The sequence below is a fragment of the Hyperolius riggenbachi genome, chromosome 2 (assembly GCF_040937935.1).
Source record: "Hyperolius riggenbachi isolate aHypRig1 chromosome 2, aHypRig1.pri, whole genome shotgun sequence".
NCBI classification, from domain to species: Eukaryota; Metazoa; Chordata; class Amphibia; order Anura; family Hyperoliidae; genus Hyperolius; species Hyperolius riggenbachi.
In genome coordinates, this window is record NC_090647.1 from 110,183,697 (window position 1) to 110,255,785 (window position 72,089).

The 72,089-nt window shown below is 43.9% G+C and overlaps 1 protein-coding gene across 2 annotated transcripts; it reads left to right on the forward strand.

Annotated features, from left to right (window-relative positions):
- The first annotated feature begins 9,102 nt into the window (after window positions 1-9,102).
- Window positions 9,103-32,203, forward strand: SP7 (Sp7 transcription factor). Of its 2 annotated transcripts, none has more exons than XM_068265097.1 (2): window positions 9,103-9,187; window positions 30,725-32,203. In XM_068265097.1, the coding sequence occupies exon 2, from the start codon at window positions 30,758-30,760 to the stop codon at window positions 31,976-31,978; it is 1,221 nt and encodes a 406-aa protein (XP_068121198.1). In that variant the 5' UTR covers window positions 9,103-9,187; window positions 30,725-30,757; the 3' UTR covers window positions 31,979-32,203. The 2 variants fall into 2 exon arrangements, with proteins under 2 accessions (XP_068121198.1, XP_068121197.1); XM_068265096.1 differs by lacking the exon at window positions 9,103-9,187 and adding an exon at window positions 10,217-10,299.
- Window positions 32,204-72,089: the final 39,886 nt, after the last annotated feature.

A 72,089-nucleotide genomic window follows, 5' to 3' on the forward strand; every position in this document is an offset into this window, starting at 1 on the left:
ACGTTATAATGACTGTGAACTGCAATCGAGATTGCCCATAGACTTTAATACAAAGCCTGCATGCTGCAAGTTAAAACAATGTAATCAGTTATAATACAGTACTGTGAACAGCTCCCTAGAACTGTATGGGCAGTGAATTGACATACAGAATTATTCTGCAACGGAACTGACCACTGTAAACAGGGCCTAAGCATGGCGACATCTAAAGTGAATTTATATTGTAGATTGACCTGACCATTGAAATAATCAGACACCTGCCAGTTTATCTACTAAGGCTAGGTTCACAGGGGTCAGTTGCATAACACACACGTTATAATGAGTGTGAACTGCAATGCAGCCTGGCCATAGACTTTAACACAAAGCCTGCATGCAGCGAGTTAGAATACCGCGATCCATTACAAGGCTGTACTGTGAACAGCCCCATAGAATCGTATAGACATTGAGTTGACATGCAGAATTATTCTGCAACGCAACTGAGCACTGTGAACTAGCCCTGAACCAGTGGCGTTCCTACCTAAGGGCGCAGGGGGGCGGGGCGCACCGGGTACCAGTCAGCCAGGGGGGTGTCGCCACGACCCCCCTACACCTGACTAAGGAGGGGAAGAGCAGCGCTAGGAGGAGGGGTGACAGCAGGGATAGCGGCGGGGAGGGGGAAATATCCCCCCCTCCCTCACCTGGGTCCCCTCCTTCTGCCTCTCTTCTCCCCCCAAAAATGCGGGCAGCGGGCCGGTGGCAGTGGGCAGCGAGCAGGCGAGCGCGGAGTATACTCACGTTACTTCCGCGTATCAGCCTGGAACGCTGCGTCACCGTCACGTGCCTCTTCTGCGCCTCCAATCATTGGAGGCGCAGTAGAGGCACGTGACGGCGACGCAGCGTTCCAGGCTGATACGCGGAAGTAACGTGAGTATACTCCGCGCTCGCCTGCTCGCTGTCCACTGCCACCGGCCCGCTGCCCGCATTTTTGGGGGAGAAGAGAGGCAGAAGGAGGGGACCCAGGTGAGGGAGGGGGGGATATTTCCCCCTCCCCGCCGCTATCCCTGCTGTCACCCCTCCTTCTAGCTACACGGGGGGGGGGGGGAACTATACTACCTAAACTGGGGGCCACTATACTAGCTGGCAGCTGGGGGCCACTATACTGGAGGCAGCTAAACGGGGGGGGGGGGGGGCACAGGGCACTATACTAGCTACACTGGGGGCATCTATGGGGGCCACTATATTACCTATACTGGGGGGGGGGGGGGCACCATACCAGCTACAATGGAGGCAACTATACTATCTAAACTGTGGGCCACTATACTAGCTATACTGGGGCAACTATGGGGGCCACTATACTAGCTATACTGGAGGGAAGCTCTACGGGGGCCACTATACAAACTACACTGGGGGCAGCAACACTACCTACATTGGGGGCAGCAGCTATGCTGCCTATCCTGGGGGCAACTATACTAGCTATATTGGGGCAACTATACTACCTTCACTGGGGGCAACTAGCTACCTATACTGGGGGCAACTGCTAGCTACCTATACTGGGGGCAGTGGCGGCGGGGGGGGGGGGGGGGGGTGCTTAGGGTGCTGAAGCACCCCTTAAAATTCTCCAAGCACCCCCCAGCGTGAACTGACTTTCGGCATCTAATAGACGCCGTATCAGTTCACCGCAGCGGCAGAGCAGGGCTATAGTAAAATGTCCGAAGCCCTGCTCTGGAGACTTTGGGAGTTGCTGGCTGCAGAGGATCGTGGGAGCTGCGCACTGGACGGAGGCCGGAACAGGAGCTCTGCTGCAGGTGAGTAAATGTTTTTTTTTTTCTTTTTAATTTATATTAGCAGCCAGGGGTAGCATTTATGTTCTGGCCAGGTCTGCTACACGATTTAAGTGTTTTCTGGACAGGTCTGCCACACGATTGCATGTATTTTCTGGGCAAATCTGCCGACATGATTGAACGTATTCTCTGGGCAAATCTGCCGACATGATTGCATGTATTTTCTGGGCAAATCTGCCGACATGATTGCATGTATTTTCTGGGCAAATCTGCAGACATGATTGAACGTATTCTCTGGGAAAATCTGCCGACATGATTGAACGTATTCTCTGGGAAAATCTGCCGACATGATTGAACGTATTCTCTGGGCAAATCTGCCGGCATGATTGAACGTATTCTCTGGGCAAATCTGCCGACATGATTGAACGTATTCTCTGGGCAAATCTGCCGACATGATTGCATGTATTTTCTGGGCAAATCTGCCGACATGATTGCATGTATTTTCTGGGCAAATCTGCCGACATGATTGAACGTATTCTCTGGGCAAATCTGCCGACATGATTGAACGTATTCTCTGGGCAAATCTGCCGACATGATTGAACGTATTCTCTGGGCAAATCTGCCGACATGATTGAACGTATTCTCTGGGCAAATCTGCCGACATGATTGAACGTATTCTCTGGGCAAATCTGCCGACATGATTGCATGCATTTTCTGGGCAAATCTGCCGACATGATTGCATGTATTTTCTGGGCAAATCTGCCGACATGATTGCATGTATTTTCTGGGCAAATCTGCAGACATGATTGAACGTATTCTCTGGGAAAATCTGCCGACATGATTGAACGTATTCTCTGGGCAAATCTGCCGACATGATTGAACGTATTCTCTGGGCAAATCTGCCGACATGATTGAACGTATTCTCTGGGCAAATCTGCTGACATGATTGAACGTATTCTCTGGGCAAATCTGCCGACATGATTGAACGTATTCTCTGGGCAAATCTGCCGACATGATTGAACGTATTCTCTGGGCAAATCTGCCGACATGATTGCATGTATTTTCTGGGCAAATCTGCCGACATGATTGAACGTATTCTCTGGGCAAATCTGCAGACATGATTGAACGTATTCTCTGGGCAAATCTGCAGACATGATTGAACGTATTCTCTGGGCAAATCTGCACACATTACGTGTATTTTCACCCGGGTTCACGTCAAATTACAGTTAGCTCCGCCCTCATCCGATCATGGCCACGCCCATTTTTTTGCCGCCGCCGCATGTTATAGCGCCACCCATTTTTTGCCCCTTCACCTTTTTTTTTGGGGGGGGGGGGGGTGTCTTATAATACCCAGCACCGGGTGTCAAATGCCCTAGGTACGCCACTGCCCTGAACCATACCAGTTCTGTGCATTGATTCATGGTCAATTTGGACAGATTTCCCAGACCCAGTTTGTTGTTATGGGTTCCACTCTTTTGTTTTGCTGTATTTTTATTTAAAAAATAAGGTCATGTTTTAACTTGAAGAGCTGCATTATTGAAGATCTCAGCGCTTGTTTCCAGGGATCTGTACATCACAGCTATCCCCACCATTCTAATCTCAATGTTTGGATAAAGACCGCTTGTTCCTGTCGCTGTTCCATCTCATTCATGCCAAAATAGCATGTATGAAATAAATTATATCTAAGCATCTTGCATTCTCCTTATATTTGCCCTTTATTTCTCGCTCATGTGCAGCCCTGCACTACAATAAAAGAAGATCGATGAGTAAACCGAGCATACAGAGTATTTATAGAAATATGTTATTTCCCTGTCATCCACTTTCTAATCGCTCAGATCCACGTAATGAGTAAGCGGACCGATGCAAATACTATATATACTCCAATTCAGCTTCAAGTATATAGCTAAGTACAGGCTATAGATCTACTGTGGTTGTAACTATGGTTCCTGGTCATTTCAGCTAAAAATTTAAATAGCTCCCAACTGTCTCTCTTTTGGGACAGTCCCTCTGTAGGTACCCAATCCCTCTGTCCCTCTTTCCTCCTCATTTATCCCTCTTTCAGGACTGATGTACAGATCTATGTAAACATGTATTTTTCTACTGGAAAAAATGTTTTTATTCCCATCCTTTAAATTTATATATTTTTTTATTTTCAAATGTTAATATGAAGGACAATGAATCAGGATAGAAAGGACCAGTGTGGTTTGAATTATAAAACTGCATATTTTTCTTATGAAATCTTTATGGTATACGTGACTAGGGGTGTGGCAGGGGCATGGCTTAAGTGTCCCTCTTTCTTATCTCTAAAAGTTGGGAGGTATGCTTAAAGTTTGTACCGGTGTCTCCCAATACCACTGGCACCTCTTCTGCAGTCAACCAGGACAAATTGCCCTCCACATTGCATCTTGAGTCTGCCCCCTCCATTGAGAAGCACACAATGCTCACTCAAACACCACTGTCCAAATGATCTGCAAAGTTAATTTGTGGAGAAGTATATAGAATATGTGTAGTAGACTTCAATTGACCCGAACATTTGACCTTTTTAAAATAAATCCAAGATGAATGGGAATAAAGGATTTTTACTTACCTGACCTGGAGCTACCTCCAGCCCCCTGTAGTCTATCTGCTCCCTTTGATGTTCTTCCGGTCGCCTCCGTTGTGCCGCTGTGAAGTCTGCAATCCAGGTGGGGAGCAGGCCACTGCACATGTGCTGTTCCAGGGTGCCTGCCTCCTTCATTGCGCTCCCGTGACTGGGAACATTCTGCACAAGGCGCCATTACAGTCCTAGTGAACTGTGCATGCGCAGAACGCTCCTGGTCACAGGAGCAAGATCAGGTGATACACACAGCTGGCACCGCAAATGCACATTAGTCCACAACTCGGCTGAGAGCAACACAATTGAAGGGATCGGGAGGATGGTGAGAGTACAGATGGACTACAGGGGGCGGGAGCAGGTGGTTTCGGCGCATGGCGTCCCATAGCAGCAATGTTACACTGCGCGGGGCGCATAAGGGTAATACGGGGGTTTGGTGATCGCCGGACCCTGAATTACACCTCCCTCCGAGTTGCAACGACTCGAAGGGGGAACAGTATTTCACCCCGCCGGGGATTTGATTGGCAGCAGGATGAGCCGTTATTTGGCTCACCATACGCCCAGCTCACCGGCGGCATACATATACATAGTTACATAGTTATTTGGGTTGAAAAAAGACATACGTCCATCAAGTTCAACCTGAGTACAACACCAGCCTGCTCCCTCACATATCCCTGTTGATCCAGAGGAAGGAGAAAAACCCTTACAAGGCATGGTCCAATTAGCCCCAAAAGGGAAAAAATTCCTTCCCGACTCCAGATGGCAATCAGATAAAATCCCTGGATCAACATCATTGGGTAGTAATTGTAGCCATGGATGTCTTTCAACGCAAGGAAAGTATCTAAGCCCCCTTTAAATGCAGGTATAGAATTTGCCATAACTACTTCCTGTGGCAATGCATTCCACATCTTAATCACTCTTACTGTAAAGAACCCTTTCCTAAATAAATTGCTAAAACGTTTTTCCTCCATGTGCAGATGTCCTTTGAGAAGGCCTAGGGACACATTGAGAAGGCCTAGGGACATACGACAGGGGGCTGGAGGAAGCCCCAGTAAGTAAAAATCCTTTCCCCATTCATCTCAGGTACACTTTAAAATGTATATTCTGCAGTACAACTGTGTACAAGTTGGATGCAATATTCTATTGCATTAACGCCTTAACAAAAGCAACAATCAGGTATCCACCATAACACTGCAGCCATCATGCCCCATAACAACAATGAGTATAATGTCCCCTGATATAAGAAGTGTTGCCCCCCCCCCCCCCTTCCCACTCTTTACATTTTTTACTGAAGGTTTTGTGCACACCCTGGTCCACATATACCCCTCATGTGACCAAACTCTGACCTCTGCATTGGTTCGGACACCAGAGGATGACATCAGAGGGGGTGCCTGCAATTCCACTACTACAATGACAGGACCCAGCAGGTCTCACATAGGGAGCAGTTTAAGTGAGGCTGCGGCTAACTCAGCCTTGCTGTCTGTTTGAATTCTGCAAACTGGGTTTAGATCTGCTTTAATCTGAGTTCAGGAACAACAGAAATGTATATACATGGCCCTGTGCCCATCTGGCAGAGATGTCAATGGAATGAACAGGAAAAAGAATTTAGTGGAAGTCACGTAAAGAATTCACTATGCAATGTAGCCAAACAATATGCCATTACATAGGCTAGGACACTATGGCATTGAATTTTATCGATGTATTTTTCTTCAAAGCAACATAGACGTATTAGATCTCTCCTAAGATAAGTATGATATTGCGTAGCAATGGCTATGATAGTGTGGCTCACAGATCAGTGATGGACTGAATTCACGTGCATGCTACAGCAGTACAGGTAGTCCCCAACTTACAAATGACCCACAGATACGAACGGCCCAAAAATGTGAAATTTAATTCTGTGGGAACAAATTTTTCAAAAAGATCTTGTAGCTTTTGAGAAAATTGATTTAAAAAAATGTCAAAGAAAAAATGTTTTTCAAACTGGTAAGATAACATTTTGCTGGAGTACACTGAGGGCACAGGGAGACAGAGGTGACAGTGCAGGGACAGAGGGGGACACTGAAGGCACAGGAGAACAAAGGGGACACAGAGGGAGACACTGGAGGCACAGGGGAGGGGAGCTTAGAGGAGGTTCAAGGGACACAGATGGCACAGTGTTTCGACTTAAAGGGCTCAGCCACACTATAAGCGCTTTTCTGAGAGCTTGTGATTGATTAGTGCTTTCTGAGCACTTTTTAAAAATTGCTCCCATTCATTTGTTTCATTAAAATCGCCGTTATCCGCCTGGTTCATCCCCAACTGACCCCAGTCGGTGACAGTCAGCGCAGGCGCAGTCCAACTGCGCGCACTCCCCTGTCGCGCTCCCATCACTGGGAGCATTCTGCGCAGGTGCAGAACACTCCCACCCATGGGAAAGCATGCGCAGCCAAGCCATAAGCCTGGAGTGATAAGTCGCTTGGCCCACCTACATACCTGCACTGTACCTACTCCTACCTATTGCCTGATGAAGTACGGTCATACTTGTGAAACGTGTTGCATTTTCCCCTGAAGTATGTAAATAAATTTGTTCTGCTAAACTTTGATGGCATATCTTGTGTCTGTTTGGAGAAGGTAAGTACACTGCCTCCACAAATTTTAAACTTTTTAGACATTTTTATTCTTCTGGCACCTCTGTATCCCTGCTACATTGTTCTAGTCCACCCTTGGTGGAGGGGTTTCATCCCCTTTTTTCTTGATCTACGGAGAGAGCGACTTCTTAATCCTGAGTGGGGTCAGGTCTAATTTCCCCACCTGCAGTTGTTGCCTTTGTGAGTGTATTTGCATTTAATCTACCAACTTCATCCCATATTACCAGTACATACTACATTATATTTGGCTCTTGGTGTCCCTATCTTTGTACATTTGTGTTAAACCACATGCACATGCTCAGCAGCAGTCTTTTACGATAAACAACTCATCACACAATTACGATTATTAATGTTGTAAAAAAGTTGAAAAGATACGTCTTGGCATGCAAACGACTATTATATACACATAACGACTTGATGAACAACTACAAATTTACATATCGTTACTCAATTGGTGAACGACTAATGTGTTCTAATTAGTGATGGAAAACTTTGAAAAGTCGTAGCAGACTTCTGTACACATTGCTGTGTTGGACACAACTTCTCTCAGTCGTTCGTCAAGTCAATCTAACAGTTGGATCGCTTGAGCTGCGTCTTATCAGTCGTTGGACGCCTCTTATCAGTGATAACGCCTTGTCGTTTGCACGTCTTTTACGTGACAAAAATCGTTCGACTTCTGTTGAGTGTGTATATGAGCCTTTAAAGAGAGTCTGAAGCGAGAATAGATCTCGCTTCAGACCTCATAGCTAGCAGGGGCATGCGTGCCCCTGCTAAAACGCCGCTATAGCGCGGCTTAACGGGGGTCCCTGTCCCCCCAAACCCCCTCCGAGCAGCGGGGGAGCGCTTCCTGGTTGGGGCAGGGCTAACCGCCGCAGCCCTACCCCATGCGCGTCTGTCAGACACGTACCTCCGCCTCTCCCCCGCCCCTCTCAGTCTTCCTTCACTGAGAGGGGCGGGGGAGAGGCGGCGATGCGCGTCTGATAGACGCGACTGGAGGCAGGGCTGCAGCCGTTAGCCCTGCCTCCAGGAAGATCAGCTCCAGCGACCTTTTTCCGACCCAGGTTTGCGGGGGGTGGGTTGGGGGTGAAGGGACCCCCGTTAAGCCGCGGGATAGCGGCGTTTTAGCAGGGGCACACGTGCCCCTGCTATATATAAGACCTGAAGCGAGATTTAGTCTCGCTTCAGTGTCTCTTTAAGGAGCGCACACACGCCATACTTCAGCAAAGGACGGGTCCGTCTGACCCTCCCGCTGGGCGGACATTCTGCGGACAGTAGCACGTGTGTACGTGCAGAAAGTCCACCCAGCTGGAGGGTCTGACGGACCCGTCGTTTGTTACAGTAGTGCGTGTGTACGCACCTTAAGGATGAGATTCACTATATAGCTAAGTACACACAGACCAACCCGCAGTCTGATTATCATCTGACTTTAGTCTGTTGGATGACAATCAGGTATGTGTACGCGTACAAACAACTTGATGAGCAACTGATAACAGGAGGTTTGATCAATTCAACTATTGGATCTACAGTATGTTGGTCTGATATCATGCAGTTGGTGCGTGTGTACAAGTTGTTTGAAAGACTTATACTTGTTTTGAATGTGTAGTCCGTCAGTCCTCTTGTGTGTTCTGTATGTTAACTGAGTTGGTTGTTTAGCAGACTAGGCGTATGTACGTACAGGTCGTGTGGTTCGTCAGGTTGTAAGGTTTGTCATGTTGGTCATGTATATAAAACAGTTGTAGCAACAAGATACTGCGCTCATACAGATAATATAACCATATACTGGGCATTATCACATATAAGGCAAGCTTCATACAACGCTAGAAAAGTCTTTAAAGGTCAATTCAGACAAGTGGTTTGAGTTCATGCGGAAAGGCTTTTTCTGTTTGCCAGAATGTGGCTGCACACGAGATATCGGGCAGGCTAGGTTAACACGGCTTATTGGTTGCCACTAGCCGAGAGCAGATCACTTAACGCATCCCCTATTCCTCTTATTGAGCGTGAGTATTGTTTCATTAGAGGGTTTAGCGGGTTTGGCTTTTTTAGTTTTGTATTGTACTTTTTCATCCAATAAAATCCTACGCTTTTACGCAATGTAGAGCTTCTACTTTCTTATGCACAGCTGTGGAGACGCCCTAGGAGGATCGCCAGTGAGGCTGAGGGGTGGCCAATATCATAGAGGTGATTACGGGCCCTGAAGGCTGCAGCATCCGGTGAGTCTGTACCTAAAGGGGGGATGTAGCTGGATTGAAGCTATAAGAGACTTTCTATGTGTGTGCAAGCTTCTATGAGGGCCTACCTGTTTTTCTATAAAGCTACATAATGTTGGTCATGTGGTTGTGTGCATGTTGGACGTGTGTATGAGCCTTAATTACCTTTATCCTATCTTGCTGTCACTTACAGTAGGCAGTTAAAATCTGACAGATCGGACAGGGTTTGAACTAGTCCATCTCCTCATGGAGATTATCATGGTTTTCTTTGCTTCAAAAAGCACTTACTGAATGGTAGTTTCTCAGTCAAACTGCCAAAAAAGCCAGCAAGCAGTTAGGGAGGCAGGCCAGCATCCTTATATAGATCCTTTCCATAGAGAGCTTTTGTAAAGAATAGAGATAATACTGAAAATCCTCTATGAGGATTTAGACTAGTCCAAAACCTGTCAGATCTTTCAGATTTTTGCTGCCACTATGAATCCAGCCTGAAAGCTTCGCCACTTGTTTTTTTACAGAAAAAAATAAAAATAAACAAAAGTTCATGTACTTGTATACCTGACAGGGAGGGGAGACTTTTTTTTTATAGAACTGTGCAACAAACTGGGAGAGAGAAAAAGTCTCAGAGTGGAAACAAAATCATAACAGAAAAGTATTCTCTATAAAATATGGTGACGGCAGATCTGCTATCAGTTTCTACCGTGATTTTTCATATGGTATTCAGACGTACTGTAGGTGGTCCACGCCTTCTGTGATTTGATTCAATATGACCCCGGGACGGCATTCACTATAGCGAGCAGAGCAGACATTCCTCCGGGGTCCCCATAGCGCTCTATACAGCGGCATGCGTCCCTTGCGACTTTATTGGCTGCTTATAAACGTGTCCCCTGGTTCCAAATCGGATAATGACATTATACTAACGAGACACACACACCCTACCCCCTCTGCTGGTTTCATGGGGGAGGGACGTTTAATGAGCACAAGTGGGCAGGAGAGGTAGAGCCAGCCTTGGGGCAGTGGGTGGATCGCAAGCTGCTCTCAGGACCACAAGAGCTGAGCGCTCAGAGCAGCGGGAGCGGCGACAGCAGCCACAGGGGATGGCATCACCCATGCTAGAGGTAACTCCACGCACAGAGGCTGGGGAAGGTGCTATATGTTATATTCAGGCTGGGAGGTTCTAAATATGCTTTATATACGAAATGTGCTCAGCGTGGGAAAACTTTACTGTCCGGCTGAGATGTGATACACTCTCTGTATGGTAATAGCCGTTGTTAACAGGTGAATAGGCTGCGGAGAATACTCTATCATAAAACATGCTCTGATGTTTTACAGGCGCGGTAAACTAAACATGACATGGAGTTTCTATGCTTCTCTCAATGACAGGTAGTTTACATAGCCGAGAGTTGTCGGCTACATAACTCGGCTTCCACTGCCGCTACCAACAGCAGCGTGGCTATTTCCATTACCAAGTAGCGCTTTTCTGTCACTTGTAATCTACCGACAAACCCATAAAGCGACATGCTCGCATTTATGATGTTCCAAGGACACGTCTGAAAGCAACACATGGGGACAGTGAACATTTTTTAGTTTTACATTTGAATGAATCTTTATTTTTAAATGTCACATATTACAACTCTCCTTTTTTCCTTTATTTAATATTCTCTGTATAATGCTAACTGAACAGACTGGTATTGAAATGACAAGCAACAGCTGGGGACTTAATTTATTGGTACATACGATGCAATTTACCATCAGACTGATGTGTCAAATGGAAAATTTCTAGCATGTCCAATCTACTCCTGAAAATCGATCCTGTTCTCGATTGGAAGCAGATCGGACATGCTGAAAATTATTAATATTGAGTCCACTTGTCGATCTGACAAGAAATTGCATGTGAGTGGGGTTATGCCAGGTGCACATAATGCTATTTTCCATCAGATTGACGGTCGAATCGATAATTTCTGTCAGGTCCAATTTGATTTCCGAGTGCTTTTCTGAGCAGTTTTGTACAGAATTGATTGAAAAATCAATCATAAAAATGATCTGTCGGAAATGATCGATTCGATCATTAATGTGATGGGAAATTGCACTGTGTGTATCAGGCATTACATTACTTTCATACTGTTGAGCCAGACAATATAATCGCATCACAAATGCTGTGCGATGATATTGTAATGGTAAGGTCACATCAGAGTGTTAGCAGTGCGGTGCTGCAGAATCCCGCGGAATGACACAAGGCATGTTCTACGCTACCGGATGACGTGCGTATTTACAGTTGCTTGACACATACCATTCATGGATACCCAATGCACACATACCGCACAATGCTTCTGTGCAAATTACCCCGTGTGAAACCAGTCTTAAAGTACCAAGTTCTAAAGGTATTGCGTATATCAGATGTCTTTTTTATTTCTTTAAAGTGGGCATGTAGCTTTAAATGTAGCGATTCAAAAATCTACGTAAGTTATATTGAAACTCAGAACAGCTGTTGTTCATAACTGAATCGATTGCATTACTACACAGCAATTGATGTTTGGCTGTTTCTGTAGTAATAGTCAAGATTAGCAAATGTGCAGAAATTAAGATTTTAATCGATCTGGAATTGACTGAGAAGTTTCAAAAATTCCAATCGACATACACTTTTGAATTAAGGTACTTTTGAATTAACAATGTTGATCACTTTTGGTTGGCGGAATTTAGAATTTTAGACTCTATAAAGTTGGATTGGAAAACCGGTCGGAAACTAGATTGGACTTGTCGGACATTATCCATTTGACACAAAATTTGACAAGAAATTGCACTGTGTGTACCAGCGCTTTGAAGACGTGTTTATCACATTCTCAGATAGAGTACCCTTATCTGCATGGAAATGACCCAATTATCATTTAGGTAACCTGCTGTGCAGCTTATTGTTCACTGTATACGCCTCCGAAGTGGACAGTTGGAACTTTTCTTCCGCTCTCATAAACTGTAACTGCTTTACAGAATGTCAGTCAGTTAGGCTGTAGGGAATAGAATGCAGTAGGTTCCATACAATGACTACAGTTATAATACAATTCTTAGCCTTTTCTCCAGGGACCAATAATAGTCTGTTTTATGATGATTTAGCTAGTCCCTAATCAACTTCATTGTCTTAATAGGAATTATATTGTTTCTTTTCTAGTTAGCTGATTTTACTTAGAATAGTGTAGTGATATACAGTATTTCTTGCACTTTTCATTTGAGTCTGGCACACATTTTTAGATTTTGTTTCATTTACATCAAAATGGATTCCTGTGGGTATACACATATATTTGAAGAAGTTAGCTATGTGTTATGCGATTTCCGATTGTTTTTTCTAATCGATTTTCTGATCACTTCTATACAAAATCGATCAGAAAAATGAACAGAAATTAGATAGGACCTTTCGGAAATAATTGATTCGACCCATCTATCTGACAGGAAATTGGATGGTGTGTACCAGGCATAACATCGATGCTACATAGAAGTGGTAGAATTGGCCAATCAAAATTGGATGGACCTTAAGGCCTCTTTCACAGTAGGACGTTGCGTTTTGATGTGACGTTAAAGCAAATACAACGCAACGCCCCCAAAAAGTTCCAACGCAACTTAATGCCCCATTATCGTCGCATACAGTAGAAGATACAGGCAATGAAAAGTATGCTTCCAAGTCATTACTGAGCATGTGCAAACAGTCTAACGCAGCTGATAACATGTGTATAACGCACTGCATGCAGTACTTTTACATAACATGCAGTGTTAGTCACCAACACAACGTGTGCACTGTGAATAGGGCATTGCGTTTTTATTGCTGTCATCAGTGTTTCAGTGTGTGTATACCCTGTCAACTGCCTACATTTCTAGCGAGAAATCGTTCAAGCGGTCAGCTAATTCTGACCGGAAGTGAAATCGTTCACTACACCATCAACAAACCAATCTTTGCTTCCTATCTATCACAACCAACAAGAAAATCCCAATTTTGGTTCAACGAAAATCCAATCCAATCCAATGTTTTTATGATTGTTCATAATTGATTGTGCCCATTAATGGAGATTATTTACAACCAATCTGATCAGAATTTCTGATCGTTCTAACAATTTTTACTAGAAATTGGACCATTAGTGGCGACCTTAAAGAGAGTCTGAAGCCTCGTAAAATGTCACTTTTTATTTAACAATTCCCTTCTACACTATCACCCCAGCTAAAACGCTGCATTCCCACAGCAGATCGCTGTATCTAAACCCCCCAAATCCCCGGGGCAATATTAGGGGAGCGCTTCCTTGTAGAGGCAGAGCTTAGCGCTGTAGCTCTGCCTCTACTCGCGTCAATCGCCGCTTCACCCCGGCCCTCTCAGTCTTCCTTCATTGAGAGGGGCGGGGAGAGGCGGAGATCAGTAGTGGATTGACACTAATGCTAAGCTCTGCCTCCTTAGGGCAGCAAAATCCACGACTTTGAAAGTCGTGGATTTTTGCCCCGGTATTTGGGGAGTTTAGATACAGCGATCTGCCAAAGGAATGCAGCGTTTTAGCTAGGGTGATAGTGTAGAAGGGAATTGTTAAATAAAAAGTGACATTTTACGAGGCTTCAGAGTCTCTTTAAACCGAAGTGACATGTGACATGATGAGATAGACATGTGTATGTACAGTGCCTACCACACAAATAACTATGCTGTGTTCCTTTTTTTCCTTTTTCTGCCTGAAAGAGTTAAATATCAGGTATGTAAGTGGCTGACTCAATCCTGACTCAGACAGGAAGTGACTACAGTGTGACCCTCACTGATAAGAAATTCCCCTTTTTACCTCTTTCTTGCTCTCAGAAGCCATTTTCGGCTAGGAAAGTGTTTTATAGTTGGAGTTTCTTATCAGTGAGGGTCGCACTGTAGTCACTTCCTGTCTGAGTCAGGACTGAGTCAGCCACTTACATACCTGATATTTAACTCTTTCAGGCAGAGAAAGAAAAAAAGGAACACCACATAGTTATTTGTGTGCTTGGCACTGTACATACACATGTCTATCTCATCATGTCACATGTCAGTTCGGGTATCCTTTAAGTGTTCCCTCCAGTGCTTCCTTTCTTCCCTGATGCCTAAATGGTCCCCCTAATGCTTAAAAGAAACATGTAATGTGGATAAAAAAAAAGAGAGTTACACTTGGCTTCTGCCAGCCCCCTGCAGCATCCGGTCCCCGCCGCGGCTCAGTTTTGTTACGCAAGTCGACGTCCACTGCACCTGCGTGGTCCTGGCCACACACCCTCGTTCATGTTCCCCTCATCGGGAGCATCCTTTGCAGGTGCAGTACGATGTTTTCTCATACTGCGCCTGTGCTGGATGCTGACTGGAATGGAGGATCTTCAGTGAAGGCGAGGGCACAGGGAGGCTGCAGAGGGCTGGCAGAAGCCACAGGTAAGTGAAACTTTTTTTAAATCCACATTATAGGTTTCCTTTAATCCACTTCCTGATACCTAACCCTAACTAAGGTGGCCATACGCTCGTTAGATTAGCAGCAGATAGATCATCAGATAGATTTCTGATCTATCTGATGTGTTTAGGAACATTTTTTACTAGGAACAGATTTCCAATAGATTTCAGTTTGAAATCTATTGAAAATCGATCTGATGGCATTTTTTCGCCATCAGATTTCCATTAGGGCCAATGCAAAATGATAAGCTATCTCAACAGATCGACCTCGAAATCGGCTGCAAATCGATCGGTCAATCAATTTGCGATCGATATCGATCGGCTGCTAATTGGCTCAGTGTATGGGCACCCTAATGCTTACCTTATCCCCTAAGCCTGATAATCCAACTCTAATCAATAAGGGCTATTTCACACCAAAGGCATTTCCATTTTCAGATTTGGCTTTTATCGCCATGGCACTATGATTATAACCTGGTAATCACGGCACCTTTTTCCCACTGGTGCAACTTCTTCGATTTCCCCCAAAAGTAAATGCAGTCTGTAGCAAAATCAAGCAGCCCACCTCTGTAAAGGTGACCACAGACGATAAAATAAAACCATCCAATTTTATGGCAATTCAATAAAAACAAACAGGAACATTGAAAGCTTTTTTTTTTTTTTTCAAATCGTATCAGAAATATGAATTTCCTGATTTTTTTTCAATATAATGCATTCGACAGCAGTGCCTCCCCCCCCCCCCTCCACCCCCCAATCTCACACATGGCCTGTCCTTAGTTGGCCAGTCATCAATGCTCTCAAAAGCAAAGTTGGTTTCACAAAATAATTTTCTAAGCCACTTGGGGCCATATGCAATTCAGTTTTTCACCTGAATTTTCTCCTAGGTGATATTTTGAAACTTGTCAATAAAATGCATTTTAAACCCCCAGCAAGCAAAAAAATACTCAAAATAATTTTGATAGTACATTTTTTTCTACTTTTTGGGACTTTTCATTTGCAAATTGCTGAAAACGTATTCTAAATTGAAGATGAAAAATTATCTCCTAGGAGAAAAGTCAGGTGAAAAAGTGAATTGCATATGACCCTTAAAGAGGAACTTTAACCCAGGATTAAACTTCATCTCATACCCCCTTTCCCACGACAAATCTTTACCTTTTCTTGAATAGATAGTCAGGCAGTCTGTCTGTCGGATATTGTGGTGAAACCCCGCTCACAGTGTGATGTCATGACCATGGTCCTGACAGTTTGCTGTCTGTGAACCTTCTTGCATTATGGGAAATAACGGCTTTTTGCCTGCCAAGCAAGCAATATCTCCCTCTGTGCATAGAACTCTCAGATATGGACATTCCGTACAGAACACCTGGCAGACTTAAAGAGACTCCGTAACAAAAATTGCATCCTGTTTTTTATCATCCTACAAGTTCCAAAAGCTATTCTAATGTGTTCTGGCTTACTGCAGCACGTTCTGCTATCACCATCTCTGTAATAAATCAACTTATCTCTCTCTTGTCAGACTTGTCAGGCTGTGTCTGGAAGGCTGCCAAGTTCTTCAGTGTTGTGGTTCTGTGATGCACCTCCCTCCTCCAGGCCCCTCTCTGCACACTGCCTGTGTATTATTTAGATTAGTGCAGCTTCTCTCTGCTCTATTATCTTTTACAAGCTGGATAAATCCTCCTCTGAGCTGGCTGGGCTTTCACATACTAATGAATTACATACAGGCAGAGCTGTCTGCACTCTGCAGGAAGAAACAGCCTGACACTTCAGTGGAAGATAGCTGCAGAGGGAAAGAAGCACACAAATGATCTCTTGAGATTAAAAAGGAAGGGTGTATACAGCCTGCTTGTGTATGGATGTATTTTCTATGTGTGGACATGCTGTACATCAACCTACTTCCTGTTTTGGTGGCCATTTTGTTTGTTTATAAACAAACTTTTTAAAACTGTTTTTAACCACTTTTAATGCGGCGGGGAGCAGCGAAATTGTGACAGAGGGTAATAGGAGATGTCCCCTAATGCACTGGTATGTTTACTTTTGTGCGATTTTAACAATACAGATTCTCTTTAAAGATGTCACCTCCAGTGATAAATCTAAGAATGCAAATCAGGGAGAGGAAAGATATTACAATGGGAAAACACTGACTAAATGATTTATAAATAAATATTGTAAAAATAATAAGCAATTTTATTCATTATGTCATTTTCACTACAGTTCCTCCTTAAATTTAAAGAAAGGGTTACAATTTCTAACTGATCCATTAGGAGAGTCTGTAAAAGATTGACATATCTTATTCACATAGGGGCTTATTTTCTTATAGAGAATCCATTCATGTGAAGATATTTTTTAATTAGCACAACGAAGATAAAGAAAGCAGCCCAGCGTATAGCAAAGTCCTAGAAGTAACAATGCGTAAAATCCTCCCCTTACAAATGACATTGCATTGTAATGCGGATGTCCATATACATGTTGGTGAGCATTCCTGTTCAAGTTGTTGCCTTCTGCTTTGCTTCTCTCTGGTGGTTTAGCTGAATAGCCTTTTAGGGTTTGTTCACACTGCAGGCGTTTTCGGCATTTTTTAACAGGCGGGTGATTTTGAAAATCTCCCACCAACGCTTGTGCAATGAATGTCTATGAGAAGGTTCATATCAGCGCGGGTCGTGCCCTGTCCGTTCAGTAATTTCCATTCAGTTGATTCTGTCTCAATGGAAAGTATAGGAGAAATGCAAAACGCTCACACAATATCGCTTTGTGTAGCGATTGCGTTCGTGTTTTTAAGAATAAATACATTGTATTTATTCTTTTCTGGGTCAAAGAGTTCACTTCCTGACTTGCGTCAGAGAGTGAATTACAAAACCGCTTGGAAAAAACGATTAGAAAACCGCTAACACAAAAACGAATCGCCCACCCAAGCGCCGGGAATCGGAGAAAAAGGACACCTCAAAAACAGGCCAATGCGGACGGACATGTGAGCCGAACACAATGTGAACAAGGCCTCACTGATGTGCAAAATAAGAATTACTGTTACATCTGAGCTGACAGCTATTGTTTACAATAGATATCTCTCTGGAGCGATTTCTTAAAGGGGAACTGTAACAAGGGGGATATGGAGGCTGCCATATTTATTATCTTTTAAACAATACCAGTTGCCTGGCTGTTCTGCTGATCCTCTAATACTTTTAGCCATAGACCCTGAACAAGCATGCAGCAAGCAGATCAGGGGTTTCTGACATTGTCAGATCTGACAAGAGTAGTTGCATGCTTGTTTGTGGTGTTATCCAGACACTACTGCAGCCAAATAGATCAGCAGGGCTGCCCGGCAACTGGTATTGATTAAAAGTAAATAAATATGGCAGCCTCCACACACCTTTCGCGACAGTTTTCCTATAACGTGTACCTGAGGCAAAAAAAACAAAACAAAACCCAGACACTTACCTTAGAAGAGGGAAGCATCATGATTCTGAAGAGGCTTCCCACATCCTACTGGCCCGCCATGCGTGGACCCTCGGAACATATCAAAAAGAGCTTTTTGGATGTGTTACATGGCAGCGCTCTTCTTCATGAACACGCATGGCTGTACTGTGCCTGTGCAAGTATGGCAATACCTGCATAATAAGCTGATGCCACTCGTGCACACGTGTTGCAGCACGGCCTGCTCGTGCATGAAAAGGAGCCCAGAAGTTATTTACAGGAGGGTCCCAGGCAGCAGCGGAGATCTCCAGGAGGACACGGGAAGCCTCGGAAGGATCCAGAGCATTCCCTCTTCTTAGGTATGTAGGTAAGTACATCCAAATATCGATTGGATTGTCTATCTGATGGAAATTGCCTCATGTGTACCAGGCAAAAGAGCCAGTTTCAGATTGCCCCGCCCTTCACAGTGCATTACTGTAATACTATACAAAGATTAAAAACAAAACAAAAACGCATCAAATACCTTGGTACAGTCACATGACCCATGCTACTGTGGGTCCTCTGACTCGCAGGCTCCCTTTCATATTCTCTCAATGCCTGCTGCTGGGGCCACGCCTTCTCTGCAATTTGCACCCCTCTTTTATCCCAATGGGTGGGGGCTTAAAACGGACCTGAACTCAGAACATACTCTCTGCTCTAAAAGATACAAAACAGCATAATAACCTTTAAACAAAATTATTTCTTTGTCACACCTGATACAAATCCTAAAATAAATCTGCACTGTTTCTACTTCCTGATTCGTGGAAGCAGACATATTGATAACAGCCTGTGCTTTCAAATTAGCGTATCTGCCATCTCTGCCATTGGCAGTCATGTGACACAGGGGAGAGATCAGATTACAATTTGTGATTAGGCACAAATATGGGGAAATTAGACAGACTAAACTCTCTAAATACATACAGGGTGTATTTCTCTCTGTTTTCCTTCTGTCCTGTGCAATAGTTCAGGTCCACTTTAAGTTGCACCTTGGCCACACTTCCGCTGGAGTGCTGATGGGAGGGTGGAGACTGGTCAGCCCCCTCCCCTCTAAGAAATCCGCCCACTTCTAAACAAGCAGGAGAGGGGGTCTGAGAGGATCAGTTCAATCCATGTGCCGCTACTAAACACTAAAATTAAGGTATGTATTGATTTTGTCTTAGAACATGAGGGACATAACTTAATGAATTATAGGGGGAGAATTTTAAAACATATTTCAATTGGCTTTCAGTACGTTTCATTTATAGATACTATTTTTTTTCTTTTAACCAGCTGCTCAAAAGTTTGTCTGATATCAGTTAAATTAGTTACATGTCAGATTTCCATGGACATGACTTGATTCCTAGTAAACTCTCAGGCCTGGTGCACACCAAAAACCGCTAGCAGATCCGCAAAATGCTAGAAGATTTCGAAACTCTTTTTCTGTAGCGTTTCAGCTAGCATTTTGCGGTTTTGTGTAGCGGTTTTGGTGTAGTAGATTTCATGTATTGTTACAGTAAAGCTGTTACTGAACAGCTACTGTAACAAAAAACGCCTGGCAAACCGATCTGAAGTGCCGTTTTTCAGAGCGGTTTGCGTTTTTTCTATACTTAACATTGAGGCAGAAACGCATCCGAAATCAAAAATCTGTAGTAGCCCGGGAGTATGCGTTTCTGCAAAACGCCTCCCGCTCTGGTGTGCACCACCCCATTGAAATACATTATCCTAGCGGATCCGCACCCGCAAGTGGATCGCAAACCGCAGCAGAACCGCTCTGGTGTGCACTAGGCCATAATCAGGATGATACAATTTATTGGCTAGCTTAAAAGAAAAATAGTCAGCTTTTGGTTAATAAGCCTTCTTCAGACTATATTCTAAAGAAGGTTCATTAGCTGAAATCTTACTGGTTTTCTTTTTAAAGTGAACCTGAACTTTAGTAAAACTATTTAAAATAAACACAGAATGTACCTGCAAACAAATATTACATACTTACCTCGCCGTCAGTTTCCTTTCAGGAGGTCACTATTTTCTTCTAACAGCGATTCCTTCCAATTCTGACACAAAATATCTCAGTTGCTGTCAGTTCTATATCAGTTGCTCTCAGTTACAAGTGAAAGGACAACTGGTGTGCAAGGTAATGTCCATGTTTTCCTATGGCTCAAGTGGGCGATATTACGGTTTAACAGTGTGCTGACCCGGAAGCTGTGACAGGGTCATTGCTATTTTTAAAATGGAGAACGGAGAATTCCATTGATCACAGTGGACAAACAGGATGTGGGAGAGGAGAAAGAGATTGATGAGTAGACTCTACAGGAGGTAAGTATGACTTGTGTATGCTTATTTTAACCTTTATTTTTCAGTTCAGGTTTGCCTTAATTAGCCAATAAATGGTATCATCCAGATTCAAAACGTCATGCTTCTGCTGATGGCTAACACTCAATACTCTACTGCTACATCTTGATTGCTACCCATACTTTTACTGTACACTTTTTGTAAATGTCTCCTATAATCTATAGATGCTTAGTGATGATTTAATGATACTGTAACATATCTTCAGTGCACAGCGTCAGTGGTGACATGGCTGAGGCGGAAGATGATTGGTGTAGGAACTCAGAACATGGCTTCAGCCTTGATAGAGTTAAAGTATCAAAGAGCTCACCATCAGAGAATTCTGTCTCTCTTCTCAACCAGAAATGAGGACTCAGTATGCAGATTTAACCAGAATGGGATTTTGGGTCCGGAAAAAACAAAGTTTATTTTATTTTTTTTAACTCCCCAACCCCCCCAAACCCTCCGAGGGGAATATATATTCCGAACTGTGGTTAGGAGAGTTTTCAAAGGGAAGCACGGAGAGAAGCCAGTTTAACCCGAATGTTCCCAGAGATGAAGAAGTTCTGAATTAACCGCTTTAATTTCTAATTTCAGAACGCCACAATATCTGTTACATTGCCAGAACTTCTGCTGTGAAAATGTGGCCGCAACGCTGAGGCATTTCTTTCCTTTTGTGATGCTTGATTTCTGGCCTAGTGTAGATCTCGGGGGTTCTCCTGAGAGTCACAAAGCCTTTTTATTGGACTGAGGGCTCTTTGATGCTTTCCAGAAGCTACAGCAAACATGGCCTTCCAGCAGCAAGTGCTCCATGACACACTCCCTGAGGGTAAAGGATAAATGCACTGCTATTATATTCCATTGCTGACTTTGTTTCTCTGTCTGAAGAGATATCAGAACTTCCTGGCTACCTGTTGTTTACTAACAGTTCCTTTCTAACAACAGGCTGTACGTGTACACCAGCACTGCTGTGGGTGTGCTTACTTGCCTGACATCTCCCATTTCCTCTCCCCAACTACTCAAGGCTGTGTGTGGCAGGAGTACTTTGTGATCTGATATCTGTACTTCAGCACTGATTAAAGGGAACCATAGACAAAGCACCCTTGTGTATTTTACCATATATATCAGTAAGAACATTAGAGAAAACACTTACCATGCTCTCTGTTTCATCCTCACTGCTAAAAGTGTCTGTTATCAGCTGTGATAAGAATCCCAGACTGAGCATTCAGTCTGGCTTTGGCGGGAATGATTATAGCTGAGTCATTATAGCAGAGCCACAAGGGGCAGGCTTGGGCTTGAAAAGACACCAGAGAAGACAGACTCAGCTATAATCTTTCCGTAGCAAAGCTAGACTGAGTGCTAAGTCGGGATTCTTATCAGAGGTGATAACAGTCATATTAAACAGAGAACAATGAAACAAAGAGCAGATTAGGTGTTTACTGTCATGTTCCCACTGATTTATAAGGTAAAATACAAGAGGGTGCTTCATCTCTGGTTCTCTTTAAAGCCTGGCACACTCATTCAATTATGATTGGCCAATCACTGACCAATTTTACCACCTCCGTGTAGTATGAGGGTCAACCGATATTGAATACTATGAGCATATTGTGTAGGTAAACCCTCATACTACATGGAGCTGGCAAAATTGGCCAGTGATTGGCCAATCATAATTGAACGTGTGTACCAGGCTTAAAAATGTAATTCCTCCCTTCCCATAGGTGCATACACACATCCAATTTGGCCAATTTTACCACTTCTGTGCTGTATGAAGACCAAAAGATTCTGAATACTATTAACAGATTGTGAAGGAAAGGTGGTAAAATTGGACAGTGGTTGGCCAATTCAAATTGGATGTGTGTATGCACCCTAAATGTTTGAAGATTGCTGATCATTATATCTGCATAGCCTGCTAATCTGTTGTCGCTAATCACAGTTTTTTGCAGGTTTTTTTTTAGTGTTAGCTGTGGGGGGTCTTTAGGGGTTGAGGGTTATGCTGGGAATACACGTCTCGATTCCCCTCTCAATTCTCTTATCTGCCACTCATTTTTCTTATTTTTTTCCATTGTGGTCAATGTGGAATGGAGGGGTGAAACGATCGGGCCGGAGATCGGACATGTCTATGAGCCATCTAAATGGCTCAAAAACGAACCGTGTATTCCCAACATTAGGCACCGCCAGGAAAGGGGGGGGTTCAGGGTTATGCACCACCGGGGGGGGTTAAAGTTTAGTCACCACAGGGTGTCGGGCAGGGGTAATCTTAGACATTGGTAGAGGTAGTGTTCTGTGTTCCATGTGAGAGTAGGGTTAGGTTAGGTCTTACTGTAGTAAATATCAATAAAGATCACCGATATTTTACTACTAGAATTAAATAGTAGAATATTGTTAATTTTACCGGTGTTCTACTAGCGGCAATATCGGGAAACCTTTTTTCCAGACACTTTTTTTTTTCCATGTATACCCTCTCCTCCACCTCTCCCTTCTCTACAGGACAGTACTTGCAGCTCGGCATAAATTCGCATTGCCAGAGATACTGTGTATATTATAAAGTCTTCTACAGACATTAGTCATTTTGGCAAAACAATTGTCTTAGCTAAAAAGACTCCCTGAAAGGCCTGGTTCACACTAGCTGGCACATGCATGTATGTGTTTTTAGGCTTGCGCATATTAGCGCACGTCATACACATTAGTGTGTGCTATAACTTTTGGGTTTTAAGCCCAACACAATAAAGAGATCTCATGCGTCATCTGCAAAACTAGCCCAGATATGTTATAATGCAACGCACCCATTTACTGCGCTGAACGATCATGCGATAGTGTATGGACTTTCATATTACATTGCAGATAACATCCAATGCAAATAATGTAAACTAACATTACCTCTGTAGAAGTAGGGACTTCTTAATTTTCTATACTGCATTTATTTAGAATTCTGCCTGCATAATGAACATCCCTGTATTGTTTATCGGGGTTTGAGTATAGCGTTGAATAGGAGTTATTTCATTAGTGTCTTGAAACAAATGCTTAGGCCTACCACGAATGCTTTCGTTTTCACCATTAATGTTGTCAATTCAAACATCACTACAGATAAATCAAGAGCATAGTCAAAACTGTGCTGTTAATAGCAGAGCTTGGACTGTGTCTCCCTGAGGATAATCTACTGTATGTGCATGGCTGTTTCTGGTCTTAGGCTGTCCAGGCAAAGGCCTTGGGTACCCTCTAGTGTACACAGTGCAATACTGCACCTCTGTATTAATGAAATCCTGTTTTAGGCAGTCTGCAGTGCACAGCACAGCCCTTGTGATGTCTTCCAGCTTTCCAGTGTCCTTGTGGTGTAATCATTGGCTGATGATACAATACTCCTTTTCTCCCCTCCCTTCTTCATAGAGCATTATGTGTAATGGGGGAAAGGGGGTCACAGGTTGTTGGGCCTGGGGCATCAAATATGTCAGAAATGAGTCTGTGCATATAGCAAATTCTAATTCTGGACAAAAAGACATTTAAAGCCCAGATACAGACACAGTTGCAAATATGCTGTCTGATAGTTTAGATTGCACAACTTCCCTGCAGGCTTTGCATCTTAGGAGAGTATCCCTCTGGCCACACACTTTATGTACTGTATGCAGTGGCTTAAAAAGTGGTCTGAAACTCTGACATAACATTCAATAAAAATGTGTTTTCCTACGTCTTATTACTCATACGGTTACTGTATCATAGTGCACAAGTAATATTGTCTGTCTACAAATTACAAGTTTGCAAAGTGTAGCTTATCTTGCCCTGAAAGCTGGCAATGCATTTTATTCCAGCTGCTTTGATTATATATTAAAATCTTCTAGTGAGCTGTTCTGAACTGTTTATATGCCTGAAGCAGAGTGTTTTCAGTTGTTTACACACAAATGTAAACGTATTGGAATATAAACACGGATACTGTTATCTCCAGTCTGGATGCAAATTTGCAGCTGAATAGCCTTTCCATGGCAGGACAAAGTGCTGTGTTTAACCGTTTCAGTTATGTTCTGCTACAAATGTTTTCTGGGATAGTAGCTTTAAAGCTGTAAGTAATCTTTTAGAGCAAAGTAGAAATGCTTCCTTTCAGACCACTTTAACCAAGGAGCTAGGGGCCCCTGTGCGAGTTTTACATGGGGTCCCAAAAACTCTATTAATATGGAGCCCCAAGGACATCTGCAGTGTCAGAGTAATTACATTTTTATGATTTGATAAAAAGTTAATTACCACTATTCAATGTACATATAGAGAGGAGTGCATTACCAGCATAGTACCAATGAAAAGCTAATAAGATGGAGGAAGGATGGCCATTAGTGGGCTCCTCTGGTCCAAGGGCCCAGGTGGGCTCACAACCTCTGCATCCCCTTTTGCTACCTGTGACTAAATAATGCATCTCCATGGTGAAGGATGCTATTGCTGTAGTGTGCCTAGGGCCAGGGACCCCATTATAAAGTTGCTATGGGGCACCATGATATGTAGTTATGCCTCTGACTTTTGTGTGTTTTATGGTCATGAAGATAGACCTGCATGAATTTCTGTCCACTTACCTCGCAGCATCAGCCATATCTACACTATAGAGAAATGTATGATGCTAGCTATTCCTATCCTTTCATATAGTCATGCACATGTTAATATTGTCTGGGTTTCCACAAACGTTTCCTTCGCTGAGTCGAGGTCTGTGATGTCTGCTGTGTGGTCCAGGATATTTTCAGCGTTACATTGTGGGAGGATGCGATGGAACATGTAGCCCACAAATCCACATATTAAAACTGCATTAGAAGCTCAAATGGAGAACTGTGTAGTGGTGCCCAATGCCCATACACAGTATATTTTATAGCAGATCAGAGAAATGATCCATTCCTACCTGATATCACCTATCACCACTGTCACTACTTGATAGCTATCAGACTCCAGCAGGAATCTGATATATTGATTTTTCCGACACTGCTTTGTACAGCTCAATGTATTGGGGCACAGTGAATGGGCTGTGTCATGCTAGGTACACACGAGGCAATTTTTTGACAGATTTACTGTCCGATCGATTATTTCCAAGATGTCCAATCTGATTTCTGATCGATTTTCCATAGAAGTGAATGGAAAATCGATCAGAAATCAGATCGGACATGTTGGAAATAATCGGTTAATTCGTCAGAAAATTGCATCGTGTGTGTCTACTATCAGTTGCTGCCCATTTGGGTGCCAATACAATGTTATGGCAACACAACCACTGTGGCACCCGACCCACTGCTGCAGGCAATTTCAGCTCATAGGGGATGCATTGCCATAACCTGGAGAAATGCACGGAATCTGCCTGGCAGCTGATGCGCTGGCGCAATGCATTCACTGTAATCCACCCTTAGTACAGCTACACAGCCATCAATCATGTGCCATCTCCAATCCGCCTTCCCTCCAAATGGTTTTCTTACTTTTAGTGTGTTTTACAATTTTTCCAGCATTTTAACTGTCTTGTTTGAGGTGATTTGTGCCAAGGCAGTGGGGGCTGTTACCTGTCCGGACCGCTGAACTTCCGACATGTCTTCTGGGTCCCGATCACATGATATGACATGATTGTGATCCAGGGGATGGTGTCAGAGTTACAGCACCGCTTTGTGGTGGAAAAAGGGTGGCAAAAACTCTTCCATCAACCCTCTTCCACCACTGGGTGGTGCTGTAACGCTGACACCATCCCCTGTATCCCGATCACATGTCATATCATGTGATCGGGACCCAGAAGACATGTCGGGATTACATCGCCACCGCAGTGGAGGAGAGAAGAAGCTGATCCACCTGGAAAGGAAACTATAACAGCTTTCTGCTGCCTGCTCTGCATGGCCCGCATACAGGCTTGCTCAAATCCGGTCCGGGAGACATCCGGATAGTTGCTATCCGGATATCTCCCAGTAATGCTGTGCGGGTGGGGGTGTCAATCTTACCTGTATGACGTCTTCTTCAGTCCGTCCCTGGCGCCTCCCACGATGCGCTCCAAGCGCCGCATGCGCCGGTCGCGTAACTACAAACACTTCCTCCTTCCGGGTTGAATGAGGAAGTGTTTGTAGTCCCATGAGCGGCACATGCAGCGCTTGGAGTGCATCATGGGAGGCGCCAGGGACGGACCGAAGAAGACATCATACAGGTAAGATTGCCCCCGCCCCCCCCCGCACAGCTTTACTTACTTTAATTTACTTTATCCGGATGTCTCCCGACTCCCGGACCGGATTTGAGCAAGCCTGCCCGCATAGCACACCAGGCTGGAGAAGGCCCCAGAGGCAGGATAAATGCAGCCCTGCAGCCACATACAATTTTACTTTATGTGGATGCTAAAAGGTTAATGTGTGCAATGGAGATGCTATTGTTTTTGTGCGATTCGCATCTAATGTAAGGCCCCGTTCACACTGCACGCATTTCGAGAACTCGTGCAGGAGGCCGACATGCAGGCCATCAGAAAGTGCATAGACTGCACTGTCTGATGTTCACACTGCATGCGGTCCGAGAACGCATGCTGCACGCATTTTTTCACAAAACGCACGGCTGACCCATTCACTCCAGTGAATGGGATCAGTCACGCAACAATTATAAACACAGATGGCGTGTGTTCTTACACATTGCGTTCCGAACGCACGGCCATCAGCGTTTCATGATGTGAACGTAGCCTAAGTCAGTGGAAATGTAGGAAAATCGCATTTGTTACGCAAAAATCGCTTCCGATTTTTAACTTAATTACATACATTCTCATGTAAACAAACTTCAACATGGCATACAAAAATGCAAAATCGCAAAGAGAATAAATCAGAGGACAAAAACGCAAAATGGGATGTGCGGAAAAAACATGGATAAATGTGAATGCTGCCTTAATTCTGGCTGCTAATATTGCCATAGCTAAGCTCAACATCATGTTCTGTACCACAGACAGTGAACTCATGCAGGCAGGGTCTCTTTACATGCATGAGATGTTCTTCAGCTAGTTTAGATATAAATACTTTTAATGATATTTTATGGCTTACAAATACTATGTGTGCCATATAAAGTAAAAGGTGTTGAAAGTGAAAATAATTTTAACAAGGGCACAGTGACCGGCAGTAACTAAACTGAGAAAGTCAACCACGTTTCTTCATGGTTAAATGGCTTCTACTTTCTGTTTATTTGAAGTGGATATTTTTAAAATTCACACTTTGAATCTGAAAGGTGGAGATACGATTTGGGTGGGAACATAAAATATTAAAAATAAATTGTATAAACCCAGCGAGGACATGCTTGAAATTCTGTGGAGAATAAGCGGCCTCAGACGCTGGCTTAGCAAATATTAGCCGACTCTTTGAGGTCAATAAACCCCAGAAATTTGTTGCTAATGTTATTTGTGGAAGACCTATATATAGGTCGGTATTCTTCATTCTTGTAAACACCTTGTAATGTAACCTGATGGGACAAATAGATGTACTTATTACAGACCTGGCCACTGTAGGTCTCCTCACACATTTTATACAAATTGAGTTTATAGAAAAGTACACAGTGTGGTTAGAGATGGTCCTCTTTTTATTTAAAAGTTTAAGCCAAGTTTGTTGTGTTTTTTTTGTTGAATCATCTGTTAACTGTCGAACTGACACTGAAAGCTTAGAGTAACTACCTCCCAACACTGTATGGCTAAATCTGGACTGTTAACTTTATAAAAAAAATTCCAACATAAAGTGAACCAGTCACAAATAGGCATTTATAGTAACAAGAAACTTCTGTGTGAAAGCGCTCCATGGCTGAGTTCGCACTAATGGTTTTGGGTCCAGCAAAGCCATCATAGGGCCCTTACACGTGTATGGAGATGGTTTCTATTAAAGTGGACCTGAACTCAGAACTTCCTCTATGCTTTAAAAGCTATGTAACAGCATAATAACCTTTAAAGAAAAACATTTCTTTGTGAGGGCTCGTTCACATTAGGAGCGTTTTTGTCATTTTTTAAGCGCTGACGATTTTCAAAATCGCCCTGAAAGCACTTGTGCAATGATTCTCTATGAGAATGTTCACATCTGAGTGGTTCATTTCCGATCTGCTCAGATAAGCGGTGCATTGGCCATTTTTGAGGCAATTCCGCCTCAATGGGAGGTATGGGAAAAACGCAAAACACTCACAAAATTGTGCGGCGATTGCGTGAGTGTTTTTAAGAATAAATACATTGTATTTATTCTTTTCCGGATCAAAGAGTTCACTTCCTGACTGACTTCAGGAAGTGAAGAAACGCAATTGCTCTGCAAAAGTGCTTACAAAAGCACTTTAAAAAACCGTCCAACGCACAGAAATCAGAAAAAAAATCACCATGATCACCAACCATCTTGAAAAAGTTCCCCCCTCTCATATAATAATGTGCCACAAACAGGAAGTTAACATCACCAACCATTCCCATTTTATTAAGGTGTATCCATATAAATGGCCCACCCTGTACATCCACAATGACTCTTGTCCATAGGGATTGGGATGTTATGTCTATGGTGCTGTACAAGAACGCTTGCCAATAGCCAAGTGACGCATACTGTAGAGGAAGGAGAAGGGATGACGGTGTGGCGCGAGATAGAGCAGCTTCCAGTAGACTGGGTGTGAAGGGGATATATACCTCATTCTTTGCTGTCCTTTAGAAATCGGACATGCTGGAGCAGCTGTACACTTGCTAGACTATTAGCAGACACAGCCCTGACGTATTCCTCTTCTGATTTTATGAGTAGGACTATGATTAACACCGATAACTGACACATTGTGAAGCATTATGGCCCCATGCACAAAATTAAATTGATTAATCATGATGGTTTTGGCCAGATGTTGGTGGAGCCAGTAGTTCTCTTGAGCCTCTGTTCCGTGAAGGTGGGCATGGGCAAGCAATCAACCAAAATAACCTGATGTGCCTAAATGCTTGGCGCCTGCATTAAGTTAAGATGGGAGAAGCTGGTAGAAACAGTAGACTGCTGGCTGAAATTATTTCAAAGGATCTTTGAGCTGTTAAAGCTAAAAAAAAAAAAAGTCCTCTCTCCGTGTGGTCCACCAACTGCTGTCCTCATTTAAAGTTGACGTCTTCGGGAAGCCTCAGATGGCTTCGCAAGAACTCAGGTCCCACGTACTTATAAAGACAATAAAAAATTCCAAACGCTCTTAAACCCCCCGACACTTATACCTACTGGTGCAGGATCGTGTCAGCCAAGCCACAGGTATGCAGAAAAAGAGGACGTTCTTCAAATAAAGATTACCAGATCTTTTACTCCACTGCAGTACAGAGCTGCTTGTCTTCAGAAGTACTTGGGGATACGAGTACTTCCAAAGGTTGCTAGAGTAGGGCCAAAGACATATTCGACCAGTTTGATCAGAAGACTTCTACCGAGGCCTGGCGATGGAACGAGGGGATAGAGAGAGGACTGGAAAAGCTCTACGGCAGTGTTCCCCAAACCCTGTCCGCAAGGCCCACCAACAGTGCATGTTTTGTGGAAATCCACAGAGGAAGTTAATCAGCTCTGCTGAGACAGTAATTACCTCACCTGTGCATGCTTGTGGTTTCCTGCAAAGCATGTACTGTTGGTGCCTTGAGGACAGGGTTGGGGAACTCTGCTGTGCGGGATCCACAGCCTTTCCTCTCCATAGGCGATTCTCTTTTTTAGCTTGCTTCAGTTTTACTTTAAATAGCTAATGTGTGTGTGCACCTTTGTGGCTTTAAGAGACCATTTGTACAAACAGAAGCACTCCCGGGTGAATAATAACCATACAAACCAGAGTGAATCACTGTCCAACCCCAGTAACCAAAAAATGTAGCCATCAAACATTAAAAAATATTACCACTATAAATAAGGTGTATGGTGATCCTCTCATTTGGATTTTACAGACTAAAGGTACAGTAGTGGGAGGCATAGATGAATGTAAAAAAACAAGTGAAACATAATGGAATATGGCTCATGTTCTGCTTACTTTAGGGGAGCAGAGATTGAAATAATTTGTGAATTAATATGTCTGTACACTTTAAAGGGAACCTGAAGTGAGAGCGATATGGAGGCTGCCATATTTATTTCCTCTTAAACAATACCAGTTGCCTGTCTGCCCTGCTGATCCTCTGCCTCTAATACTTTTAGCCATAGACCCTGAACAAGCATGCAGCAGATCAGGTGTTTCTGACAAAATTCTGACAAGATTAGCTGCATGCTAGTTTTAAGTGTGTTATTCAGACACTACTGCTGCCAAAGAGATCAGCAGGACTGGTATTGTTTAAAAGGAAATAAATATGCCATCCTCCATATACCTCTCACTACAAATTCCCTTTTACAAACAACTAATATAATGTTATATGGGATTTTCGGTTCTGTATCTGGTCGTTTGTTCTTTTATGACTTACTGAAAAAGATGAATATTTTATCTTTCAGGAAGAAGCCCGTTATGTCTCCAGTCCCCTTGCAATGCTAACTGCTGCCTGCAACAAGTTTGGAGGTTCAAGTCCTATTAGGGATTCTCCATCAGCTAAACTGGGACCAAAAAAGTCCTACAGTCCGACAAATGACTTCAGTGCCGCTAAATTGATGGGAGACGGATACTCTTCAACATATTTAGGAGGAAGCAATTTAATGGCCCAGTGTGGCACTCCACCTGCTCCTTCAAGTTATGGCAGTGATTACAGCTCCTTTTCCCATTCATTCCCCTCTTCTGCAGGGTGCCAGGAGCCCAAGGGTCTCTCAACAGAGTGTGTCCCAGGTGTGTATACCTCCTTAGATGTAGGACATCCCTATAGCTCATGGTACAAATCTGGAATCCATCATGCCTCAATCTCTGGTTCACCCCCTGGAGCAGGTGGCTCATGGTGGGATATGCATCCTAATAGTAACTGGCTAAGCAACCAGGCACAACCAGATGGTTTAACTGCATCTATGCCCCCTGTGACAAATCCTGCAGGTATGAGCAACCAGTACACTGCTGAATACACCACATTGACACCAGCCAACTATCCTGTGGGTTTCCCGTCCATATCACCTTCATCAAGTCCCTCTCCATCGTCTCACATTCTGTCACCATCTCAGCATTCACTGGGACCAGATATGTACAAGCCAAAGCTTTTGACTTCTAGTCCCTTGCTTGAATCTCCTGGACCCCTGAAGCCTCAGAGAGCGTCATCTTATGGAAACAGTGGACGTCCAACATGTGACTGTCCAAACTGCCAAGAACTAGAGAGATTAGGGGCCTCGGCAGCTAGTCTAAAGAGAAAACCTGTACATAGCTGTCACATTCCAGGCTGTGGCAAGGTTTACGGTAAAGCATCTCATCTCAAGGCTCACCTTCGTTGGCATACAGGAGAAAGGCCCTTTGTATGCAACTGGCTTTTCTGTGGCAAGCGTTTCACACGAAGTGATGAGCTTGAACGTCACGTACGCACCCACACCCGTGAGAAGAAGTTCACATGTCCTCTTTGTTCAAAAAGATTTACACGAAGCGATCACTTAAGCAAGCACCAGCGTAGTCATGCCGAGCAAAATGGCACAAAGGAAGGTGGTGTTCAAGGTGATGTTGCAGGAGCTGTAGAAGGACCTGGAGAAGATGGGCCTGGTGCAACAGAGGGATCCCCTGTTGGCTCTAACCAAGAGAGATCATCGAGTAGTCCTGGGCAGGGAGGCTTACTGGAGATATGAGGACAGTGACTAAAGCAATGGTCTGTGTGGTGCTATCCATTGGGCCCATCATCTCAAAGATGCATTAAAAACTGCAGATGCATTAGGGTCCAAATTTAAGCTAAATTAAGTCTGTTGTATATTAAAGTGGCCAAGTGACTAATAGCAACCTGCTTTCATCAGGAGTTGCAAGGTCAAAATGGAGTAGGTCAGTTTAAGTTCCTTTTACATAAGGATTAAAGACATTTGAAACTGTATTATCAATCTTAAAAAAGTAAAGTTGCTTTTTTAACTTTTGCGACTTTTTGTACTGTTGTGACAGTCATCTTGGCTTAGAGAATTTTAGGATATACAGTTAATGTCTACCTCTCAGTGTTCATGAAGACTTCTGTGCTGGCCTCCTAGAATGGATGATTACACACTGTGATAGAGTCCTTACAACAGACCCTAGACAGTACCTCGTCACTAAAACTGAATCTACTAATTTCTATGGTGCTGTTGCATATATACGTTTTACTCTTTCACATTCCACAGTGAAGACAAGGCTAGATAAAGTACTGCTTCAGTTTCTCAGTTTATTGTTATTCTTTTGACATTTTTAAGAATTAATTTTCACTAATCTTTTTGTTCAAATTTGAAACATTCATGTGTTTACATATAAATATGAACCTTCACACAAATTGGTATTATTTCAATGCTCCAAATCTCCATTGTATTGTAACATTTTCAGTATTTTAATCCTAGCTTTTTTTTCAGACATTCAACATAAGGTACATCTAAGGAACCATCTGTAAGGCCCTTTTTCCACTAGCAATCACAAACACCAGCGATTGCGATTTTTTATTTGCATTGCATTATCACTCTAAAAATCGCTCCAGAAAGCGATTGCGATTTACAAATCGAATCACTATAGTGGAAAATACTTCTCATGATTTCTATGATAAAGTAACAACCCTAGCGATTAAAAAATCACTAGCGATTTGCGATTCAGCTGTGTAGTGGAAAAAGCCCCTTAATCAGTTTTGTAGGTTACAGTTATTAACAACCTTGTCCTGTTAAATTGCACAGGTTCCTTTGCATTCCATGCGTAACCTGTACACTTAACTTTAATGTTGGATCTATAGTAATGTCCTGTATGGGGTACTTGTGATTAAAACACCAGATCAATTGGGCAGGAGCTAAAGACTTTCCTTGGAGAGTCTCCCCTTTGCATGGCTATCAGTTAATGTTGCTCTTCTCCTTTCTAATACCTAACCCTAACCTTCCCTGCTCCAACATGAAATCCTTTCCAATGACTAACACCCCCTTCCCCAATGTGAACCCCTTTAACTTACAATCTTTATTAATGGGTAGCTATTACCTCCACCTACCCTTCACCATAAGCCTGATATTCCTAACTGTAACCCCTAATGCCAACCAGTTTACACCTTCCAACATTTGTAGAGTGGAAGGACCTGTACAGAGTCTAACGTTTGTGGAGAGGAAGGCACTGTACGGCGCAGAGACATGGTCAGGTCACTGCTGGATACAGAGTCTGTGGTAGCACAACGTTCATCATATGTATATTTGGAAAAGTGTGGTTTTGTTTTTAACCCTTCAATGCTTGGACAATCCCAAAAAAGACAGTCAGGAGTTGTCTCCACTAACTACTAGAGAATCTTAGAAGTCACCCTCCTTCTGTGACTTTTGAGGAGCCCCAGATGCGATCTCAGGGTAGTGAGGCGTTTTTACTTGGTTCAGCCCACTGGAAGCAGCCAAAGTCTGGATCACTTTTAGGTACACAATAACAATACTAATATTAAATACATACTACATTTCATGTTTTTCATAAACTTGCATGGTTAAATCTATAGAGAGCCATATAAAATACATTATATTCTGTAAACATCAATATATGTACCCAGTTTCTCCTTCCATGATATGATGTGGTAAAGCTACTCAGGAGCAAAGTGAACCTGTCTCTCTCAGCACACAGGATGCCCACAAAACCAGCCGTGTTCATGTACTGATTGGCTGGATGTCTTCGTCATTTGTAGTCACATATACAATTATCAGCATGCTGTGTACTTCAGTAAGAAGACTCTTTACAGAGCATTGTGCGATGGGCAGGCAGGTATTTTCTGTTATCCCTTGAGCCTAGGCAGTGTTGCTTTAGGTTAATGCAATACATAGTGTTTTTTTAAATGTCTTAAATTAATGTTAATGTAATGTTCATTTTTAAGTTAATTGTACATGTAAATATTTTAAAATTTATGTGCATCTTTTATCAACCTTTTTGTTGAAGTGCCTTACAGTGAACTTATAATGTGCTAATTTTAGTGTCAATTGTAGCAGTCCCATTTAGCTATCATATAATAACTCTGATCCTGCCGTGCCATAAATGACTTAGAGAGCCTGAGGTGGGCTCATAAAATAAAAAATACTAGGCTGCCTGATCCGGGGGGGCTGAGAGGATCGGGTAGCCTCCAAAACCGCCGCTCCTGTGGGCCACACTGGCCCACTTTTATGACCTCTGGGTCACGACGCTGGAAAGAGCAATTGATTCTCTCTCCCAGCGTGCAGGGAGGCAGGGGAGCGGCAGGGGGCGTGACCAGGGAGAGAGAGCTGCCCAATGGAGACTCTGCAGGAACCCAGGGTTTACAGAACCCTGTCGCTAATTTTGTGGAAGTGTCACTCATTTCTGGGTGTGGGGGGTGATAGCGCGGGGGGGGGGGGGGGGCGGAGGAGTGGCGGTGTGGGGTCACAGAGGTATGTCATGAGACAGAGAACATGCCTCTGTGTCCCATCTGCCCCCCCCCCCCCCCCCCCGAACAGCCTTGGGTTCTATTGAAAGTGAGAGTCTTTCTCTGAAATACATATAATGAAGTCAGATTTGTGGATCAAGACGCAAGTGTTCAGCTTGTCTGCGTTTTTTTTTATTTTAAGTTACACATGCCCACCCCTCTCTCCAAGGACTCCCTTCCCTCAACTGAAGCAGGGAATGCATTTGGTATGCCAGATACACACACACACACACACACACACACACAAACACACACACACACATACACACACACACACACACACACTTGTATTCTAGGATTTGTTATAGAATGGAGTATGAGTAGCAGCAGCTTTAACTACACCTCTCTCCCATAAATCAGCAAGGAGGGTGGGAGGCAGCAACAGCTCTAGTGACACAACTCCAGCATGTTTCTTGTTCCACCACTGTCCTCCATTCAAACTTTGCATCTTCTGTAGTCTTTGAAAGGCTTCGGAAGCACTCGAATCCCTAAGTGCTTCTGAAGACTTTATCTGTTGGGGAGGGGGGCAGGATGCTGTTTTTTTTTTTTTTTTTTTTTTTTAGTAGCGATCAGCTTTAATAGTAAGCAGTGCTGCAAAATCACAAAACTCACTACATTCATATTCAGGTAGACAAAGCTTATCAAAAGCCTTATTTAAAGTCTAATTGGATAAGGCAATTCAAATGTTTTTTTCCTGTTGATAAGTATGAAATGCATTCTCTCACTCTGTCCTCCAATCCATCTTATCAGTACATCAACATATCTCAGCCATGGCACGTTGCTTTGACAAATGGACTGCCGCTAAACTACGGTAATCTAAAATATTTGGTTTCACAAATGAGCTCACTTCTTTGAAAGTAGGAGTCACTTATAAATGCTGCGTTGATGCACTTTTAAGATCTTCGAAAGATTTGCACTCTATATATTTTGATCTCATTGGAGTATTTTTCGGTTACATTTGCTGGAGAATATTACTATGGCTATCATTCATAAAAGTGTGGTCGGTAAAGTAAATCCATGCGGGAAAACACCGCTGGCGGTATTTTAGACTTCTGGCTGCTCATTCATAAAAATATTGCCAGTTGCGATAGCAGTGCGGAGATTTCCCAAACTAGGCTGGCGGTAGGCAGGCGGTAGGCTTGCGGAAACACAGGAAGCAGCCGAGTTGATACATTTCTCCGTGTTCCACTCTACTGCAGCTGCCTGGGAGGTCTGTGTCTCCATTAACTTAACATTGTTATCGCCACATCCAAGGGAGCGGTATTTCCCGTCCTCATACCGCTTGCGTAAATCTTTATGAATTAAGACTTTGTTACATTTGTTACGATAGTCACCACACAAGGCGGTGATTTATCGCTCTGCTCGGTAATGTCAGCTTTTCATACGGAAAGAGCCTTCATGAATGGAGATCTTGCTATGTGTTCGGTAAAGTCGGCTGTTTTCAGCATTTCCGCATGCGGGAATGCTTTATGAATGATAGCCATTGTACATTGCAGACTCCACTGTCTTAGAAAGGGTTAATACTAAGAAAGAGAGTTTTAGTGCCATATTTTTTCACAGTTAGTATTGACCACTTAGACATCAAGAACCAGAATCTTCCCACAGTTTTAGGATCTCACTAATGAATCGGCCTAATTAAAAGGGAAGTATAATGGTTTTTGTGAACTAAGTTATATGTTTTTAAGCTGATAACTTTATAAACTGAGGTGTGCATTGCTTTTAACTATTGTATAGAAGCTGTTTAAAAGTTTTTAATACAGGGTGGATTCATGATTTTAAAGCATATTTTCAGCAATGTCTTCCGTAAATAAATAAATGTATTTTTACACACAGCCAACAAAATTTACCTAATTCTGTCTTCATTTTAGTCCATTTAAATACTTGCATGAAAAGTTTTCTACCACAGCCTGTGAGGAGCAGGGCTGTACTGAGAGCCAAATCAAAAGAAATATCAAACTTCTATTTTCTTGCTTGCTGGAGGCTTAAAAATATATTTTATTGATGAGTTGTGAAATTATCTCCTGGGGAAAAAACTCAGGAGAAAAGCCAAATGAATAGGGGCCTTTGTGAGCACAGGGCCAAAACTTGGGATTTTGCTTGGAACCTGCCACTTGCTGGTTTTATTCCTATATAATAGGTAAATATGAACTATCAATTATGATTTATTCATATGTACCTTTTTGATATTTAAAATTGTATATTTTAGTACTTAATAATAAATCTAAATATAAGTAATAAAAAAACGAACAAAAATAAAACAAATATTGATTTCCTTTAGCTGAAAAAATGTTAGGGTTTCAGTCAGTCCCCAGCCCTCTAAGACTGGAATGGGACAGTTTTTTCTGAAATCTTTGTGAATGAGTTGTCACATGTTTATTGAATTTTATTTATTTGTAATTTTTGCTTCAATAAAAAAAATAAACCCTGGTGTTTTCCAAATGACTTGATATTTGCAGTTTTCAGTATAATCCTATTTTAGTCACTGCATTTTCAATAAATACCTCTGTTCTACTCTTAATTTCAAGATGTGATTGGTAAAAAAAAGACCTCCATTCCCATGATGTGATCATATTAATGTTCTAGTGTACTGTACTTAAAGTGGAAATATACTTCCAAAACTTAATTTCAGTAACTAGTCCTAGATACATAAAAGAAAATTTAAAAGCATTTCCAAGCACAACCTGTGAACAAAAATGTTTATATGCAGAGAGCAGTACAGGCCTTCTTATCTCTGGCTAATTGGCAAATATAATTAGGGTTGCCGCGGTATGACGGTATACCGTGGTTTGATTGTGCTTGGTAATCATACCATGCACATACACGTTTTACCGTTTTTAGGGGGGGGGCGGGGTGACGTAGTGGCGGGGATGCGACATAGCGGCGGGCGCACAAACAATGAACAATGGTGGGGATAAATAAATACTTGCCATGTACTGGCTTATTCCTCCTTCCTGGTCTTGTGTCCCATTTCCCTGAAACAGCGCCCCCCTTGGGCCGGCAAGTGAGCATTTGTACCCCCCGCCACTGTGTCCCCCCTCCGGCTCTCTATACTGTGGGCACCTATCCTGGCTACACATATCCCTGGCTACCTATGTTGTGGCCACCTACTACTGGCTACACCTTTCCCTGGCTATCTATGCTGCGGCCACCTACTACTGGCTACACCTAACCCTGGCTACCTATGCTGCGGCCACCTACTACTGGCTATCACACCGTGGAACTTCATACCATTGCAACCCTAAATGTAATCATAGCCAGCAAAAATCTCTCTCCCTGAGTCTTTACTCTGCCCCCCCCCACCCTTTTCTGCTGAAGTGACTCAGCTGTTTCCAAGGTGATGTGTCTATTTAGCAGAGGGAGGGAGTAGAATCAATACACAGGCAGAGAGTGTCTCATAGGTGGCAATGTCTAGATTTGCCGCTGAGCCAGAGATTAACAAGCCTGTACTGCTCTCTGCAGTGAAAGTAAATGTATTTTTTATACACAGGGAATGCTTTCAAATGTTCTTTTATGTATCTAAGAGTAGTTGCTGAAATTGTAGAAATTTTGCGAGTACAATTACACTTTAAACATGAGTATGGTAAATCTATTACTTCATACAGAGATGCATGCTCATCTCCCATCAAACATAGGAGATGTAATAATAAGTGTGTGACCAAATCAAAGAGTGCATCATTACACATTAGTGTTATCATTGTACATCAGCACGCTGCTACGATCCTGCAATGGGCCCATTCACATTGTCGCATTGGCTGCACAGTGTGTCGGGTTTAGCCTTAGTAATGCAAGCCAAGCTGTGCACTATTGAACAACATGCACATTATACCTGCATTAAGGTGGCCATTAAATTGGACCTCAATGAAGAATTTCCTCTCTGCTTTAAAAGCTAAGCAATAGCATAATAACCTTTAAAGAAAAAAATGTCTGTTGCTGATACAAATTCTGCAATAAATCTGCAGTGTGTCTACTTCCTGCTTTCATGGAAGCAGACATATTGTTAACATCCAGGCAGCCAACACAGACGAGGGATCAAATTACAACTTGTGCTGAGTAACAGATGAGGGGGAATTAGACAGGCTAAACCCTCTAAATACATGCAGGGTGCATTTCTTTATGTTTTCCTTCTGTCCTGTGCAAGAGATCAGGTCCACTTCCACATGGTTCAATATTCGCAAATCATTGACCTTCCAATCCAATAACTGGGATCAGATTGGACAATGTTGATAATGCCAATCAACAACAAACTCTTGGATTCCCATTCCACTATTGCAGATCGATTCTATCGAAATGATTGGATTGGTTATATTTTTTATCCCATTTACGATTGTTTCTTTCCGATCACAATTATTGCACCGGAAGATCGATCATATGCTAAAATTGGACCATTAATGGGCAACTTAATAACTGACTGGTGATGGGAAATTGTGCGTTGCAATCCGCATGTTACAACTAGATGCCAATTTTGAAATCTAATCGCATTCAGTATGCAGACTCTACTTGCACCATACGCACAATACATAAAGCTATGCTGATGCTTACATATGCTAGAGCAGTCGTAACAGAGAGAGATTGTAGATTTAAAACAAACCTGAACTGAAAATATATTCAGTGGCTGAGCTGCTACTCACCATCGTTCACAATCAGGACATGGGAGGGGGCATGGCTGAGCTGTGGTTCACCATCCTTCAGAATCAGGACATGGGAGGGGGTATTACTGAATTACTGCTCATTATCCTTCACAATCACTACATGGGATGGGGCATGGCTGAGCTGTTGTCCACCATCCTTCACAATCAGGACATGGGAGGGGACATGGCTGAACTACTGCTCACTATCCTTCACAATCACTACATGGGAGGGGGCGTGGCTGAGCTGTTGTTCAGCATCCTTCACAATCAGGACATGGGAGGGGGCATGGCTGAACTACTGCTCACTATCCTTCACAATCACTACATGGGAGGGGGCGTGGCTGAGCTGTTGTTCACCATCCTTCACAATCAGGACATAGGAGGGGGCATGGCTGAACTACTGCTCACTATCCTTCACAATCACTACATGGGAGGGGGCGTGGCTGAGCTGTTGTTCACCATCCTTCACAATCAGGACATAGGAGGGGGCATGGCTGAACTACTCACTATCCTTCACAATCACTACATGGGAGGGGGCATAGCTGAGCTGTTGTTCACCATCCTTCACAATCAGGACATGGGAGGGGGCATAGCTGAATTATTGCTCACTATCCTTCACAATCACTACATGGGAGGGGGCGTGGCTGAGCTGTTGTTCACCATCCTTCACAATCAGGACATGGGAGAGGGCATGGCTGAATTACTGCTCACTATCCTTCACAATCACTACATGGGAGGGGGCGTGGCTGAGCTGTTGTTCACCATCCTTCAGAATCAGGACATGGGAGCGGGCATTACTGAATTACTGCTCACTATCCTTCACAATCACTACATGGGAGGGGGCATAGCTGAATTACTGCTCACTATCCTTCACAATCACTACATGGGAGGGGGCTTGGCTGAGCTGTTGTTCACCATCCTTCACAATCAGGACATGGGAGGGGGCATGGCTGAATTACTGCTCACTATCCTTCACAATCACTACATGGGAGGGGGTGTGGCTGAGCTGTTGTTTACCATCCTTCAGAATCAGGACATGGGAGGGGGCATTACTGAATTACTGCTCACTATCCTTCACAATCACTACATGGGAGGGGGCATAGCTGAGCTGTTGTTCACCATCCTTCACAATCAGGACATGGGAGGGGGCATGGCTGAATTACTGCTCACTATCCTTCACAATCACTACATGGGAGGGGGTGTGGCTGAGCTGTTGTTCACCATCCATCAGAATCAGGACATCGGAGGGGGCATTACTGAATTACTGCTCACTATCCTTCACAATCACTACATGGGATGGGGCATGGCTGAGCTGTTGTTCACCATCCTTCACAATCAGGACATGGGAGGGGGCATGGCTGAATTACTGCTCATTATCCTTCACAATCACTACATGGGAGGGGGCGTGGCTGAGCTGTTGTTCACCATCCTTCACAATCAGGACATGGGAGGGGGCATGGCTGAGATGCTGCTCATCATCCTTCACACTCACTACATGGGAGGGGGCGTGGCTGAGCTGTTGTTCACCATCCTTCACAATCAGGACATGGGAGGGGGCATGACTGAGATGCTGCTCATCATCCTTCACACTCAGGAGGTTGTATGGCTGAGCTGCTGCTTATCATCCTTCACACTCAGGACATGGGAGGGGGCATGGTAAGTCTACAAGGGAAAGCCAACCTATTATTAATAAGCTCTGGAGCTCATGTCACGTGACCACCACCATTTGCAATATTTCAGGTATTTATAGTGCTAATATAGAAGGAGAGGGCTTTCCACTCAATAATGCATTTGGCGGGATGGGAGGTTTAAAGAGAACTGAAAGGAAAGATACTTAAGATAAATAAGACCACCCGTGGTTTATTGCAGAGTAGATATAGCCTGCAGTGCAGGTTTGCCAGGTTATTTTGTGCTTCTGTTACTTTATTAGGGCTAATTTATGCATCACAAATTAGCTATGCAGCAGTTTACTAAGGTACACTTGTGACATAGGAACAATGAGGAAACTGGTCATCCTCTTCATAGGAGGCTAGGCAGAGTCTTCAGAAACTGGAGATGGGGCCTGTTACCACTGGGCCCTTTTCCACTACAGCGTTTGCGATTGCTTAATCGCAAAACCGCAAACCGCTAGTGATTTGTCAAATCGCTACAGTTTGCTTTTAGCATAGGAATCGCGGTAGGTCATTTCCACTACCGCGATTCGTTTTTGACCGGATCGCGATCGCGCGGCGGAGCGATTATTGCCGCGATTTTGCTATGCAGTGCATAGCATAGCAAAATCGCGGCCGCGAACGTCGGGGAATCGCCGGTAATTGCGATTCAGCAATCGCTAGCGTTCAGCGTGAACGCTAGCGATTGCTAGTGGGGGGCCCTTTTCCACTAGCAATCGCTAGCGTTCACGCTGAACGCTAGCGATTGCTGAATCGCAATTACCGGCGATTCCCCGACGTTCGCGGCCGCGATTTTGCTATGCTATGCACTGCATAGCAAAATCGCGGCAATAATCGCTCCGCCGCGCGATCGCGATCCGGTCAAAAACGAATCGCGGTAGTGGAAATGACCTACCGCGATTCCTATGCTAAAAGCAAACTGTAGCGATTTGACAAATCACTAGCGGTTTGCGGTTTTGCGATTAAGCAATCGCAAACGCTGTAGTGGAAAAGGGCCCAGTGGTAACAGGCCCCATCTCCAGTTTCTGAAGACTCTGCCTAGCCTCCTATGAAGAGGATGACCAGTTTCCTCATTGTTCCTATGTCACAAGTGTACCTTAGTAAACTGCTGCATAGCTAATTTGTGATGCATAAATTAGCCCTAATAAAGTAACAGAAGCACAAAATAACCTGGCAAACCTGCCCATCTACACCTGGCATAATGCCCCCTCTTCTGCAGCTGGTCTTGATTTGGGGATTTCTAATTGCAGTTGTTGACATTTTTGGTGGTGTGTCAGAGGCTAATCCATTCACTGATTCAGAGTGTGGCTATCCAGTGCCTTGCGGAGTTAAAATAGAAAAGCCACAAGACTCCCAGCTCTGTGCAGCCCCCATTTGGGGTTTGGACTATGATGTTCTTCAGGATAACATAGATCCTTACAAAACGTAGCAGCAACACAGCTTAGATGTCTACTTTTTAATACAAACAAAAGTGAGATTCCTTCTGTTAGGTATATATTAGCATAGGATGGAATCCAGCACTAACAAAATAATGGCAGTCTATAAAAATACACTTATGGCAGGAGAGGTTCCATAATTTGCCCGTATTACTCTATACTGCACCAAAATATTTTATTTAGTCGAGTGATGGCTATAATAAAATGTCTTACAAAATATCCCTGATTTATGACGCTGGTGATGGTAGGCAAAGGCCACTTCCTTTTAGCACAAATGTCCACAGTATCATGTAGCTTAAAAGTCTTGAATAAAAAAAGTGTATAAAAGCCTTCATCAATATATTACTCTCCAGTTGGCGACCAAAGCAAGAGCACATGGGCCCATATGCCATTAACTTTCTCTCCTGACGTTTCTCCTAAGAGATTTTTTTTCTTCCACTATTTAAATAGGAACTGTCAGAACAAAAAAGTGCCCCTTGGCACTTACTTACCCTAGGGGGGGGAGGGAGGGGGATGGTGATGAATCCTCAGGATCCTAATGAGGCTTCCCTTATCCTCTCGAGCCTTGGGGATCCAGTCAGTGGCGTAGCTAAGGAGCTATGGGCCCTGGTGCAAGTTTTATATTGGGGTCCCCCAAGCACTCTATACATAACTATTGATACGTGGCACCAAAACCTGCCAATGGCAACTACAGTGTCAGAGGTGTAAGAAGGGGATGGGGAACAGTTTGTTAATGATTACTGCTATTCAAAGCATTATAAAAGTGATTATTACCAGCACATGACCAATAGCGATCTAATACTGAGGTTGAGGGAGGGCCCCTCGTTTCTCCTCTGACCCAAGGGCCCCCTATTGCTATGCCACTGGATCCAGTGCTGGCTTCCTCATAAATCCCCCAACAATGGACAACAACCTGTGCGCAGTAGCATGTGGCAATATTTACAATCTGTGCAGTATCAGTTTTCCGATCAGCTCGGGTGGAAATAGCTGAGCCTGATTGGGTCTACTCTACTACGCAGGCGCGAGTCACCTGTACGTAGATCGGGCCCTATCAGGCTCAGCTATTTCTGGCCAAACCCAATCGCAAAGCAGACACTGTGGCTGTGCAGGAGCTCGATTGTAAACATTGCTGCACATGGTGTTCAGAGGCTACCAGAGGGTGATGGGGAAACCTCATTCGGATCCAGAGGCTTTCTCCTCCTGAGGTAAGTGCCCCCCAGGGGTGTCTTCTTTTGTATTACCGATTTTCTTTAAACTACAGCATTTTGCAATTGAAAAGGTACCAAAAATGGTTGAAAAAGTAGTAACAAAATAATTTTCAGTATTTTTTTGCTTACTGGTGGTTCAAAGGGCATTTTATTGACAAAGTGTGAAAATATCACCTAGGGGAAAACTCAGGAGAAAAAATTAATTGCAAATGGGTCATGGAGTGTTTAGCAATGATGGGTTTTGGTGCACAGACCTCTCTTGGAACAGCAAGAGGTCTATGCAAATAACTTTTATTACATCTTCTTAAAAACAGTAGAACATCTTAATAGGCTGTATAACTACAATGCATTAAAGATGCCGATGTCACACTTACCATTGTCGGGATTCAGCGCCTCAATTATCGGTGCGCACCATAACGGCATACTTCCGGGAATGGTGTGCTCAGGAAAGAGAGGCACAACCACGTCTCACTAGGTATGTGCACGCTCATAACCCTTTTGAACGTCATTGGGTGGCATGGCTTCAGCACTGCCGCGTAGGTCAGGGTATTTAAACAATCAAGTGCCCAGTGCCGTTATATCTTGGCAGCCACAGCATGCCATGCAGTTCCTCTGTCCTGTTAGACACCCTTGTCAATCAAGCTGTCCTGCCAGTCGTCCTGTCACATCAGTCAGTCCTCCCAAGCCAGTCCTGTCGTGCCAGTCCAGTCAAGCTGATTCTGCCAGTCAGTCCTGTCACTGAAGTGACTCTATATATAGTGTCTAATTGACAAGCGCAGTAAGAACGTGTCTATTTACTAGTTCCTGAATCTGTGTTTGCCCCTGTTGAATCCTGGAGACGGCTGTTGCCATGGAGAGCACTGACCAATGGTTGGCAAGGGAGGAGGTCGTGGCCTGATACAAATAGATGCACAGAAGGAGGGAACGACACCCTGAAGAAACGCCCATAGCGTGAAACGCGTCGGTGGGCGGAGCCAACGCAACGTGTGGCCATCCAAACCACCCACTACAAGGGAACTACCCTACCCAGGAGCCCCTGCGGGCAGTAGGACGGGCGCTCCAACACGGAAGTTCGTGGAAGATCGGGATCTGAATTGAGCTGGGACGCCAGCCAGCCCCAGCTCCACGCTGCGCCCTGCTAACAGCTCCATATATATGGCAACCTGGTGGAAGGGGGGCCCCCGAAGATGAACATGCATTCCCCATCAGTATAGCAGCAGTGGGAAGCAGCGCTGCGGAGGTTCTATGAGACATTGGCGATATTGGTGAGATCTATCCATTTTATCATTACGCTGTGCACGCATCCCTGATCATTGTTGAAGCTTGCTAACAGCTGTCATATATATATATATATATAATGAACTTTCATATGGATTACAACTAATCACCTGTATGTTACTAACCTTGAAGAGACGTCAGTAGTCTTATGGACTTTGCTATATGATCCTCCTGTGATAAGTATCTCAGCGCTGAGATTTATTAGGCTGTATGGGGGTATGCATGAGTGGATGTAGTGTGTGGTCTATTGGAGTGTATGGCCGGCCATATATATTGCATATGTTGACTCCGCAAACTTCCTTCCATAGTTTTTAATTACCACATCCCCAATCCCAATTTTTGATATTAATAAAGTATCTTTATATTTTGATTACACTTTATACCGAATCTTTATTGTTATTTCAGTCCTGTCACATTGCTTCTCTTTCTCCTTCCCTTATGGCAAGGTAACCCCTCCTGTTCTTCTCATCTCTGGTGGGAAAGTCCTAGGGGTTGTGATCTGGTGGGCACCAGGCAGAAAGGTAGTTGGCCGCCCATTAGGGGTGGAACTGCAACAACCCTTGTGGGATGCGGTGGTGAAGATCTGTTCTCACTTAGACTCCATAACCTGGGAGTACCCACACCAATCACTGGTGCCAAGATCAACTGGACTCTAATAGTCAGGCCCGGGTCAGAGCGACGCACAGCGTTTCGGAGCTTGTTCCAACAACAAAATCCTCAAACAAGCGCGTCAATAACATTGCAACCATTGATGTCTCAGGCATTCGCGTTTTCCATTAGGACCGCCAATGTCATGGATTCTGATTGGTGGGTATTTTAGACAGGGAGCTTTAAAGCTCCACTAATGTGTATCACTGCTAGAGTATGTTGTGAGCTTGAAAATGCTGTGCACGATCTGACTCGTCATACTTCATGCACTGTATTTACTGTACACAACCTTTTAAGAAGTTCTTAATAACTTAAAGTTATTAAGTTTTAGATGCTGGTCCACAGTACTTTGCGATGACCAAAGCAAGGACAGTCTGTGCACCCACCATATTCAGTAAGGAAGAAAACACTCCAGAACCTATGACCACAAGATTGAGGACAACACTCACTAAAAGTCTGGTATGCACATTAGCGTTTTTGGGCTTGATTCACTAAGACAAATAACATGCCTTACGAGTGGCAATGACGAGAGTGGAGCTCTTGTCATTGCTACTTAGCAGGCATAAGTTCGTAGCGCTCGCTATGCTACTCTGATAAGGCGTGTTAACTCTGAAAAGGCATGCTATTTGTCTTAGTGAATGTGATGATCCACTCAGCTGGCTGCACAGGCAGACAGCTGTTTGACCATTCCTCTAGTCTGTGGGCTGCAGGTCTCTGGAAGAGAGACCTGTTTTTCCATTGCAAGTTTCTGGTCTGATCTGCTGCTGAGGAATTTGCATACATTCGTTATGCAAATCCCCTGCCTGCCTCCTTTGAGGACTGGCACTATAAGAGCTTTCTGCTCCCAGAATGCTTTGCTGGTCATTCCTTCAGGGTTTGTAGTAAACACTCCTTGAGTGTCAGCCATGCTACTTCTTGTTAAAGTTATCTTAGAGTAATTCTTAGGACTGCACTAGGCAGTTTCCCTAGTGCAGTTAGGATTGCATATCTGTTTGTCTGTTACGATTGTCCTGTCCCAGCGGTGGTCGACAGGAAATCGTTCTGTTTGTCTGGGGTGCTAACCAGCGCTGCGGTAGTTACTGGTAGCCCCTTCTGATCTGTCTTGTCTGGATCGCAATAGCCTCTAGCGGTAGTGGCTGTGGATCCTTCTGATCTAGTTTCTGGAGTGTAAGCTGGAGCTGCGGTTGCTTCCGGCTACCTCATCTGATCTGTCTTGTTTGGATCGCAATAGCCTCTAGCGTTAGTGGCTATGGATCCTTCTGATCTAGTTTCTGGAGTGTAAGCTGGAGCTGCGGTTGCTTCCGGCTACCTCATCTGATCTGTCTTGTTTAGATCGCACTAGCCGCTAGCGTTAGCGGCTGTGGATCTTTTTGATCTGTGTTCCTGCTTGGATCACACTTGCTCTGGCGGAAGAGTAGTGGATCCTTTCTGCCTAGTTCCTGTTTCTCGTTTGTCTGTCTTGTCTGATACGGGCGCTTGCTGTAGGCTTGGTGAGGAAACCGTTAAGCAAGCGTTCACGTTCTTTGTTTCGTGTTTGTCTGTCGGTGGTTAGTTAGGCGTGCTTGTCTCTGTTGTGCTTAACACGCGGAGACCGCGTTCGCTGTTGCGAATGAGTGCGGTGTTCGCGTTTAGTTAGCGTTTGTTATTTTCTTTATCATTCTCATTGTATTATTTGCTGTGCCTTTGCTCCTCTTGTGTTCTGTTCTAGTCTGTCTTGTGTCACTTCTGATCGCGTTCCTACTTTTGTTTCTGCTGATGTGTGTTCACCGTCGCAGGGTCGCGACTAGATTGGTGAACACACATTCGTCCTGTCCCTGTGCTCTTTCTCTTCATGGGCTGTTCAGCCCCGCATTGTCTTGATCTGTACAATCCCCATCTGGCATCTGTGGCCGTGCAGCGATTGTACTCGTCTGCACTCCACAGCGCCATCTGCCGGTGGGAATTGCCCTCTGCTGGTGCATTGCACCTAGCCTGGGTTCACCCAATTATACGCTTGTGGAAGGTTTTCGCTGTGTCAGTGCGCATCTCGTGCGCTGACCACGAAAACGATTCCGCAAACGTTACAGTGAATCAAGCCCTTTATGTTTTAGGATTTTTGAAATGGGGGGGCACTTTTTCAGATTTTTGGGCTAAGGTGTTCATAAAAAATTGATTCAATACGGAAAGTGTATAAGTATACATTGCTTTGTATTAATGGCTGTTCTACACAAAAGCAACTATAGCAACTCTTGGGTAAATCTGTCCCATCATGATATGATTTTATTATATAAAATGTAACATATTAAAGGAAACCTGAGATCAAATAAAAGTTAGATAGTATACCTACCTAGGGCTTCCTTGAGCCCACTTCACGCCGATTGGTCCTTCGCTGTCCTCCTCCACTGCCTGGATCTTCTGCTAGAGGTCCCACGGCGTACTGCACATGCGTCGCTCGGCTGCGTCCACCCTATCATGCAGGCGCAGAATGCTCCAGGCCGCGAGAGCATGCAGCCAGACTGCGCCTGTGCTGACTGGACGGATTACTGGGATCCCTAGCAGAAAGGCCCATACACACGTCGGATTTTAGCGAACGACCCGTCGTTTGAACGTTCCGTCGTTCGGACGTTTTCGCGTCAAATCCGACGTGTGTACAGACTATCGTTCGGGAGATAAGACTGGTTACCAACGATCCGCCGGATCAACTGCGATGCGTGAGGGTGCTAGACAGAAACTTACCTAATTTTTATTTACCGGTGTTTATTTTTTCTTCTGATTGGACTTGATGGTTGAATGTCTTTTCTCAACCAAACTATGTAACTACTCTTAACATTTACGAAACTTAAAAATATATTTACGGATCCAAACATATATTTGGATCCAAACATTAAAGAGTATCAGTACTAATTAGGATGTATGTTGCAATCCTTTTGCTCAAATTGGTTTGGTCATCAAGACCATTACTTCATCAAAAGCTCCTACATATATACTTGTGTGTCTGTCTGCTTTTTCTGATATCTGAGGAGTTGGTCCGATTAACTGCCATTCAGGTGTCTGGTTCAGCCCTGAATGGGAGGAATTTTCTGTATATATGTCACTTCCTGTCTTTTTTTCTGGTGAGCTATGGCTAAGGACCTGTGTGTCTGAAACACGTCAGCTGCCAGCCTGTCTTTTGGATGTACCAATAAAGAATTCGGGATTTTATCTCTTTATGGTGTGCTGCGGGTTCCTGTGCCTATTCCTGTACATTTGAGGAATGTCTTCATGTAGAAGTTATAAGATAACTGGCATATCACAAGCTTTCAGCTTACAAGAAAAGAAAAGGCTATTTTGTGGCATAAGGAACATATAACATGGAATGTCTCTGCAGTCGTCTATTGAAATTACTCACATTTCATACAGCCAGAGAAACATAAAGGAATTTTCTTGGGGGTATTTGCACTAATCAATTGTGTAGATGCACAGAGTCCTGCCTAGTGTTTTGGCTCATCTTCCATGTAGGTCACCACCCAACATCGAGCAGAGGATTGAGAAAAGTACTTCTAGGCTGGTTTCTGGTGGTTTTCCTTATATATGGGGATTGAAATCCTGGAATAGCATTAGCTCTGTGCCACCTGCTAAACTGCTGGAATAACTGCCAGTAATTGATAAAGAAACATAGAACTTTACAAAGGAGTTTGAGGTCATGACCACTAACAAAGGAATTCTGTGGGATAGAATGTGACTGCATGCTCTTTTTTATATAACCATGCTGGATGGACCAACAGTTAAGGCCTGTGCATACTATAAACCTTTGCAGATAGTTTCTAATGACAATTTTGGAGAAATCACTGCATGAAAACTCTATTTGGCTTTGAGGCCCAACGGTGTTCTGCTCTGTGGAAAGCAGAGCAATGAGGATGAACAAACTGTTCACACCTGCGGTAGTCCTCAACAGTAATTAAGCATAATTTACCTGCATGTCTAATTACTAACCTGTTTTGGTAGATGTTGGAGAACACCTACAAACACTAGAAAAAGGTGCTTGAAAAGATCTTGAATGGCCATTTTAGGCAACCTAAGTAGGAAGTATGTATGACCATTAGTCACTATATTGGTTACTCAAGGAGGATGAGTTGGTCCTTGAGGTGACCTACTGGGAAGGCAAGCTAGAAGACTGAATTATTTGTGTATGCAAAATGTAATTGTGGCCTAAGTATACACGTGGAAGGTAGTGTATGGTACTTATTTGTATAGCTGATAGGAGCTGTTTTAAAAATGATCCATCTCACCTCTTTGCTATGGACCTTCTGGATGGCAGCTTAATTAGATGTGCTCCAAATGTAAGGTAGGTAAACAGATTACTATTAATGTGCGGAAGAAGCAGGAGAAAGGCACTATCATTCAGCCATACTTTATTCCAAAATAGGTATAAACACGGAAGCCCATCGGCTGGGAGTGAGTGGTGTGGGGATGGTGAAGGGAACAAGTGGGGTGGTACATTGCCTATTTTGTGTCCTTAGAAACTTATTCACATATGGATGGGTGCAAGTTTCTCAGGATGTGAAATGCTGAATGGAATGATCAATTTGTCCCTTGCACCCACCCCCAAGGCCGGATTTATACTTTTTGAGCATCCAGGCCAAGTATTTTGTGGCTCCCCTTTAATGGGCAGCAGTACCCTTCCCATTCCATGTACACCCCCCCCCCTTTATATGTATCATCCATGTACAGCAGCCCCCTCTCCCATGTGTATCATCCATGTACAGCAACCCCTCTCTTTCATGAACAGCTCTCTTAGGTATCACTTTCCTTTTTTCATGTATTGCTCCCCATTTATTTTCAGCCCCTCTTTAGAAACCCTTTTTCATTTTCAGGCGCAACTGCCCAAGTCTCGGGCCTTTGTGACCTTACCAGAAATCCGGCCCTGCCCACTCCATATTACTCATACGTGGTTGCGCCATTTCTGTATTTATTATGCGTGATTTCTATTGCTGGAATACAGTATGGGTGGATGACAGTGCCTAACTCCTGCTTCTTCCACATATAAATTTTGGACAAAGCCTTTTTCTTGAGCAAATTTTGAATGTATTTCCTGTGGCAGAACATGCTTAAGGAGGAAGGATGGGGTGGAACATTTTATGTGACTTGCAGCTTTCCTGGGAAGTTGTGGAATTCAAGATGTCTTTGTCCATGTTCACAGGAGGGTGCAGGATGTCAATTAGCTTTATGCTTTGAGGTGATTCCCCACATTATGTAAAAACTATATGTTGCACTATGTTTATTTATGCTATAATATTTGTTCCTCAGATTGTGTGGGTAGACACTTATATGTAGTGCTGCTGTGTAGAGTTCCAGAGTCGAAGCACCCTTATGTATTTTACCATATATATCAATGGGAACATGACAGTAAACACCTACTCTGCGCTTTGTTTCATTCCTCTCTGCTAAATCTGCTGCTTATCATCTCTGATAAGAATCCCCGACTGGCATTCAGTCTAGCTTTGCCCCGAATGTTTATAGCTGAGTCAGTCTTCTGTGATGTCTTTTCAAGCCCAAGCCCACCCCCTCTAGGCTCTGCTTTCCTGCTACGAGGATACATAGCAGGAAATCAGAGCCACAAGGTGGCAGACTTGGGCTTGAAAAGACATCACAGAAACTGACTCAGCTATAATCATTCGGGGCAAAGCTAGACTGAATGTAATGATCAGTGTAACACAAAGAGGATCTGATTACCGGTGATCTGCAGTATCACCAAGAATACAGATATATACCCGATTATTGATGATCTGCAGTATCACCGTTAATCAGATATATCTCTAACCTCTGGACACCAGGGTAATAAGAGTGTTTGGTGCAACAGGAATACTTTGAGGAATACACCTGAGGAGCAGGTGCCCAGCAGTAAGGAGTACTGCACAGTAACACGTTCCTTCCGCAAGCTTGAGACTCTCCCGAGGGAGGGGTCAGGCTAAGAGTAGGAAGGACAGAGTGTGAGTGACACCAAGGAAGGGTGTCACCCCCAGGTCTGTGAGCTATCTCTTGACTGAGGAGATAGCTCTCGAGGTCGGGCATGCCGGGTCGGCAACAAACAGACAGATCAGGGACAGAGACAGGAGACAGATGTGGAATCCTAATACAAGCAGAGTTCAGTAACCGAGTATCAGATATAGCGAAGTACCTAATCTGAGATTAGAAGAGTAGTCAGGAAAGCAGAAGGTCATAACAAATAATCAACAATGCCTAGTCTTGGGTGTGAGCTCTTTGATCATCAACACCCTGGAACTGGTCTAAGAATAACTAGATGGTAATTCCTAGTCTGAGGTGTGAGGTCCCTGATCATCAACACCTAGGAACTGGTCTAGATAATAACATAGATAATATACAGTTTCCCTAGACTGAGGTGTGAGGTCCTTGATCATCAACACCCAGCAACTGGTCTAGATAATAACACAGATAATATCACAGATACTGACTGAGTGCTACCACGTAGTGATCGCAACGCCAGAAACCAGAGAAATGACCAGCACCCAGTATATATACACCAGCGCTCTCCAGCGCCTCCCCTAAGTGCTGGACCAATGAAAACTGATAGAATCGTCAGCTGATCGGCTGGATCAGCTGACACCCTTCTGACTGCCATAAAGGCTCTGCCTCTCAGCGCGCGTCATTCTGAACCTGTGTGGACTATCCGTCTGTAATGATTGTGGGATATCTCCGTGTTCAGCGCACAAAGATGTGCGCTGACACTGCGGAGGTCCTCCACAAGCGTGTCAAGATACTAGAACCCAGCTTTTGGTGTAAGCACCAGTAGAGGGAAATTCCTGTCGGCAGATGGCGCTGGGGTGTGCAGAGGAACCAATCCTCTGTACCTCCACAAATGCCAGACAGGAATTGTACGAAGCGCAGAACGCAATCGCAAGAGAAGCGATTGCGAATGAGAACGAGCAAAGGGACAGGTTGTATGTGTGTGCGCCAATCTAGTCGCCACCCCGCAACCGCGCACACACAACAGCAGGTGCGAAACAGAAACGCAACCGCCAAGAACGGCGATTGCCAGAAGTGACACAAGGCAGATCAGAACAGAATACGAGGATAGCAAAGGCACAGCAAATCATACAGTGAGAAGATACGGAAAATAATAAACGCTAGCTAACCGCGAACACCGCACTCATTCGCAACAGTGCACGCGGTTATGCGCGGTCTCCACGTGATAAGCACAATAGAGACAAGCACGCCTAACTAACCATCAACAGACAAACACGAAACAAAGAACGTGAACGCTTGCTTAACGGTTACCTCATCGAGCCTACAGCAAGCGCCCGTATCAGACAAGACAGACAAACGAGAAACAGGAACTAGGCAGAAAGGATCCACCGCTCTTCCGCCAGAGCAAGTGTGATCCAAGCAGGAACACAGATCAGAAAGATCCACAGCCGCTAACGCTAGCGGCTAGTGCAATCTAAACAAGACAGATCAGATGAGGTAGCTGGTAGCAACCGCTGCTCCAGCTTACACTCCAGGAACTAGATCAGAAGGATCCACAGCCGCTACCGCTAGAGGCTAGTGCGATCCAAACAAGACAGAGCGATTCGCTATCAACCGCCGCTGGTGACAGCGCAATCGCGACAGACAAGACAGGACAGAATAGGCAGTACAAATTATACACAAACTGACTGCACTAACTAGGAATGCAAGGAGCACTCCCCAAGAATGAACTATACTAAGATAGCAGTGGCTGACACTCCAGGTGAGTCCAGCAGGAACAAACCTCTATGAGCAGCGAAGCATTGTGGGACACACATAGTACTTATAGTACACGCCTCCAATGAATGTGGCCAGGCAATTTGCATGACAACGTATGCAAATTCCTCAGCAAGCACAAGCTGCAAAACTGACAGAAGGTCTTCTTTCCAGAGTCCTGCAGCATGCAGACCTGAATAATGATCAAAAGGCTGCCTGCCTGCGCAGGCAGCCGAGCAGATCGTTACAGTACCCCCCCCCTCTAGGGACGAATTCCAGACGTCTTTCAAAACTGGCGTTACCAAAAAACTCTAACTGAAGACTCATGAAGGTCGGGGCAGCCCGACAAGGTCCAATTCCAGAGTCAGTCCACCCGAAACCGACCTCATCGGAAACAGAAGCCACCGAAACATGCCCATCAGTACTACCAGTCTTAGCGTAACACCCATCAGGACTGTGGATACCAGAGAAAAAGCCATCGACACCCTCCAGACAATACCCACCACCTTCCAAAGAGCGTCCGAAAATACCAAACCTGCCACAATACCTGTTCGAAGTGTCCCTTACAACACAAAAGCCACCGTTGATCTTATCCAGGGGACCAAGCAAAATCTCTCCCGGAATCTCCCAGAACCTTTTGAAGCTCCACAGAGATCCCAAGAGGGCAGAACAATCACCAGGCTCACATGGAGAATTACCAAGAACCCCCATGGAACCAATGACAATTCCGGATTCAGAATTACGAGGACACCCATCAAGATCAAGACTTTCAGGGACCACTTCTGGGCATGCAAAATGAATAATGACCTGAATAATGATTAAAAGGCTGCCGAGCAGATCGTTACACCGTCCCAGCCACACCAGACATGTGTTGTAATGCGTCTGTTGGTTTGAACGCGGGGCCAGCCGCACCGCTGTCAGAGCATGCAGCGGTTTCCCCGCATTTGGCCATACTGCTAGTGGCAAGCCCATGCGTGCAAACCTCCGTGTCGGACGCGGAATCCGCCGCCTTGTTCACTGGGCATGCGGCGGTTTCTCCGCGCTCCGTCAGTCTAATGGATGCAGGTCCATGCGCGCAAGCCGTCATGCCGAACGTGGAATCAGCCGCCTTACTCTGAATACTTGCGGCGGCTTTTCCGCGTTTTCTCACACTGAATGCTCAGTCCTGGATTCTTATCAGAGCTGATAACATGCAGATTTAGCAGAGAAGAATGAAAGAAAGAGCAGAGTAGGTGTCATGTTCCCATTGATATATATGGTTTAATACATGAGGGTGCTTTGTCTCTGGTTCTCTTTAAGGAGTGAATAGTAGGACTTTGGTCACATGATCTAGGTGATTGGGACTGTCTTTTTATATATAACTTGTATGTTATATATAAGTCACTGTTGGACTCCTGATAAAGGGGTTGGACTCTGAAACATATAAACTTTGAAAGCCTGTTTAGTGCTGCCTCATGTTTGATTTTGCTGTTCTAAATATTGGTGGAGGTGGTGAATCACCAGAGGACTATGCACCAGAAACCAGGTCAACCTGACCTGGATTCAAGGTGGTGTGTCTGATTCTGTCCTGCTTGATTAAAGACTTTTCTGCAATGTAACTCAGTGGACAAAAAGAAAATAATTGCAATCTTCAACCTGTCCATTTTTGGTACACTGTTAAGTCCATCAAAATAAAGGGCAGCAAACAAACTGTAAATGGAATCTGAATGTGGAATGTTATATTTGCTTCACACCAGACATAAGAAGACCCGTATTGACCAAAAAGTCCCAATTTTGGATTGTCTGGCTGTAAATGTCCCAAAAGACTTGCGGATAATCTACGTGTTTTCCTTCAAATGTAAGACATGCAATGATGTTACTTTTGGATAACAGTGGTTTCCGTGTTGCTGCACACCCACAAATTTCATTTTTTTCCCTGTCACTTTCTTTTTATGGAGTCATGAACACTAACCTTAGTTGAGGCTAGAGAAGCCTGAAGTTCTTTGGATGTTCTTTTGGGAAGGTTTTTTCAGTTCTTGGATGAGCTTTTGCTGTGGCTTTGGAGTAATTTTGGCAGGATGGACACTCCTGGGACTTACCACTGTTCCAAGTTGTCTTCGTTTGGAAATAAAGGCTCTCACTGTGGTTTGAGGGAGTTCCAGAGCTTTAGTAATCACATTAAAACAATTTCCAGTCTTAAATATTTCAACAACTTTTTTCTCATCTCTTCCGAAATTTCCTTTGGCCATGGCATGTCTTCTTTTAGAAACTTTTTGGAGACTTTATTCAGTGTACATTTTGATATAGTGTTAAACTACTTTTAATAGAAAGTGGAAACTTTCAGTCAGCTTTATCTGTCAATTAAAACTGTTGTTGTGGTTGATTAATGGGGCTATTACTTTCTCACTTGGGAGATATGGAAGACACTTATTTTTAAATAAATAAATATAGAAGTCGAAGGAGTGTAAATAAAACAAAAACTTATGTACCACTTATCTAATAAGGCATTTTGTTTACAATCCAGTGTGAAAAATATGTAATGTCATGAAGAAGGAGAACATGTTTCACAGTTACACTTTTTCACAACAAAACATTTGGAAAGTACTTTTCTCCTAGACCCAAAGTGCATAAGCTTGTCTCAGATCAGTACTTAGTGATGTGTATGGGGGAAAAAAGGCCAGACTAAACACATGGTTTTTCATTTAAATGCCTCCAGGGCTGGAGCTGTCTTGTTTGGAATTGGATCTGGCAAGGCATTCCACAGGGTAGGAGCAACATGACAGAAAGCTCTGGTTCCAATGGGTTTTAGTTGAACTCTAGGGGGTGGTTAAGTTATTGGACCCTTTTGATTTGAGGTTGTGGGAGGTGTGATGCAGTTACAACAAATCCTTCAGATATTCGGGCCTAAATCATTAGGAGATTTGAATATAGCATGCCAATTTTGAATAGAATTCTCTCCATTTTAAGGGTAGCCAGTGAAGTTAGCAAAGGATTGGTGTTATGTGCGGGGCGGTTCAAGTAACTATTGGGCCCTAGGGCAAAATAAGCCTGGGGCCCCCCCAACAGATACCCCCACCCAAAAAGCGTCATTAGAGTCGCTTTGTTGCAGCCAAATTTCCCTCCTGGGCCCCTGAGCTGGCTGCTGACCCTCCCCCAATCACCTCTCAACTTAACAGACTCTGCAGAGTCCCTGGAGAGCAACAGTTAAGATGGAGGAGGGACACCTTGGGGGCCCCTACAGGCTCTGGGGCCCTGGGGCAATTGCCCATTTTTCCTATGGTAGCTCCGGCCCTGGTTATGTGGCAATGGCGGGATTGGCTTGTTAACAGCCTTGTAGAAGAATTCTATACTAATTGTAGTCAGTGTAGGTCTTTATTTGGAAGATCTGCATAGAGTGCATTGCAGAAGTCCAGCTGTGATGTGATGAGGGCATAAACTAGGGTTGGAAGATCCTCTAAAGTAATGAGTTGGTCCCATGGATCTTGACATGCTATGTCCCCTTCCACTTGACATGACATGCAGGATCTTCTACTGTGGAGTAACTGCACCGTGTGCCAATCATTGAAACGCAAGTAGTTACAAATGCTGCCATTGAGTTGCAATACATTAGACCAGGTTGCATGTGCATGTTCTACCCAGCAGATCAGTGGCTGAACTGCACGGCAAGGATGCAGTACAGCCATTCGCATGGAAGGAGCACAATTCCATAAGAAAGGAGTTGAGGTAAATATTGTCAACAGGGATACAGATAGCAATGGAAACCTGACAAAATGTTTTCCGGTTTTACACTTGATGTTTGCGATACCACAGAAATTAGACCTTATGTGACCTTGCACCACGGTGCTGTGCTGGGCAGGAAGTACGTCACTGGGATTCTCTGTCTTCGCATACATGCTGCGTTGCACTGCGCTCTCGTAGTGCACACTGTCTTGTATTACAGCATAATCAGCGCGGTAAGCATGGATCATGCAGTAACATGCTGCAGCCTTTGTGCCGGCATTGCTGCGATTTGGATACGCAGCGTTGCATTATGTGATGTCTACAAGTCTCCATAGACTAGAATGGCCCTTGCAACTGGGAAATGTACTGCAGTGCAACGCAGTGTGCAAGGGGCATCAAGCATTTATAAAAGTGTTTATAAAATCAGCTCTTCTCATATTCAGGAAGAAAATCGATTAACCCTTTGCACACTCTCATACAAATCATGGAGGAATTCCATTCTTTTCTTCTCTGATGCTTAGGCAATATTTCCATAATAAGCATTGTAAAGAGGAGAAAGAGCTTTCAGACATGTTATTAAATGTTGTAGCGACTGATATGTCAGGTTTATGTCCTAAAGCCCATTAGCATTTACTTTTAATATTTCCCAGATTAAAAATGAAAAGTGCTTTAAAGAAAAAAAAGGTAATAGTAATAAATAAAAAAAATGAAAGAAAAAAAAATCACTTCTTTTTAACACAATACATACAATACATGTGGAAATGTCTACTTTTCTAATAGGAAACAATAAAAACCTACATAAAAGGAATATATGTAAAACCTGTATACAACAACTATGCAATACAGAATGTTAGCATTTAAACATAACAACATTATAAGTAAACTCTATTTTCCATATGAAAATGTTACAATGATGGGTTCGTTTTAAATGTTTTATCTTAGCCTAAATAATGCATAATCCACTTTTCTCCTTCAGTGTTCAACACAAACTTGTATTTTCACTGCCTGGGTGGCTGGATGCCTTTGCTAGCGAACTCACCTTATTCTTGGTCTGGTTCCTGAGCAAACTTGGCCTGTGTACAAACTGGGAGTTTTTGGCAGTCATCCCCAAGGGTTGTGGTTGTTCTGAAGTTTACCACCGCGTGGCGCCATGAGCTGTACAATGCTCTGAGGGGCAAGCCAAGCCACCTCCAGATGGAGAGGCTGTGATTCTGCTCATTCTGAAATCCATATGTAAACTGTGAGTAATCAAGGCTTCAAATGCTGGAAAGAGGGTGGCAGCTTTCTTAGGAAATTTAAAATAAGAACATGGGATGTCGAAAACTCCTCCTGACAAGTGACAGAGCAGAAATACGCACATTTCACAGAAGTCTCTCCAAGTCGCAGAAGAATCTCAGCAGATGGAAAATTCACTAATCTTGCTTTCTGCAGTCAAACAGATATACGTCAGCTGTAAGGCCTGGAACCCACTAGCAGCATTTTTCTAAGCCTTTTCTGAGCACTTGTGATTTGAAAAGCTCTTGCTCATGAAATGCTTGAGGGATGTGATTTAAAAAAAATCCCCCATAGCATTGCATTAACAAGAGCTTTACAAATCACTGGTGTTTAGAATGTGCTGCTAGTGGGTTCCAGGCCTAAGGGGAGGAGTGCCTCTTTAAACAAAGGCAAATTATTAAGGATTCAGTACCACTCTGGGTTTTAAAGTGGACCTGAACTCTTGCACAGGACAAAAGGAAAACATAGAGAAATGCACCCTGTATGTAGTTAGAGAGTTTAGCCTGTCGAATTCCCCCTCATCTGTGACTAGTTACAGGTTGTAATTTGAACTCTCAGCTGTGTCAGCACAGCAGCCTCAGCAGAGTGGCTAATTTGTAAACAAAGGATGTTAACCATATGTCTGCTTCATGAAAGCAGGAAGTAGACACACTGCAGATTTATTGCAGGATTTGTATCAGCTGTAACAAATAAATGTTTATCTTTAAAGGTTATTATGCTGTTGCTTATCTTTTAAAGCACAGAGGAAGTTCTGAGTTCAGGTTTGCTTTAAATCACGGCAGTGCGTGATCTAGTCATGGGATGAGTCATGTTTAAAGGACTTACGAGCCCAAATCCGTAAAAAAAGGTCTGTACCTGTATGCCGTTTGAAGGCACGGAGGACGCCATCCGCGCCCTCCGTGCAGCTCCGCCGGGTCCCCACTGCTTGTCCTCCCTCCGGCCGGACCCCGACCCCCCAGCCCGGGCTCTCCTGCCTCCTCAAATATGGCCGCTAGAGGAGGCCGCGGCTGCGCAGTCCGCACCAAGGCGAGTGCGGCTTCGCAGCTCTAGGGCCTCCCTCCTCGATCCACGCTACACTTATTTTGGAGTAATGTGGATTCTCTTTTATGTGTTATCCATTTTATATGGAATCCTGTTTCACTTAGAAGACTTATTTGGGCACTGTTAGCACAATTGCTGTGTATTCTATTGCATAGGTCTTTCTGCACATTGTTTTTTGGTTAATCTGGGATGAATAGATTATCCTTATCTACTGACAGACTATCAACTAGTAAGGTCTTGGGAGGGATCTTCAGGTCCACCCCTTCCTCCTTTAGAAAGCTATAAATTTGGTGCCAGCCGCCTGGGCTCTTGATTCCCTGATGACGCTAGATTGCAAAACCGGTCGGAAAGAAGACTTTAATGTCTTATTGGCTGTGGACCAGCTTACACGCGCAAGTTTTTATTAGGGGCTCCCAGTTCCTGGGCCCGTATGTAAGTCTTTGTTTTTATCTTGTTTTTACGGTCTATAACAATTGTTTTTACAATAAACGGTTTACACTTAGAGTTGCAGTTTTTTGTTGTGTTTATATATTGGCCTTCCTGGATACCATACCATATATTGGAGTGAGGGAGCGGTGGAAGTTTGGATCCATATCTGCTCAAGGTTCGTTAGGATTACCACTGAATGCGAGACATACAACCTTATAATGTGGGTTGTTGGAAGCTGGTAAGCCCCTCTTACTCTTTTCTGGTGATGGTTGGCCACGAGACCATGTGAGGTTGGAATATCACCGTGGTGAAGTTTTATTGACTGTATTTATTCCTCTTTGATCTGCGCTGACTTCTTAATACTAATTTTGTGGACTTTGGACATTGTTAATTCTCGGCAGCGATCATGTGTTCTATTTCCTTGGCGCTAATAAACTGTTTGCTTGTAATCAACAAGGATACCTCAATACAAACCCACATGAAGACAGCAGATATACATACTGTATATACTCGCATATAAGCCGACTCGAGTATAAGCTGAGGCACACACTTTTCCCTCAGAAACCAGGAAAAAGTGATTGACTCACATATAAGCTCCCTCCACAGTAGCTAGATGTGCCCCCAGTACAAGTCTGCCCCTTTCCCCATAGCCAAATGTGCCCCAAGGATGTCTCAAGACACCACTAGGTGGCGTCATAGATATGAGATACAAAAATTGCCACACAGGAAGAATCCCCGATCATTGTCACCGCTTACATGTTGCTTGCACGCTCTGCTCCACAAGCCAGAGGACACAGGAAGTCTTGGGCATCACACTCTGCATACCATGTTGCAGTGGATGAAGGGCAGGGACACAGCAGGGAGCCAGCTGGCAAGAGAAGGATCACCAGTGCACAATCCTTATACTCCTCTGCCAGTAACAAAACCTGCTTCACCATCCATTTTGCTCCACTGACTCGCATATATAGTGGGATGCGAAAGTTTGGGCAACCTCGTTAATTGTGAGAATCTCCCTGTATGGTTGTTACGATAAAAAAATGTCAGTTAAATATATCATATATAGGTATCTTATATTATAGGATACACACACAGTGATATTTGAGAAGTGAAAATAAGTTTATTGGATTTACAGAATGTATGCAATAATTGTTTAAACAAAATTAGGAAGGTGCATAAATTTGGGCACCACAAAAAAAAGAAATGAATATTTAGTAGATCCTCCTTTTTCAGAAACTACAGCAGCTAAACGTTTCCTGTAGGATCCATTGAGAGTCTGGATTCTGGGTGAAGGTATTTTGGACAATTCCTCTTTACAAAACATCTCTAGTTCATTCAGGTTTTATGGCTTTCGAGCAAGGACAGCTCTCTTTAATTTACAGCACAGATTTTTTAATTATATTCAGGTCTGGGAACTGAGATGTCCATTCCAGAACATTGTACTTGTTCCTCTGCATGAATGCCTTAGTGGATTTTGAGCAGTGTTTAGGGTCGTTGTCTTGTTGAAAGATCCAGCCCGGGCGCAGCTTCAGCTTTGTCATTGATTCCTGGACATTGGTCTCCAGAATCTGCTGATACTGAGTGGAATCCATGAATCCCTCATCTTTGACAAGATTCCCAGTCCATGCACTGGCCCCACAGCATGATGGAACCACCAACATATTTTACTGTAGGTAGCAGGTGTTTTTCCTGGAATGCTGTGGTCTTTTTCCTCAATGCATAACTCCCCTTGTTATGCCCAAATAACTAAATTTTAGTTTCATCAGTCCACAGCACCTCATTCCAAAATGAAGCTGGCTTGTCCAAATGTGCTTTAGCATACCTCAAGCGGCTCTGTTTGTGCCGTGGACAGAGAAAAGGCTTCCTCTGCATACAGCATCTCCTTGAGCAAAGTGTGCCGAATGGTTGAACGATGCACAGTGACTCCATCTGCAGCAAGATGATGTTGTAGGTCTTTGGTGCTGGTCTGTGGGTTGACTCTGACTGTTCTCACCATTCGTCGCTTCTGTCTATCCGAGCCTTAACTTGAACTGTGCCTGTGGTCTTCCACTTTCTCAATATGTTTCTAACTGTGGAAACAGACATCTGAAATGTCTGAGACAGCTTTCTGTATCCTTTCCCTAAACCATGATCGTGAACAATCTTTGTCTTCAGGTCATTTGAGAGTTGTTTTGAGATCCCCATGTTGCTACTCTTCAGAGAAAATTAAAAGAGGAGGGAAACTTACAACTGACCCCCTTAAAAACTCTTTCTCATAATTGGATTCACCTGTGTATATAGGTCAGGAATCACTGAGCTTACCAAGCCAATTTGAGTTCCAATAATTCGTTCTAAAGGTTTTGGAATCAATAAAATGACAAGAGTGCCCAAATTTATGCACCTGCCTAATTTTATTAAAACAATTATTGCGCACTTTCTGCAAATCCAATAAACTCCATTTAACTTCTCAAATATCATTGTGTGTGTCTCCTATATGATATATTTAATTGACATTTTTTATCGTAACAACCAATGATTTATACAGGAAAATCATGATGATTAACAAGGTTGCCCAAACTTTCGCATCCCACTGCAAGCCAAGGCGGTCATTGTTTAGGACATTTTTTGTGCTGAAAAATTAGGCTTATACATGAGTAGATACGTAATAACCTTTAATAGATATTGTTGGTTCCATGTGTCCATAGAAATGAGGGTTTCGCAGAGCTGCAACAAGGCAACCTCATTCTGGGGTCCCAGCTATATATTTATTTATTGTATTTATAAAGTGCCAACATATTACACAGCGCTGGACATTAGTTAAGGTTACAGACCATATTTAGGGGTGACATACAGCAATATGACAATACAGGAATACAAGAAAACCAGATCACACAGCACAGTATGAGTACAAGGTAATGCTTAGGCCCGGTTCACACTTGCGGTGGCCCTCCGGAATCGCCGTGCCGGAGCCGCACCGCTTGCAGAACGGACGGAACGGACGCACGGCATAGCAATGAAAGCCTATGCGTCCATTCACATGCGTCCGTTCTGCCGAACCGGAGCCGGACCGGATCCGGGCCGGATCCGGACTCCGGCCTCCGTTCCAACATGCGCTATTTTTTCATCCGGCTCCTCCGGCAGCCGTATCCGGGGCGGAGCCGGACTGCACCATCCGGCCAATACAAACCAATGGGAACCGGAGAGCGCACAACACACTGGCTGAGAAATCCGGATGTTCTACCCCACTTCCTATGGGGATTGTTGCGGCGATATTGGATGGGGACACATGGGCAAGCATTTTGGAGTGGAGCAGCACAGCTGGATCCGGATCCGGAGATGTTGGCAGCATGTCGGAGGTGGAGGTGAGTGCTAAACAGCAGAGGGCCTGATTCCACAGGTCCCCCTTCTGCTGACCTCCCAGACCCCAACATTTTTTTTGTTTTTAACGGAACTTTTGCCAAACGGATCCGGATCGCATCCTGATGGACACCTGATGCAACCTGACCGGATCCGGATCGGATCCGGATCAGAACCGTACGGTTCCGATCCGGATCCGGTCAGGTCATCCGGTCCGTTTGGCAAACAACCGCTAATGTGAACCGGGCCTAAGTCAGTCACTGGATGGGAGCATGGAGATTAGGCAAGTGGAGTTCACTCAGATCCAAAGAATGGGTGTACAGTAAAGGAGGTGCATGAACAGGTAGGAGACATAAGGAGGAGGACCCTGCCCGAAGGCTTACAATCTACCCTCAAATTAAAGCTGACAGTCTGCAGTTAAAGCACATCGTGTTTGTTTCATTTCAAATCCATTGTGGTTGTGTATAGAGCCAAAGAATTGTGTCGATGTCCCAATATGTATGGACCTGACTGTATGAACCCGTCTGCACTAAATTTGCTGTCTACACATGGTAAAGTTCAGCCACTTTATTGGTTTGACTGCAGTTCATGTAACAACAACCACCAACCTATGATATACAGTAGGTCTGGATCAATACTGCTGGGGATTCATGCAGGGTAAGTTGTAATCATGGCTCAAGAAGCATCCCTTGCTTGTAAGACCCTTGATACAGTCTCAAGCCCCAACCCCAACCATACCTCGCAAACCATTGTCCCTACATTCAAATGCACTCTCCTAAGTCTCCTGAAGTATATGTGTCTTCATCCCCCCACCAATCAATAATCTTGAGACTACGGTGTGACCACTGACAAGACCGGGTCACACTCTGATTGCTCCGTGCCCACCTAAAAGGCTGGAACATGGAGCAGATCAGGGTACATGGAGGATAAGGAAAAATGGAGGAACGCAGAGTGTAGTGTGTTTGTGTCGAGAAGGGGGAAGGTTTACACAGTAGGAAAGCAAACTTGTGCTACCGGAACCCATCAGACAGATCCCAAGTACTGTACACAAGAATATTTTGTACCTCTCTGAGGGTGGCCCTACATAGCGTACTTCTTACTGATAGATCTTAACATAAGACCATGATTTGCTTGCTCATTCATTGGAGTCCCCAGAAAAATACACAAAGCAAGTTTGCTGTTACTTTACCTTCTTAGGTTTTTAGGTACTTAATTGTTATTTTCTAGGTAAGATGAAAAATTATTTATTGGGAGAAAAGTTAATTGAGTAGAAGCCTTCATCTACCATACATTTCTTAAAGAGATGGTGGATTTCTTATAGCTATGCCACTAAAAAGAATATTGTGGTTGATAGTAGATCTAAGATCTGCATGATTCATAAAGCTTTTTCACCTGTTTTCACCTTATCTATGTCACATTTTTAACCTCTCAAAGAGCATAAAAAAATATATTTAAGGTAAGAAAAGTAATATTGAAATGAAGTTAATCAGGAACCAACTTACTTTGAGTGATTATTTTGCTTGTAAATGCGCTGAAAGTTTATTTTTATTAATAAGGAGATTAAAAAAAGTAATTTATGAGAATTTTTGTGAATTGAGGCCATTGTGGTTGTAGATCCTCTGAATATTTGTTTATAGCTCCGTAGAGGGCTTCTCCTAAGAATATGCTGTATCTATTTAGTAGATATTTGACAAAATATACAAGAAAAACCTTTTGAAACTAAATATTTGGGATATTTAAAGGTTACCAGAGACGTAAATAAAGATTTTTAAATAAATGTTTTTTTTACTTACCTGGGGCTTCTACCAGCCCCCATAGTCTTGTAGGTCTCTCGATTTCCTCCCAGTCCTCTTCCTTGATCCACTGTTCGACCCAGCCAAGTCTGAGATTTAGCCAAGCTGCACACTACTTGGCTTGCACTGACCAGGCGGTGTGCATCTTTGATCACACTCTAACTGCCAGAAGCATTCTGCGCATGCACAGTTTGGTAAGACTAGTAACCGCACATGCGCAAAATGCTACTGGTCATGGAAGTGCAAACCCAGGAGAGCCCATGCAAAGTAGTGCGCGACTTGATGGAGTCCCTGATTTTACTGGGCAGCACAGCAGTTGGAGGAAGAGGACCAGGTCGACAGTAAAGGTGGCCATACATTGGACGATTTGCCATCAGATTTGACCAACAGATAGATCCCTCTCTGATCGAATCTGATCAGAGAGGAATCGTATGGCTGCCTTTACTGCAAACAGATTGTGAATCGATTTCAGCATGAAACCGATCACAATCTGTGGTGGTGCTGCCGCTGCCCTCCCCCCCCGCATACATTATCTGCTCTGCCGGCGCATGTCCCCACTGTCTTCTTCTCCGCTGGGCTCCAGGTTCCGGCTGGCTTCACTTCTTTCTGTCCGGGGAAGTTTAAACAGTAGAGGGCGCTCTACTGTTTAAACTTCCTGCCGGGACAGGAAGAAGTGAAGCCTGCTGGACTCGGAGCCCAGCGCGGAGACGGAGCAGCGGAGACCAGGGGACTTGCGCTGGCGGAGCAGGTGATGTTTTGCCACTGTATTGCGTCAGTCATCAGGCTTTCGAAAGCCGCTATCGATGCACTCCCGAACTGCCGGCGATCGAGCAAAATCTTCCGCACGGACGGCTCGACGGGAACGATTGATTTCGGACGGAAATCAATCGTTTGCGTTTGCGCAACGATTTCACAGTAGATTCGATCACAGTGATCGAATCTGCTGTGTATCGGCGGGAAAATCGTTAGGTGTATGGGCCCCTTAAGGAACTTACAAGACTATGGGGGTTGAGAGAAGCTCCAGATAAGTAACAGAATAGTCTTTATTTATGACTCAGGTATCTTTTAAGGCATATCAAAAGGAATCAACAAAAGGTTTAAAGCCATGCCAGGATATAAAAAATATTCTATTTTTAGACAGGGTGGTAAGGGGTTATAACGTGTCTTGGATATTTATTGTTACTCTGTGTCATATATGAGAATATCCAGACAAGAAGTAGGGAAATCACTCCCAGGGTGATCACAACACATAAACCATTTTTTATAGAGTGGGGGAGAGTTTTAATCCGCGGTTTTATTGCTGTCCCTCATTTCCTGTCCTCAGGGTTACCAGTTTTCATATTAAAGCCACAAAACTCCATAGAGGCCTCAAGGACAGGAAGCAGTGGCGTAGCTAAGGAGTTGTGGGCCCCGATGCAAGTTTTACAATGGGGCCCCCCAGGCACTCCATACATAGCAATTGATACGGCGCACCAAAACCTGCCAATGGCAACTACAGTGTCTGAGGTGCAAGAAGGGGATGGGGAATAGTTTCTTAATAATTACCACTATTCAAAGTATCTATAGAAGTGATTATTATGAGCACAGGACCAATAGAGAGCTAATACTGTAGTTGATGGAGGGCCCTTCGGGGCCCCTCTGGCCCAAGGGCCCCGATGCGGTCGCTACCTCTGCAACCCCTATTGCTACGCCCCTGACAGGAAGTCAAGGAACATGTCTCCAACCAGGACAAAATAGAAGTTATAAAGTTAAACTACTCAAAGGAGTCCTAGTCTCCATAGATGATTTAGAGAAGATACAGATTGGAAAGGATGGCTCCATGTGCATATTTTGGTAAACTTTTTCTTGCAGAGCTAAAGGCTAATGTGACCACAGACAAATTTCACAGATGCTGTAGCTTTTTAAAGAAGACATTTGAGGGAAACTACATCTGAAGGCGTGGTGATGAACTGGTGAGTGAAGTTTTTCCATTCACTGCTAGGTATCTAAAACTAGCTTGATGCTCGGTCAAATTAATTGATCCTAGCAGGTTAGGCTTTAAAGAGTACCCGAGGCATGCGGTGGGGGAGCAGATGGGGACACAGAGGCATGTTCCCTGCTGCAGGACATGCCTCGGTGTCCCACTACGCCGCCCTCTGCCCCCCACCACCACGCTATAGCCCCCCCCCCCCAAAAAAAAAATTTAGAGACAATAATTGTTGCTATTCCAGAGGGTAAGGGAGGAGAGAGTTATTGCCTGCTTAAATGCCTTTGGGCAGCTCTCTCTACCCGGCCTTGCCCCCTGCCACTCCCCCGCCTCCCTGTACGTTGCTCTGTGAGAGCAGCTCTTCCACCGTTGTGACCTCAGGAGTCCCGAAACTGTAAGGAAGAGGATGCAGGCCAACAGAGCAGTGAAGAGCAGCGGGGATTGCAGCTACCTGTTCTGCCCAGCCCCTGGATCAGGTAGCATTAATCTTTTCTTAATTTAGTGCCCCACCTCGGGTTCTCTTTAAACCAACAAAGATAGTTTGTTAGTGAACCCAATCTGGAGATATTTTGTCTTTTTGCCACCAATGTATCATGTCTATAGCTTACATGAAAGTTTAAATTTAAAGTGGAATGAAATCCAGCATTTCTTCTTTGCTCTAAAAGATTATTTACAGAATATAATATACTAACAATTTTTTTTTTTTGTAAAACCGCGTTCAAAGGGTTAAATCACAGGACTGACTTTTTCTCCTGCAGGGGCAGCCGCATAGGAACTGGTGATAACCTTATCTTGTGTTTACATTCTTCACTTGATACAATTACCGAAAATACTCACATATAAGTCGACCCGCATATAAGCCGAGGTACCCATTTTTCACTTAAAAAAACTGGAAAAAGTGATTGACCCGCATATAAGCCCCCCTCTCTCCAATGTAGCCCCTCGCAATAAAAATGCCAGATGTGCCTACAGTGTGAGGCATCCCTCTCCCCAATATAAATAGCCAAATGTTCTCCCAGTATTCGGCAGCTTTCCTTCCCATAGCCAGATGTTCCCCCCAGTATGGGGCAGCTCCCCTCCCTTCATGTCAGCAGTATACAGACACATGTGAAACTTCCTGAAAGGATCGGCACCACACAGAAGGTTGTATTTATAAGCTCTTCAAATCTTTATTCCATAAAAATCGACAAGGCAGCGACAGCCCGCTGTTTCGGCCCAAAATGGCCTTTCTCAAGTTGCCAGAAAAGTCAAATACAGACACATGTGGTCCTATAGCCCCCAGCTGTATCCGTGGACCCCCCTCTGGAACATCATGAGTAGAGCACAGTGATAATATGACTGCTGACCTGCTGGTGGCTTTGGTGGAGTGGAGAGAGCAGTGGCATCACATGCAATGCTGATCTTCTGGTGGCTTCGGTGGAGTGGAGCAGCGACATCAGGGACAATGCTCATCTGCTGGTGGCTTTAGTAGAGCGGAGAGAGCAGCAGTGCCGGGGATCCATTTGCCTCTCTGTTCCGCGTCACGTGCACTCCTGGGCATCAGGGACAATGCTGATCTGCTGGTGGCTTCATTATGGCAGAGAGCAGCGCCATCCTGTACTATGCCAGGGATCCCCTTGCTCCTCTGTTCCCTGACAGGTGCATTGCTGGGGATCCCTTTGCATTTCTGTCTCGCTCGCTGTGTCCACTTCAGTGCCGGGCATTTCCTCGCCGCTCTGTCCTGCCTGTTGTGTTTTAAGGTGCCACTAGATGGCGTCATAGATTTGAGACACGGCGAGCAGGACAGATAGGCAAGGGAATGTCCAGCACTGACGCAGACACAGAGTGTGGGACAGAAGGGGATCCCAAGCAGTGCACGTGACTGTGGACAGAGAGGCAAGGGGATCCCCGGCATAGCACATGACGCCACTGTTCTCTCCACTCTACCGAGGCCACAGCAGGTCAGCACTGCCCATGATGCCGCTTCTCTCTCCGCTCCGCCGAAGGCACCAGCAGGTCAGCAATCATACTATCACTGTGTCATATTCACGATGTTGCAAAGGAGGGGATACGGAAACAATGGAGGGCATGGACACAGCACCTGGGCAAAGATGACTTGCATACAAGCCGAGACCCCCACTTTTGGGCCACTTTTTTGGGGGTCAAAAATTCGGCTTGTATGCGAGTATATACGGTAAATAAACATTCTCTGACTGTGCAGAAACTTCTGCTAATGAATCCTGAACTGAAACACTGCTCAGAAATCATTACTGCATGCATTTACAATAGAAATACAACAGTTATGAATAAAATGCACCAGCAGCTTTCATAGTAAATAAACTGGTCTTTGGGAACGTATAATTTCTAAATTAATAATAATACTTGTGCACAAAAGCAAATATGATAATTGTATGGGTTATAAAAAGTAGGAAAACACATTTTTATTGAATATTTTGTCAGAATTTCAAACTGCTTTATGGTTGGAACAGTGAAATATATACTATCCCAATCCAGTTTTTTGATGTTGAAAGTGACAGTTCTTGGCACTGTCACTTTTCTGTGCCCTTGGGTCTATGACACACAGGTGAAATGCAGCAGAGATATAAATCTCCAGCTTTAATTGCTGCTGTTTTTGGCCAGTGCAGCGGCTAATAAATGTCACATTAACATATAGAGATGATCACAAAATTCAACCAATATATAAATTCGAGTTTCACAGGCACCAAAGTTTGCAGGAGTTGAACCAAAAATGTGCAAGAGCTAATCAAATTCCGGAGCTAAGCTAATTTGCTTCATGTAGAACCACAATTTGCATATTTGTCAAATGTACTGTTGATCTCCAATAGCAATGTTTAGCTGCTTTATGTTGCTAGCAGTTTACTGATTACAACTGCAGTTATATGAAGGGTCACATACTACAATCTCTTGGCTAAATAACTCACCCCTTGTGTATATCTGCCAGATACATGTTCTCAAGTTTGAATTTTAAGTTTTTGTATGTATTCCCCTTGGCCTCTGATATGAACAAGTAAGCAGAGGCATCACTAGAGCTGGTGTCACCTGGTGCGGAAACTCATGGTGTCACCCCCTCCTACCCCATGAACCTCCAAACTTCACCAGGTAGTGACGTTGCTTGTTATAGGGGGGGGGGGGGGTGTTAAAATGATCACCATGTGGCCCTGGTGGCCTCTGAACTCTGTTATAAGCTCAACAGGGTGCAGCCAGAAGGGAGTAGAGCAGGAGAGAGAAGTCTATCAGACAGTAGCCTGGTAAGTATTTACATAGCCTTCTCCACTCTCCCTTAGCCCGGAGCTTGGTGTCCCCCCCTCTGCTGCTGACACCTGGTGCGGTCCGCACCTACCGCACCCCCCTAGTGATGCTACTGAAAGTAGGCAAAACTCTGGTCTTATAACCTAATGAAAACTGCCCATATTGTGATGCCCTCTTCACACTGAAAAACATGTACGAATTTAATAGGAATCATTCATTTCACATTCAGAAGGAAAAGGATATTTTCTACAAACCCATTTTTTGCTGAAGTAAATGTGTCCCCAGTTCAAATTCCAGTCAGGGCACTATCTACACAGAGTTTGTATGTTCAGAATCATCAATCAATCAGAATCATATTTATTCGCCAAGCATGACTGGATCGTGCCAAGCGTTGGGTTTGACACATACACAGCAACAAAGTAAGAGTCAGGAGATGACACACAATATACAGCAGACAGTGAGGAGCAGTAACACAGTATACAAAAGTCGATAGTTTCCAGAAAATCTATGGGGGAGGGATGGGGCAGGGTATGAAAAGAGTTCAAGAGGCTGAGGGCTGAGGGGAAAAATGTTCTCCCCATGTCCTCGTGGGTTTCCTCCAAGTACTCGGGTTTCTTCCCACATCCCAAACCCATACAGTTACTTCCCCCTAAAATTAGCCCTAGACTATGATGGACACATGAATATGGTAGGGATTAGATTGTGAGCCCCTCTGAGGGACAGTTGACAAGACTATATACCCCGTACAGAGCTGCGGAAGATGTCGTCACTATATAAGTACCACATAATAATAATATTCCATGCAACAAATAATTTGTGTGACATAATCAGTCCTATAAGATTTTGATTTCTTTCGTAGATTGCTGCCGAGATATTTTTGGAAAAGTTTAGGGTCGCCATATATCAATCGATGTATGGCCAGATCGACCATTAGATAGACTCCTCTGTTCGATTCTGATGAGAGAAATCTATTGCTTGCCCACACACTGCACAGTGATTGAAATTGTCCTGCTGCCACCTCTCAAGTGTATAGTTCAATGTGTAGTTTTAGACTAGACCTGAACTCTTGCACACAGGACACAAGGAAAACAGAGAAATGCACCATGTGTGCTTTTAGAGAGAAGATCAGGTCTAATTTCCCCTCATCTACAAGTAATCACAAGTATCATTGATCTCTCAGATGTGTCAGCACAGAAATTCAGTAGTGCTCGGCAGACACAGCTAATAAACACAGGATATTAACCCTTTGTCTGCTTCCATAAAAGATCTGTAAGCTGGAACAAAGAAATGTTTTTCTTTAAAGGTTATTGTGCCGTTGCTTATCTTTCAGAGCAGAGAGGAAGTTGTGAGTTCAGGTCCGCTTTAACACTGCACATGTCAAATTGGAGGGTTGATGGGGCCGCAATATCAAGTGATGTATGGGCATGTTTAAAGGTCTCTTTATTACCCACGTTCACAGCACATATTTCTGATTAGTTTCCATTGTATCATGAAATGCTCATTGTTTGCATCATTTGCCAGATACCTCTGTAAATAATGCGTAATACAGGGGAATATTGGTGAATATTGGGTCAATGTTTCTACATGGACCCACCAGACTTTTCTAAATGGAGTCCTTACTATACTGACGAGTTTAAATTGCGATTTTTCTCCATGATCTAAACTCTGTAAGCAGTGAAGGAGTTAAGATCTCCAGAGACATAAAAATAGCTCTGCGTGGGGAAGCTGGGTTTATAAAAATGAATCAGAGAGAGAGGCTGAAGAAAATAAAATTAAATCTAAACTGGTTTTGGAAGTCACAGCAGACGCCTCCCTCGGTCGGAGAGGAACACGAAACCAGCGATAAAGCAACATTAGAGGCTCACCGCAGGAAGGGGAAAAATGTATCTGAAATGTGCGGAAATGGCACAACACGAAAGAAGACAAGGGAATGGAAAATGAGATGGGGACTCTAATGGCTTCCTAGGTAGCAGCAGCACATGGCTCACAGTCAAACAT

What these genes read in the sequence shown, in the direction of transcription:
- SP7 (XM_068265096.1), top strand. Translation starts at nt 10,279, where the DNA reads ATGGCATCACCCATGCTAGAG. An exon ending in TGGCATCACCCATGCTAGAG is followed by an intron (nt 10,300 to 30,724) that starts GTAACTCCACGC and finishes TTTATCTTTCAG; the next exon opens with GAAGAAGCCCGTTATGTCTC.